At 46.5% G+C, this 68,448-nt stretch overlaps 2 protein-coding genes across 7 annotated transcripts in view; one reads left to right on the top strand and one right to left on the bottom strand.

Moving 5' to 3' along the window:
• The first annotated feature begins 10,113 nt into the window (after positions 1-10,113).
• On the top strand, positions 10,114-43,641 carry LOC113035437 (uncharacterized). 5 transcript variants are annotated; one of them, XM_026190998.2, is made up of 10 exons: positions 10,114-10,808; positions 15,587-15,625; positions 18,423-18,479; positions 22,978-24,414; positions 38,812-39,019; positions 40,019-40,157; positions 40,851-40,920; positions 41,216-41,262; positions 41,453-41,511; positions 42,467-43,641. In XM_026190998.2, the coding sequence occupies exons 1-10, from the start codon at positions 10,349-10,351 to the stop codon at positions 42,507-42,509; spliced, it is 2,559 nt and encodes an 852-aa protein (XP_026046783.1). In that variant the 5' UTR covers positions 10,114-10,348; the 3' UTR covers positions 42,510-43,641. The 5 variants fall into 5 exon arrangements, with proteins under 5 accessions (XP_026046783.1, XP_026046781.1, XP_080144210.1 ...); XM_026190996.2 differs by having other exon boundaries at positions 22,555-24,414; XM_080288084.1 differs by lacking the exon at positions 15,587-15,625.
• Positions 43,642-50,047: 6,406 nt separating this feature from the next.
• Positions 50,048-68,448, bottom strand: part of LOC113034728 (echinoderm microtubule-associated protein-like 6) — a 66,951-nt gene continuing 48,550 nt past the window's right edge. The window contains exons 21-44 of one of the 2 annotated variants that reach the window (XM_026189692.2): positions 68,310-68,421; positions 67,404-67,531; positions 65,974-66,115; positions 65,725-65,877; positions 64,972-65,103; positions 64,383-64,471; positions 64,039-64,215; positions 63,477-63,711; positions 62,957-63,083; positions 58,290-58,368; positions 58,085-58,214; positions 56,666-56,764; positions 56,148-56,168; positions 55,157-55,330; positions 54,866-55,074; positions 54,621-54,778; positions 54,158-54,272; positions 53,881-54,069; positions 53,549-53,721; positions 53,317-53,479; positions 52,969-53,072; positions 52,715-52,868; positions 52,353-52,453; positions 50,048-51,773 (exon numbers count right to left, since the gene is read on the bottom strand). In XM_026189692.2, coding sequence (XP_026045477.2) covers positions 51,749-51,773; positions 52,353-52,453; positions 52,715-52,868; positions 52,969-53,072; positions 53,317-53,479; positions 53,549-53,721; positions 53,881-54,069; positions 54,158-54,272; positions 54,621-54,778; positions 54,866-55,074; positions 55,157-55,330; positions 56,148-56,168; positions 56,666-56,764; positions 58,085-58,214; positions 58,290-58,368; positions 62,957-63,083; positions 63,477-63,711; positions 64,039-64,215; positions 64,383-64,471; positions 64,972-65,103; positions 65,725-65,877; positions 65,974-66,115; positions 67,404-67,531; positions 68,310-68,421 — 3,189 coding nt within the window. In that variant the 3' untranslated portion in view covers positions 50,048-51,748. The remainder of the gene's footprint in view (positions 51,774-52,352; positions 52,454-52,714; positions 52,869-52,968; positions 53,073-53,316; positions 53,480-53,548; positions 53,722-53,880; positions 54,070-54,157; positions 54,273-54,620; positions 54,779-54,865; positions 55,075-55,156; positions 55,331-56,147; positions 56,169-56,665; positions 56,765-58,084; positions 58,215-58,289; positions 58,369-62,956; positions 63,084-63,476; positions 63,712-64,038; positions 64,216-64,382; positions 64,472-64,971; positions 65,104-65,724; positions 65,878-65,973; positions 66,116-67,403; positions 67,532-68,309; positions 68,422-68,448) is intronic. The other variant, XM_026189693.2, reaches the window with a different exon arrangement.

The raw sequence follows: 68,448 nt of genomic DNA, 5'->3' as shown, positions 1-68,448 counted from the left end.
CAGCATGTTGAGATATGCCAAGTTTCAACTAACAGCTCTTTGGGAATCATCATCATCACATGTCAAACTGTGTCATCTTTGGCATTTTTCACAAATCCAATAAAGAAATGGAAACAGAGGATGTTTGTGTGAGAGGCTGCTGCTAACAGAGAGCTGAGTCGTCTCTCATTTATTGGCTCAACACTGGTTACTTGAGGTAGGAGTCTTTTTATGCTTTAATGATTCATAGGTCAGATTTAAGTGGCCTAATAAGCAAATAACACCCCTCTGATAGGTCAGGTACAAGGACTGGACCAAAGACTCTTTAGAAAGGTGGAGAACTTTGGCTCAAAAGCACTTTAACTTTATTCCGGCTCCTTGGGAGCAAAATCTAAAGAAACCAGTTGTGGCTTTGTCCCAGACCAGGATCTGTGCTGTACAGCTGATCAGTGGTTCAAACCTGAGGTTCAGCAGAAATCATGTCAGGTTTTTGACACAGAGTGTGAGCAGCTCGTCGGGGTAAAAGGATTCAAAGTGACCTCAGTAAGTGCAGCCACTAGGTCTTTATAAAGGTACCTGGACTGACGCTGCGGCCCTGAGAGGACGTGACAGTTCTGCCTGGTTCTGGACCTCGCTGATGTCTCTCAGGCTCTTCAGTAAGCCCTCAGTTTTCTCTGTGTCCTCTGCTCTCTGCGAGACGTTTGCCAAATGTTCCTCAAACACTCTGTAAACAGTCCACGCCGTTCTTAGGCAACCGCTGCTAATCAGAGCAGCTGCCATCATCCTCCTCATCATCATCGACTAAAGATAACTCTGTATGTCAGCAGCATGCAGCAACTGGGTCAACACTCACACCAATCCACCAGTTAGCACTGGTTTACCCTGGAAACAAAATAAAGCATGAAATAGTGATTTAATCACACGTTGCTTCAAGTGTCTGGTCACAGACACATCCTGGTTTCTATCACGTTGTCCACTGAATGCTGCTGTGCTAACTCTGTGTGTAAGACTCAAACATGCTCACAGTGGAAACCACATCGCTGTATCGAAGCTTCATCACCTCACTGTTTTTAACCCAGCTGCAGTTCCTCTAACGTCCAGCAGGGGCTCCAGCAGTGAGTCAGTGCCATAGACTCCCATGTTAAAATCTGTGTGTTAAAAGCCTGATACAAAACCTGTTTTGGTCTCTAAAGATAATTTCCCCTTCATGACACCTGCACAGGTGGAGGATGATTTTATAACTCACCTGTTTAAACTGGATCAAGGCTCAAAGCTTTATAGGATCAATCCAAATAACTGCTGATGGCCTTTGTGGCTCAGTGTCAGCACTTTGATTGGACTGTTCTCCATCTACACCTCTGCAGCCGTGTTAACAGGCCGCACAAGTTTGTGTTAGTGTTTGATGGAGGGTGTGACCATTAAACAGAGCTCCAGCAGAGACTGGTCACATGCGCAGTGATTCACCTGTTGGCGGTGACTCAGACTCCCAGTAAACCCCCAGTCAGCTGACGGCTGTTTCCAGTGCAAACAGTGGAGACCGTCTGCTGTGATGTGGAGGTCACAGAGGCAGTGACGGGGTTTCACTCGCCCACTCAGAGCTGAGGCTGGGGGTGGATTCATTTCTCTGCTCATTTTGATGGAACATCTGTCGTCTTGTTGTTGGGCTCTGGGAAACCAAAGACTTTTTATTGTTATGATTACAACAAAACGTATTAACCGAGAAAATCGTCGGAACATTAACAAATCCTGACATTTCAGTAGTTTCAGATCTGACTCACACACTGCAGGTTGTGTGACTTTTGCGTAAGAAACTTTGCTTCTGAACATGACTGAACCTTAAATAATCCACCCCTGATTAGCAGGTAATCATTTCTGCTGTGTTTCAGTACCTGATGTGGAGAGTCATTGTATTTCAGCAGGTATAAAACAGGTTATAATAGGTTAAAAAATAACCGCTTTAAATACAGAGCGAAGAAACAAGTGGGTGATTGCAGGATGGCGGTGTCCATCTTTTATGTACAGTCTATGACTTGGACCATATAGAGGCTAGAGGAGACGAAGCGTTATCATGGCAGACACGGTACTTTAGCTGCAACTGGCTCGGGGAGGTTTTGCTCTTTTACTCTGTTGATACTCCGTCCTTACACTTCTGCGCCTCCTGCAGTTACTGTGGTATTTCTGTGGTATCTGATGTAGCGTCTGAGGATCCTTCTCCTGGTTGTGTGCTGTTTTAACAGGGCTCTGTAAGAGCTCAGGCTGCTGCACAGAAGAGCTAAAATGTTTAAAGTGGATCTTTTCTGTTTTCCTCATTTCCTGTTTCATGTTCACAGTAATGAGCTCGGAGTGAGCTGTGATCACTGTGAGCCCAAACACACTCAGTTTATCACAGCTTTTTCTACTCTTGGATCTGAATGATGTCATAAAGAAGGGATATCCCTAAGATGGTCAGGGACAGAAGCTCCACCCACCTCTGGTTTAAAGTTGATTAAGGGGGAGGGGCTAAGACAGCTTGTTTCAGCTGGGATGAACTGAGGCTCAGTGTGAGATAAAGAAGGATTATTTTGGACTTTAAATCATGCAAATCTGCTGTAGCAGTAAAAATGAGCAGAACTTGCTGCACAAACCCTGTTTATCTTACCGTAGCATCATTACTGGAGTGCATGAGGTCCAGTCAGTGTATGACGCTTAACAACATGAGACACTGAGATCTTTACTGTGGTCCAGGTAGAGCTACACCTGTCCAGGTCAGGTGAAACTAAACTCTTAAAGCTGTTTTCTTATTTGAAAATTAAACTTTGTGATTATTTACATGAGGGTGGAGCCAGGATGACCCGTGCCATCCCCGGCACGCCGCCCCTCCTTTAATGATTGTGACACTGAGCTTGGGTCAGGTTTCAGTTTCAGTGTTCAGACTGTGACGGTTCGTCTGCGTGGGTAAAATCCACTCGTGGATCTCTGAGTTTCACAGACGTTGGTTTTGGTTAACCCGTGAAGATTTATCTCCTTATGACTCACATCACTATGATTTCATGTTCGTTCACCTCAACTTTCTCTTTTCACGGCTGTTTCACTTCTTTATAACCAGAGACAATAACAGTTTATTGTCTTTACACTGAGGACGTGTTTCTGAGTCAAAGGCTTAAGCAGAACTAAAACTGAAGTTTAGTCATCAATCATTTAAATAAAGGAGATGATTCAGATTTTACTGAAGGGACAGTTCTGTAAATATGCAGCCTCCTCGGCTCCTCTCACATGTGATCACATGCTGGCCTGCTGTGCGTGTGAAGCAGCCATAAATGCTGTGACATATATATTCACATGTTATATATAGAGTCTGGCCTGTCATCAGCATGCTGTGTAACTGTATATGTGACCCTGTCAGGCCACCCTGGATATCTTTGCATTCCTCCTAAAGCAGCGTTTCTTTGCACTGATGCCCATGTGTGAGTTAGCTCATAGATCATTTCCTCTTTATGTTTTTGCTTCACTGCATTCAGGAGGAAATATTTACATTTTGCTTTATTCTTTTAGAGATTAAATTCCTAAATAATTTGCATGTTAATATTTTGCTCCGACCCTGAACCACAACATCCTCATTAAAGTCAACCTGGGACCTTTGTCGGCGCTTGACTCTAAATAATCACACACAGCGCTGTCCTCTCCTTCCTCTGTGTCTGATGCTCGGATTAAATGTGGCCACAGTTCCTGATGATGAAACATGAGAGGTGCAGGAGGACAGAGCACCACCTCTCCTCATCCATGTATAACAAAGCCTAGAAGTGATCACAGAATTTTAAATGGCAGTAAAAATAGCACAAGTATGGTGACCTCAACTAATGTCAAAAACACATTTTCATTTCTATTTATTGTGGAATTGAGCAGCTATGAACAGGAAAGACTGAGATAATGCTCAAAGTAATCATATAATGGAACAGCCCTGATAGCTGACAGGGTCAAAATACAGGTCAGCAGGTTAGGAATCCAGCTGTGGGCCTTCCACTCTTGGAGCTCTGCTTTTTGTGACCATCATGTCTGACATGGGTAACATGTCCAAGTGTGCCATCACTGTACAAACCACATCCTGCTCTGCAGGAGGCATCGTACGAATGTTTCTCTGGAGGAGCAAAGCCCTGCTGGGCGGCATTATCGTATTCCAGTATTCATCACAGTGTTCTAACTGGTATTTCTCTCTCAGTGGTGGAAATATCCCGGCTAAAGAATGAGTGTATGAAGAGGTCAAGTTGTGCCTGCAGTCTTATAGATGTGGGTCAGTACTCAAGCTCTCGAGGTTACTTTGCTGTTAAGCTGTTGATGCAGTCACTATAATTTGTGTGTGAAAGAAATTTTTTTTAAAAGCAATCATGAGCCAAAGCAGCAGAACTGAAATGATGCCATTTACTGCTTAAGAAAGTTGTAGCTGGGTTGTTGTGAGTAGGTGAGGCTAGGAAGTAGAGATGGGCGTGAGCAGCTGACTGGATGACTTTACAAGCTGTCGTTGCTTTGGTCACCAGTTGTTTTATCTAATTGTCAACATTTTAATTGATGCCCAATGGCGCTGAATTGCTGTGATCTGTTTCTGTGGGTCGGATCTTGTTGTTGACACTATTATTGTTCTTTTAAAAGCCAAAGGATGACTGGAAGGATGTGTGCATGAAAACACACACACACACACACACACACACACACACACACACACACACACACACACACACAGAGCTTGGAGAGAGTAGAGAAAAGGAAAGCTCAAACCCACAGACTATGGTGGGAGGAGCCAAACATAAAAGCAGCATGATCCTAGACCATAATAATAAAACGCACCACAACAGCTCAGTGAACTATTTGGTAAATGGCCTGTATTTGTATAGCGCTTTACTTTATTTGTTGAATAAAGTCTTAAATCGCAGGTGCTGAAAAGTAGTCATCTGCTCACAAGCTATTGTATTTCTTTGTGTGGGTTATTTCTTCATCAGATGCACAGATCAGATAAAAAGGCCAGAGGATGGTCAGTATGATAAGGAAGTTTGGAAGTGATATCTCTGAAATGACAAAATGAGATCCCGCTGCAGTTGAAACAGGTCAGGCTGCAAACACAAGAGATCCATCAGAGATAGTGAAAACATTACAAGTGTCCAAAACAACAGTTTGGGTCCATTATCACATCTAAAGAAGCGACGGAGCTGAATGCCTTAAATGATCTGTGAAAACAACTGTGGACAGTGAGAAGAGGATTCTGTCAAGAACATCTGCTTACAGCTTTGTCCACACTGACAACAAGACTTCCAAACTTTGGATGACATTTGGTAACTTCTCTGAGATCAGTGGTTACCCTGGTAACGGGAGCCTGGGGTGTTGGCTTTATTTTATACTCATTTTAGTTTCCTGTGAGCAAATATAAGCTTTTATATTTCTGTGTGATTCTTTAACAACACTGGAGACAGAAATGTGTACCTAGACTGAGCCTTTGTTTGAATCCTTTGAAACATCAGCGCTGTAACATGAAAGCACAGTGAAAAAACTTATTATCACACCAAAAAAACCCAACAACACTGAAACGGACGTGTGCAGCACCTGGGAGAGTGCTCAACGTGCTCTGGGATCAGTGGAAATACAGAGAATAGCTCCCAAAATGATGACCTCCATCCTAAAAAGCTAACAAAAGCCAAACAGGAGCTCCGTGTCATCACAGAGACGTTTAGATGTTCAAACTTAGCATTCTTGAAAGCAAAACAAAAATCTGCTATTTATTTTCTCTTAAATGAACGTATACTTTGATTCTTAAATGAAAATGCATTGGCCCTCGTATATAATATAATATGCAATGTTTCTTACAAATACTGTTGAATGAATAATTCCTCACTGTTGTTCATTCTTCTATTAATCCTCGTCATGCTCTGTAGATATATTACCTCACTCTGTCCTGTCTGGGTCTATTACCAGCATTGGTCCCACATTACTATCCATCATCAACAGTTCACTGAGGCAAGGCTGTGTTCCATCTTATTTTAAACATGCTGAGGTAACTCCTCTGTTAAAAAAAACAGAATCTCGATCCTAGCTCTGCTAGTAATTACTGACCTATTTCAAAATTGAAAAAATTGTTGAAAATCAGTTCAGGTCTCTATTATGTCAATTACAGATTCTTGACCCTTTTCAGTCTGGCTTTCAAAAGCAGCACTCTACAGAGACCGCTCTCTTAAGAGTCTATAATGATCTGTTAATGGCATCTGACGCAGGGAACTGTTCTGTGATCATTTTGCTTGATCTTAGTGCAGCCTTTGACACCATGGACCACAAAATCCTACTTAACAGGCTCAAGGTTTTGGCTGGTGTATCTGGCTCTGCCCTAGACTGGTTTTCTTCCTACTTATCAGACAGGACCTTCTCTGTTAGGACTGATAGGTTCTCCTCTAACACTGCTGCCCTGACCTGTGGTGTCCCACAGGGCTCAGTTTTAGGTCCATTACTATTTTCTTTTTATATGCTTCCTTTAGCTAGTATCATTCAATCTTTTAGCGACCTGTCTTATCATTTTTATGCTGATGACATTCAGCTCCATATGTCCTTTAAGCCTCATCAGCTGGATAGGCTGTCCACCCTAGTCCAGTGCTTAACCCAGGTTTCTGATTGGCTTTCAAGCAACTACCTTGTTCTAAATACTAACAAGACCGAGACCATGATCATAGCTCCTCCTGAGCTACATTCTAAAATCAGTCAGGTTCTTGCCTCTTTCTGTCCATCTGTCAAGTCAAATATTCGAAATCTTGGAGTAATATTTGACTCTTCTCTGGGCCTTGACTCTCATGTAAAATCTTTGTCTCGTTCCTGTTTCTATCGTTTAAGAAACATATCTAAACTGCGACATATGGTTTCCTCAGCTGCACTGGAAAAACTCATTCATGCATTTGTGTCATCACGCTTAGATTACTGTAATTCCCTGTTTACTAGCTTGGATAAATCATCTCTCTCTCGCCTCCAGACAATACAAAACGCAGCAGCCAGATTACTAACTCGCTCTACCAAGCGTGTTCACATCACTTCCATCTTATATTCTTTACATTGGCTCCCAATAGAGTTTAGAATTCGCTTTAAAATTCTTGTTTTAACATACAGAGCACTAAATGGCCAGGCTCCAGATTACTTATCCAAGCTTCTTATAAAATACACTGCTGCTCGTCATCTCCGCTCACAGACTCAGAGTCTCTTAGTTGTTCCCCATACACGATTGAAGACAAAAGGGGACAGAGCCTTTCAGTCTGTTGCACCAAGGCTGTGGAACAGTTTACCACAATTACGTTTGCTTGACTCTGTGGATTCTTTTAAAAAACAGTTAAAAACTCTTCTGTTCAAACAAGCCTTTTGTTGATCTACATATTTTATATTTTTTTACATTATTTACATTTGATCTTTTACAATGTCTATTGATTTTATTGTTTATTTTAATATTTTAATATTTGTGTACAGCACTTTGTGATTGCCTGTCTGCGAAAAGCGCTTAATAAATAAAGTTTACTTACTTACTTACTTACTTAATGTAAAAATGCTCATGAATATAAACATTTCTTCTAAGGTCGTTTTCAACAGTTGTTTCTGAGTTAGCAGCTGGAGCTTTTGATAACCAGCGAGGCACCAGAAGCCTTTCAAACTTTGAAACCAACGGGTGCTGCCCCTCGGCAGGCTTCCAGAAAATGGCTGAATAGTAAAAGAGAGGCGGGTTTTAAGGGACAGGAGCTAAACTTGTTTTTGATAAACTGAACATCTGCAGGCTGTCAGTACAACATGAATAGGGATTGTTTTTGGACTCTAAATCATATAAAGCAGGTCTGTTGCTGGAATAATCAGACGTGCAGAAACATGACTTGATCCTGGAGTATAGCAATAGGGACAAACGCATATCTGCAGACGATCTTCATTTAAAAATGAATCGTATCATAAAAACATGTCACCTGAGAATCACCAGGAAGAGATGGAAGGAAACTGTGACATCTTGGTCGGATGTCCGGGGAAGTTCTGAAGTGTTGCTCTTTGTTAATTCCAGCGGTTAATTTAATTAATTTTTGTCGGGGGCGTGTACTCATGGGTGCAAAATGGTCCAAAAATACTCCAGAGTGTTTATTGAGAGCAGAGATCAGGTGACCCGGAGGTCCATTTTCTCATAGACAATCAGACATGTTTTTATAGCAGAGGAGTCGCCCCCTGCTGGTCAGATTTAAGACACGTCAGCTCTGGGTTCAGATTTCAGTCCAGATTAAAATCATAAAGATCCAAGAGCAGAAAAAACTGTAAAACGAGTGTTTAGAGCAGACTGAAGGAATTTCCTGTTGCCTTGCTTTGCTTTTTACGAATATCCACAGTTATTACAAGAGATCTATATGACTGGAAATAAGTATAAAAAAACACTACAGGTCCACTTTAACTGTCATCTGCAGTTAGAAACACGTGGATATCTGAATGACATTTCCTGGCTGACCTGAAAGCAGCATTTTTGCCTCTGACAGGATTGTGAAATCCTCTGATTAGTCATCTCTGATATGTAGCCTCCATTTTAAATAAGGCACCATGTGCTCTGTGCTGCACTGGAAATTTACCAACGCATTTCCTCTTTATTTGACTCTGTACTTCTGCTTTGCTGGATTTCAGAAGGATACATTGTTTTACACACTGTAAGACATTTATTCACTCTGTACTTTGCATGCTAGTATTTTTAGCACCCTCAGTCCAGTTTGCATCATTGCTATGTCATCTCACCACTTTCCAATATATAATAAAACCCACAATATCATTTACCATAAAAGCATATAAAACCTGGTGCACAGTTGTACATTAACATACATCAGCATGATCAGACTTTAAATATTTTTTCTTAACTTTATATTATATAATGTTTACTTTTAGTGCACTTAAAAGTTAAGCTGTAAAAGTGAATGGGCTGTTAATGTAAATGACCTAAGATTAGTTAGCTGATAGCTTACCACTCCACTCTCTCATCCACTGAGGATCAGCCATGGCCCAAAATACTATGATTTTGGCATATTTAGCTATAGTGGCTATAGAAGCTTCGTTATTCCTCTATCCTTAACTTGTACTTATCACTATGGTCACTAATGTAGCATTTAAGTGATTTCTCTTGTTTATGCTGTATTTTAGTAGGTTGGTCTATGAGCACAGGCATTATTAGACCAACGTTTGTAATCATGAGGTCACTTTATGCACAGTAATGTCTGTGAGTCAAACGCTGAGGTTGCAGACTCCTCTGGACACTCAGTTTATCACACTTTTTTCTACTCTTGAATCTGGATGTGTCATTGTGGGCACCCAATTAGAAAAAAGCTTTCTTAAAATGGGAGGGGCTAAATCTGCTGTTTCAGACAGAGGATGAACTGGGTGCACAGTATCAGATAAAGGATGATTTTGATCTGTAAATCATGCAAAGCTACTCTAGTAGAGAAATGGAGCTGGAAATAAGTCCACTTTAGATATGATTTCCTAACCTAACCTTCATTTAGGAGACCAGTGTTTATCCGGTGGTCAGCCTCTACAGCAGGGGTGTCAAACTCAAATACACAGTGGGCCAAAATTCAAAACTGGAACAATGTTGCGGGCTAACATTAATATTTATTGGAAAAAAATCTTTCTCCAGATATAAGAATCAATCTTTTCTTATTGACTCAAACAAGTTTTGCTGAAAAACTGAATATGGAACAAGCAAGGCTTAATACTAAACGATATATATATAGATATTAGCTGTATAATACCAGTAGGCCAGCTCTAGTAGTAATTTGGTATGGCTTCGCGGGCCAAATGTAATTACACTGCGGGCCAAATGTGGCCCACGGGCCAGAGTTTGACACCTATGCTCTACAGGATCAGTGATTTCAAACAGGATCACGTGACTTGAATAGTTCAGTAAGGCGACTAGTTTGAGCTCCTCGCCCTCAGAGTTCACACCATCATAGTTATAAACATGTGAAAGTCATGTCAGGACAGGAGCAATCAACTTTCTGCTTTTTAGCACTTTTGTGGCGGCGTCCCATCACGCCCCGCCCACCTTCGGTGCTCTCTGATTGGTCACAGCTTGTGTCACTCTGGGGTTAAGCCGTAGGTAATTGGTCGTTGGTGTTTCCCCTTCTCCCCCACTCAGCGGCCATCTGGGGACTCGGGTCCGACTCTGTGGTGACTGTCCTGCGGTGAGCTGCTCCAACTTTGTCCGGGGTCAGAGGCAGAATACAGGCGGAGACTTCACGGTGCGGTTTCACGGCTCTTCCTGGTGGACGTGTGCAACAGGAGGTGACTGACTGAGCGGACATTTACCGGAGCTGAAACTTTTTTCCAACCTCAGGAGACCGTTTGGAGGAGGGAAAAATCAAGAAAAATGGCAGACAGCGAGGAGCATCAAGTTTCTTCCACCACTCCTATGTTCAACGACGAGGTGCACCATTACCAGGCCGAACCGGACCACTACCTCCTGGATGACGACATTGTGGACCTCGTTGGTGGGGCTAAAGACGCTTTGGAGCGGCACCGAGCTGAAGATAGTGTTCCTGACGACTTCACGCAAACTTCCCTCCCTGATCTAAAGGAGACGGTAACGTTACCGGAGCCAGCCCTCAAACCGGCAGTCCCAGACTCCACCAGCCCAGCTTCTGCCCACGAGGAGCCTGAAGTGGCCGCTCCCAAAGCCGAGCCGGCGAGTACAAAGATCGCACCGGAGCCAGAACCTGCCCCCGAGAGCGACGCCCTCCCAGTGGCCGAACCCCGAGAAGCAGCGCCATCCCCCGCAGAGGCAGCAGAGCGATCTGCGGTGACAGCGCAACCAGCGGCTCCCGCGTCGTGTGAGTATCACTGATGGATAAACGGCAGGACAGGGTTATTCGAGAGTGGAGGGACACCTTTAAGGTCTATTTTTAAAGCCTTTTACCTAAAACTCGGTGAAATGCACCTGGATATTTTTTTTCATTTTTACCGGTTTTCTGTGCACCTGAATGGGGAAAACGACCTGCAGATAAAAATAGGCGGGGTAGAGTGCTGCCTTTTCTCCCTTGGACACGTTTAACGCCTGGTCTCAGTTATGTTGTGTTAGATTGTGCTAAATTTGTGTGGATTTCTCCAGGGTGTTGTTCGCTAAGTGCTTAGCCTCTTAGCCGCCTAGCGATGCTACCCCAGAGGGGAGCGAAAGGTGCTTCATCACTGAGCCTGGCTGCTGTTTGCGCTAAATGGATGGGAGGTAGACTCCTGGAGTCACGGAGCGTGTTTTCTTTTAAAAACGAGACAGTTGCGGTGTTTTTTTGCGCACGCTTGCGTTTTTTTATGCTAGCAGGCTAGCCCGGTTTTTTTGCTGTGTTGTGGTGATGCGGCCCACCTGTTCGGACAAACAGGCGGCAGGAAGCAGGCTGTGAGCCGATGAGGTGGCAGGATTGCACCATTTATCCTCCAGTTATCCACCAGAGGCAGCCTGCTTCCTGTAACTAACGGCACTGGGGTGTTTTTGGAAACATTTCCCGGAATAAACGCGGTTTGTTCCACCGTTATCGGAGCCGTTATTGTTATTAAACCGGGCATCTGTTCTCCGCTCGCTGCGTGTCCGCGCATGCTAACGGTAGTTGCATCCTGGTTCCATTATCGGACACACCCTTTATTCCTTCTCCCCCCCAACAAATTAAAGCTGAAGCGTCAAAGAAATGCTGTCAGATATGTTTGGCATGAATTTTCCTTCAGACATGAGTTAAGAAAATGAGGCAGACAAATTAAATTGTGTGTTTTCTCTATTGTGTTGCGTGAGGTGGACTCCAGCGCTCTCCCCTTGTAATGCTTTATTTTATAAACCTGTAATATCGGAGTCAGAATCACAGCTAACACAAACCCGTATGAGATTGGTTCTTTGGATCTGTTTGCTCTGATTTAAGCGGCGGCAGGATAGACATGGTCGCGTCCGATAATGGAAGCATGCGCGGTTAGCAGGGAGATTAGTCACAACAAAGGAATCCGCTGTGCGTCCACTCCCTGTCGGCTTCCACACCGCTCCCAGAATAACCCCAATCAGCCTTTCATGATTTATTTTCCTACCCCGGCTACCCACACCCTCACCCACCCCCACAATCTTCACCCAAAAACCAACACCCCAGATCCCAGAAAAAAAGAATCAGCTCCAGAGGCCTCCAGATCGGCTCTGCCGCTGGCTGCTGGGGCTCGGTCCTGCTCCCGTGGCGTTTTGTGTCATGTCTGGACTGCGTAGACTTTCAGGAAGTGCTCCATTTCAGCTGCTGCCGCTGTTGTTTTTGTTTATCTGGTGGAGTAAATGTGGCTTTCGGCAGGTAAACAGGCCTGAGCTGGAGCAGCAGCAGGCAGGGTGGGGCTGCTTGGCGAGGCCACAGACGGAGGTGGAAAAACCGCCTGTTACAGCAAGCAGCCAGAACAAAAGAGACGGAGCGAGAAAGAAATTCATCCATGTCTGAATCGATTCCATCACTGCCAGCTCCATCACACACACATTAACCTCCTGAGAGACCTGAGGCGAAAATATGTCACCGTTAAACACGATTTCCTCGGCACACAGAAACCAGGCCACGCTCAGGAGGTGACCTGAGAGTAGGAGGGACAGGAGATGTGAATTCTTCTTTAATTTTGGGCAATTTGAGATTAAATTAAGCTTTTAAATGCGTCCTTTGTTGCATTTTAGCCCGTTCTTGCCTTTCTCTTTGTTTCTGGTCCACAGTGCCCTCTTGTTTGATGCTCCTGTGTTTATTGCACGATTATAAAGTAATGAACAGCCTCGCCTCTTTTAATTACTGCGCTCAGAGCAGGCATTACATGATGAGGTGTTATTAATGTGCCCATGAAGGCCTCCAGATTTCTCTGCCTCCAGCAGCCACGACTGTTTTAAAAACCACTTTTTAATATTTGAAACGCTTCAGTAAAAACAACTGTGTCTGATCACAGGAAGCTGCCTCCACTTTATTCTGGCAGATGTATTATGACTTCAGCGCGTGCTGGAATAATCCACCTTTGTTGGAGGTTTCTGTGTGTTTATTACTGAACACACACACAAAAGGCAGCTGGATAAAATCCCTCTTTAGATCCAGTGAGATCAGTATCAGCTGAAGTGCTTCTTCAAAGCAGATTTTAAGGAACTCGAGGGTTTCTAACAGATCTGCCACACAGGACAGTGTGCAGGAGTGGAACAGTCCCGTCCCGCCTCCCTTGTATCCCTCGGGTGGTCGCCACCTCTTTAGAGCTGGGCCCGATCCAATCAGTGCTCTGGACAAAGACCCAGGGGTCCAAATCTAAGTGGTCAAATACAACAGCGTCGCTCTTCCTGCCCGAGCCGGTCACCTCTCCTAAACTCTGCTCTTCCAACTTATCTGAGAATATTCGGTAAATAACAAACTTTAAAAAAAAGAAAAGAAACGTCCAAACTAAGAAAGGAGGGACTAAAGGCCGTGCAGCAGTCAGGTCATAGTTTAAATGTCTGAGGACAGAAGCAGGGCGTGTTTTCATGTAGTGAAGAAAACACGCCGTCTCTTTGGGAAGTTCAGCTGCTTCCATCTGATGTTTGTTTTAGTGTTTTTGTACCTCAGAGCCAACAAACGATCCTTTATTTTCTACAATACCAACGTTCTGCTGCTAGAGCTTTTAAAACAGCACATTTCTGATCACACGTAGAGATGTACGTGCAGCGCGAGCTGACCACGGGAGCATGCGTCATGACGAGTTACCTTTTTAAAAATATGTTTGTTTTTGCTTTGAGATAAAAACGGGCAGAAATGTTGGAGCTCGATGTTTGTCATGTTGTTTGTCAGAAGAGATGAAGGCGCTGCTGCCTCCCTCCTCCTCGCTCTCGCACAGATTCAGGTCGTCACCTTGAAAAAGGTGTTTGCGGCGAGTTTTCGTCCTTCTGCGGCGCGGTGACGGACAGGCCGTGTAATCGTTTGGGGCTCGCCGTCGGCCTACATCTCATTGTTTTGGGGTCACCTACATCCGTCAGTGTCTGTTTGTGAGGAGCTGCTGGTGTGGTCAGAGTGATGGTGACGCATACGTGTGGTTAAGTGCGACTCCACCCGGCACAGCAGCCACGCCCGCTCTGTTTGTATTTTACTCGGTCAGCAGCAGCTCTGAGTTCTCGTGGCGACGAGCTCGTGTTAATCTGATTTAATCCCGCCTCTTATCGCTGCGATAAGCTCAGAGCTTGTAGAGCTGTGCGGTGAAAGGTGATACCTGCCCGCGATGAACGGATTCATCAGACGAGGCAGAAAACTGTGTCATCTGTTTGTTTTCAGGCTAAAGAAGCTCTGATCCGGACTTCAGCTTTCACGTGTTCGGCTGCTGCAGACGCAAAAGTGTTTTAAAGTTGGCTGGACTGCAGACCTCTCACATCAGAGATGGAGCTCTGTCATAGGCAGACGTCTAACAGAGCACATGTCAGAATAATGCAGTCTTCTGACAGTGGCTGACTTCAGCAGTGGTAGCAGCAGGTTGGGAAACGTGTGGACTTCCTTGAAAAGGCAGAACAGACTTTGTAGAAAAGACCTCCAACTGTTTGGAAGGGGATCATCTTTCAGGGGATTCTGGGAAAAGAATAAATCTGACCTTTTTCCTTTCCCAGCAGGTACCAGAAGTGCTAGTTAGAATTCTTGGCTAACCTGGCACCAGCCAGCAGCACCTCTCTCTTTGTGACAGGAAGTTGCAAGACGGGTGGAAAATAAATCTGAAATAAGAAGCCCACGTTTCAGAGACAAAACTGCTGAAGAACGAGATGAGTGGTAGAATGGAGAATATCTAACCTGGTCCATCAGACGAGACTTACTCTGGACTGGTTTCTAACTCTGATGTCAGATGGATGACGGCGAGTGAATCGAGGAAGTGGAAGAACAGATCCATGAAAATCTGCACGCTTCCATCCGTCCTGTTTAAATTTGGGTTTATTTGGCCTTAGACGTCCCAGCCAGGCAGACGCCGGGGCTCAGAGGAAGGTCAGCGGACGTTACGGGCGGGTTTGATCTGGTTTAGCTGGAGGCCAGTTTCCCTCTCAGCCTGAGCCCCGTCTCTGGGGACTGGGTCAGATTAAACATAGCAGTGTCACATGAGTCCACACAGGTCCTGGTTTGTGTCACAGAGGTTGCGTGGGTTCAGTGTGTGGACGGACTGCAGTGGTGTCTCGGGGTTTCCTCCTCTTTAAACGCGCTGCTGCGGTTGGACGAGCGCACGTTTAAGAAGGCGGAGTTTTGTGTTTAGCTCGAGCGGCGAGGAGAGATGCTTGGAGCACATTCCTCAGTCGTAAAGTGTCGGGGTTAAAGGTTCGATTCCTGCAGCAGGCCGAGGCGTCGCTGCTGCTGGTTATGATTGGTAATGCTCACACCTGCGTATTATTAATGTTGCTGTTACACTTTAGGGCTTCGGGGCTGTTAGGTGGATGTAAAATGTGTAAATGCAGAGATAAGTAGACATATGAGCAGTGGAGGAGCGTCAGCTGAGTCTGGGAGTCTGCTGAGAGCCATCGAAACCTAACGTGACTCCATGTTGTGCTTTGTTACCTTCATATTAAAATCCACAGGTTAGAGTTCAGATTTAGTCGACTGTGACTCCATGTTAAATGTCCTGTTCGGTTCCATCGCAGGTCTTCTCCATCGCTGGAAGGCAAACCTCGACAGCAGAGGTAACAAATAAAACTGAGCTTTGTAATCAGCTCAGCTTCACTTTGTAATCAAAATCAATTCATTAATAAATCTGATAATCAGCTTATGATTTAATCAGATTATTCACAGAGTCCTGATTCTTGATTTTCATCTGTAATAATCACAAAATGACGAAAGTTTCCTGTCGGTGTTTTTGATTTTGGCCTTGAGCTCAGAGGACGTTAGAGATAAAGATGGTTTCTGGACCTTCATGAAACTTCACTGATGAAGAGCAACGTCATTCCAGCCTGTACACAGTTCAGACTTCTGTCTTTTAATAATCTAATTTTATGAAAGTCTGAATGAAAACATTCTTTTTAATCTCTTTATGAATCATTTCTTTGTTGGCTAATGAAGACGTTGAGTTAAAGATGGAGGCCTGTGTGGAGCCGGCTAATCAATCCGATTTTAATTTCATTATGATCGTGGCTTCCTACAGTTACGAGAGGAAGATGATGATGAGTGTTTCCTCTGAGTGCTCTCAGCTTGTCTCGTGTTCAGTCAGTCGTTCTCGCTCCATCCTAAAAACACAAACTCGTGGTGGACACAGCCACGGTCACTCTGGTGGGACCATCATTTATAAAATGAACTTCATGTTTGATTCAACGCGACCACAAAGTGTTTGCTGAGCTCCGAGATCAGCTGAGCACAAGTTCCACCCTCAGTGAGTCGGAGCTGCGTGCTGCTCAGAGGAATGCAGCTCAAAGATGCTTAATCATTGGCTCACCTGCAGACGTCCGTCCTTTGTAAACAGTCTCTGTAGGGTAGGTAAGAGATCCATGTAGGTTTGGATGTTAATTATTTAGCAGCTCCTGCTGTCCTCAGCCGGTTGCTATCCAGAGCTGCAGTATCTGCTGCCTGTGTTTGAGCTGCCCTCTGCTCATCGGGCGACACCAACCAGTCTGTAAATATATTAGCACATACGTCCCAATCTGGACACAGGGGTGTTGTCTGTGTTTGTATTTTGGGTGTTAACAGTCCTGTTTTTCTTATGTCCACTTCTATGTAGACGACTCAGTTTTATGTGCTTGCGTTCTGAGAGTTTGCCTTTTAATGGTTTTTGGCCCTTTTTAGCTCAAAATCTCTGATTTCTTCACTTATTCCAGGCATTTCTCTCGTTTTCTTTCACTTGTGTTGCTCGTTTTTCTGAGTGCAGCAGTGTAACTGTCAGTCAAAGATTAGTCTGCTTCTCACGTCGCCTCTAATTTCTATACACAGATGTAGAAAAGCCAAAATCAGCCAAAACATCTTTCTCAGTTTGTCCTTTAAAGTTTTAAAGACCAGTCGGCTCAGCGCAGGAGCTCGAGCTGTATGTCTGTATATTTACTTGATCGTGTGCAACAGTTGCATTAACGTCGACGTCTGCTTCTCTTCAGCCGGCTGTTCTTAATCTCAGTGAGAACTGGACTTGGATAAAATATGGTGCATTAACCGCTGCACGACTGCAGGAGCAGTCTGTGTGTTCGTGCTGCTGTGGAGGATTTTGTTGGAGCACTTTCCCTGTTTTTGTCCCATCACATGTAGGCAGTCATCTGTTTGGGGGAAACAGCATTAAGCTCATTAGCAGGAAGAAGCAGACGTTTTCAGCACGTCCTTAATGTCATTCGGCTTCATTTGGTTTAATCGGCCGATTGCTGTTGGCTCGAGCTTTCTGACTTGCACAACAGTCAAGTTTCCTGTCTGTGTGCTGATGTTGTGTAACCATACGAGTTTGGAAAACATCTGTCATATTTGACATTTTTAGAGTATTTTTGGATGGTTAGTCGGCGTGTTGCTGAAACCTCTGGGTCGCCCTCGTGTTGCGTCTCCTGTGAAAGCTGGGAAAACCTCCTCACGTCTCTTCATAGCAAATCGTCCGATGCTTTACTGCCTGTCACCATTTCTCTGACCTTTTCTTTGTCATCTGCTATCAGTTAAAGACATGTCCGGCCTTTAACGCGTGTTTACGTAACTCGGAGAGCTTGTTCAGGTAGCACACGGTGCTCACGTCCACACAAACAGTAACAAACATGTTTGATTCATGTTGTCAGTGCGGTGAATTTTATGCTCTTTTATATTCATAAAACGTCTGTCACGTTGCTGTTTGGTGAAATCATTACAGCACCAGCAAAGATTGCAATTTATAGAAAGTGAGATGATCGAATTATTGTAGAACAAAGTCTAATTCTGAAGCCATCAACGCTCCTTCACCTCATAAATGCTCTGAATTAACATCAACACCTGAGAGCTGAACAGCTGATCGTTTTATTGGCGCTAAAAGAATTTGAATCATTTTAACTGTTTGTTTGGTTTTTGGGAGCAGCAGAAACATTGATGGTGAAGCTGTGATGAAGGCTTCTTGTACCTGGAGAGGGTGTAAACTGCTAACGTGGTGCCCAGTAAGCTAAAACGGCTCCTGGCCTCCTGCAGCAGGGACTGAGTGTGAACCACAGCCTGCAGGTCTGATGAGGGGGTGAAGGCGTGGTATTGATGGCATGTCCGATTGCACAGAGGCTGTTAAACGCTGTAAGCTGTGTGAACTTCTATGCACAGCTGCTCCTTTTTGAATAAAAGCATTAGGTGAAGAAGCCCCCTGTGGGCGTCCACGTTTCTCTCTTTAACGCTCGGGAGCTGTGATTAAGATTTTATCCCGTCACTTGAGGCGTAGAGACCCACTTTTGGCTTTAGAAATCTCCTCTTCAGTTTGTATTGGCGATGATATCTCTCTCTGTTCTCGGTCTTTTCCCTCTGAGCTTGCATAAACTCACTTTCTGCTGCTTTCTCTCGTTTCTTCCACAGATGTACCTTCTTCTTCTTCTAAAGCTCAGCCTCATCCTCTGATGCACTTCCCTACAGGCAAGTCCTCTCTGCTCGTCTCTTTCCCCGTCTCGGTCATTTCTTTTCCTCTTCAGTTCTTTATTCTTCACTCTTTGTTTTAAAATAACTCATCGCATGGAAGAAGCTGTAGGTTTTTTACGTCATGTGAGCATTTACACGGGATGCTTGCCGTGGGTTTGTTAAATCTGACTTTGCCTGTGTTTGTGTTGCATTGTGATTCACATGTGACTGTTGTAGAGTAGACTGACCTGAACTTGTACGAGTAGTTTGTAGACGAATAATGATTCTCCTCAGGTTTGTGCATTTGTTAAATTATATTTTGAAAACTTAATTGAGAGGAATCATTATCTGTGGTCACCTAGCAGTTTGTTTGACACTCTGGGCATGGTTTATTGGCGCCAGACCTGGGGAAACATTTATTGCACCACCAAACGTCAAACCAAGGTGGTTTACAGACCAGACAAATGTGGGCAAACCTGACTGTGGATGGTAGTCGTGTAAGTCCAGTTTATTCCCAAAGAAACAGACCCAACTCTAACATTACAGCTATAAAAGTTGTTTCTTTCCCTACTTTAGGTGGGTTTAAATTAGGGCTGCTCAATGAATCGAATTTTAATCACAATTACGATCTGGGCTTTCAACGATCATTAAAAATGACTGAGCCGATTATTAGCCCCTCCCTCGTGCTTTACTCTCGCGCTGCTCCGTGTGGCAAATCGAGCGCACCTCTCTGCATTTCGAACACGCGTCACAACAATTAAGAGCAGCGGTCTCCAATATTTTCATGGACCGGCCTTTAAGGTGTCGCGGATAAATACAACAAAATAAAACCAGTACCGGTACAGAAAAAAAGAAGATTTATTCATAACACACGTGAAAAGACCCAGGAAAACCGAGTTAACGATAAAAACGATAACAAAATAACGCTGAAAACCGATAAAAACCCTGAAAACTAGAGCTGGGCGATATGAGATTTTTTCATATCACGATATGTTTTTTTCATTTCAGGCGATAACGATATCTATCACGATATAAGCCAAATAACTATATTTGTAAGATTTAAATGTGCCGTTGCTCACAAGTAAAATGTGAAATAATCAGCAGCTTGTTTTTAAATATTTATTTCCCATAATAAGTTCAACAGGGTAGATGTACTTAAGGAACATGAGACTTTTTCAGATAAATAAAGGCAAATATTGCAAACTACACAAAAGGCAGCCGCTAAAGCGTTTAAGTTTCAAAATAGAACAAACGAAACAGACTAAATTGTCAATTCCACTTAGAAACAAAATATTAATTCTAAAAATAAATCTTAGTTTGTTTTACAGAAGAACAGACAAAACTGACTAACTTTTGTCAATATCAAATAAACTGAGAACTAAAAGGAAATTCTCAATCTCTCCTTGTTGTATAGCTGAGCTTTTCAAACACTTTTAACAGTTACTTTAGTCTGACAAAAGCCGAATGACGAATTAGCGCTTCCAGTCAGAGACTGAGGCTACGTCCACACGTACACGGGTATTTTTGAAAACGGAGATTTTCCGTTTTCGTTTTAAAAAATAATCCCGTCCACACATAAAGGCAGAAATGAAGGAAAACGCTGCTATGAACATGCCAAAGCAGCAGGTGGCGCTAGATTCCTAACCGTGCAGAAATGTTGGCCAATCAGAAGTCTAGAAGCCTCGGTGGGAAAAAGTAAACAAAGCTGGGGCATAGAAGCAGAACCGAGTCGTATGTGTGGAGGGACAGTAACTGTGTGTATATGTAAGCATTTAAACACTGCAGAGAGTAGAATTAACAGTAACAGTATTGTAGAAATTCATTTCACCGAAACAATAACGTGGTGCACAGTGTGACGCATGCACCAGTTTATTGTATTTCCAGACTTGCTTTCGGCACAATTTACAGTGCACGCTACTCTGTTTTTTGTCAGACTTGAAATAGCCGAAATACCTTCACACTACGGAGCTTCTATGGCTCTTCCGTTCGACAATCTCTCCGGCATTGGAACCATCATCTGTTTTCTCTTCGGTCACGCTCGGTTGATTTTTCTAGTCGGCACACTCATTTCCTCCATTACCCGCTGGCTGCTTCCCAAACAAACACACGTGCGGCTTGGCACTTGTGCTGTACGTAACAAGTCACGTGACGTGACACTGCGGCTGTGATTGGTTCGGCTCTGCGCTACTTAATTTGGATTGGCTGACCTTATTTTTTTTTTTTTTTTTTTTTTGAGGACAAGAGCGGCGAGGTCTATCGCGATAGCTTAATTTCTCTATCGAGTAAAAGTTCTATCGCGATACATATCGTTATCGTTCTATCGCCCAGCTCTACTGAAAACTAAACATTTCACACCTGAGCCTCAACTCTCGCGGCCCGGTACCAAACGACTCACGGACCTGTACCGGTACCAGGCCCGGGGGTTGGGGACCGCTGATTAAGAGGACCCGAGGGAAGCTCGGAAAGCTAAGCAGAAGTTATTTGGAGAGGAGAGTGACGGCCGTTGGTTGAAAAGAGAGGTAAAAACCTTCAGTGGTGTGGAAACATTATGGGTTCAGTCAGACGTGGATCAAGTAGACACAGTGTGTAAACTTTGCTACGGTGTCGTAGCTGCACCACAGAGCAACACTGCAAAGTTCACTAAACACAGATGTTTACATTTTTCATTTATTTTTTATATTGCAAACATTTGCACTGTTATCAGTATTTGTACACTATTTTAGATTATTTTTTGACAATCTTTAAAGTCATCATTCAACACATTGTTATTGTTAAATAAATATCGTCAAATAATCGAGATCTCAATTTCAGTGAAAATAATCGTGATTATCATTTTTGCCATAATCGAGCAGCCCTAATTTAAATTCATATTTCCAGCACTTAAAGAATGTGTTTTATGCCACTTAGGAAATAAGACAACAGTCATGCAGTCAATCCCATTTTAGCAGGCGTACTTCAAAGATAAGCTTACAATCTATGATATTGTCGGCTTTTTGTGCAGGGAGATGATTTTGTCACTATACTTAAATCCCATCACATTATGGTTGGTCAGTAACTCTCATAACAAGAAATCGGTATGTGTTTAGGAGTGAACCAGTACTGTTAGCAGAAGCAGGAAGAGGTTACCCGTGAAAAATCCCCCCATGTTTTTACACCGGTGGACTTGCCTGAGCCCAACAGTGACTGCTGACTGGCTCAGGACAAAGCATTTTGTTAATTATTATTATCACTTGACTTTGCCCATCATCTTTATGCACATCACATACAGTCATATCAAATATTTGTTTAATGTGATGTCAGTTAGTTTGAAGGTGAGTAGAAGTCGAACAAGTGAAAGCATCATCGAAGCCAGCACTCATCCTTAGGCCTGGAGTCCACCTTTGAGAAAACGTGATGGTGTTTTTCATTAGTCACCTGTTCCTCCCCGTCAGTCCTCTGAAAGGCAATATCTCCCAGTGAAAAGAACACTGCTGATTGCTTGCATAAGACCATATCAGCCAGTCAACCCTGAGACTATTTCAAGAGGGGATGCAGTGACAGCTGGGCTGAAAATCTCTGCTCATGAAAGTTAAAATGTTTGAAATAATCATTAAATCTAAAAAACAACAACAACAAATGTGTTGGTTTACGATTAGGTTGGATCCAAAGTCAGGTGTTCCAGCACCAAAGCAACGTTTGTCTTTTCTAATCTATCTGTTGTAGGCATTACATTTATATACAATCCCAACAATGTCTCAACATGACCATGTTATACTGGATCTGGTCCCCAAACATTAGACAAGCCCCATTTCTTTTCAAACATAAACTCCAAAAATATATTCTTTCAAGCCAATACTGTAATATAAAAGACTTAAAATCACACACAACATATTAGTATTTAGTATTATCCTTTTAGCTGATTGTTTTTGGGGTTATACTGAACTGGTCTACCAGCCACCGCCACCTTTCATAGCCGTTGTCTGGTCTAAATCTCTGAACCTTTTCTGAATGTTGTTGGTAGCTGTTCTACCCAGGTGTGGTGGGCACTGTAAGGAATGGAGTATGTCTTTGATATGTGCTGTATTGCATTCTCCCTCCTCCCTCTCTACTCAAGCACTTGGGCAGAAGGGTGATTCCCCTGCTCCCATCTCTCCCATCTCCCCTCTCCACTCCCCCGACTCTCTGGAAGAGCTCTCTTTGACCGAGAGTCCCAACCAGCCCCCTGCTTCAGGATCTGCCGCACCCCTGGGCTCCTTCTCCACTGAACCCCCTGCTACTCTTTCCAAGGACATGCCTTGGGGGGGTGACTCTGGACCAGGCAGTAGTAAGAATAAGGAAGACCCTCTAGATCCATTAGCTGGTCCTTACCTGAGTTTAGGGAAAGACCCAGGGCCTCATAATCCATGCGAAGACAGTGGCATTTCCTTTTCGCCTGACGAGAAGCTGATTAGCTCAGACAGGTCTTCCACTGGCCCCTCCCCCGTGAATCCCCAGATGATGGTCCCTGAGTCTCACGTTGCCTCCTCTAACCCAACAGAGCACTGGGATTCACCATACCTAGCTTCTCAAGACAACACCAAGCCCTCAATGGATTCCTTCCCCAAGGACATGGGCTCCATTAACCCCCCAAGTTTTGAGCCAGACCTGCACGGCAACCAGTCTGACGAAGAAGATGACTTGATGTACGAGGTGAAGAAGAACAATAACCCATTTGATGGCTTTTCCCCACTTGCGGACAGCGGCTACTCACATTTTGGAGACTCCAAGTCAGACAGCAGAGCATCTAAAATGTCCGATAGTCCAACTCCCGATCTGGTCCAGTATGGGCAGATTGGAGAATCCCAGGAAAATCTACCATCTTTCTTGGATGAGGGAAAAACATTTGAGCCCGGCAAGATGACTGCCGACTCACTCGTGCAATCGATGAATCAGTTCTCATCTGGTCTCAGAGATGATGATGATGATGATGAAGAGGAAGAGGAGGATTCTGCTCTGCCGCCTTCGCTTCCAGACATCCTGAAGTCTTCCCCGCTCAACCCCGACAAACTAGACTCCGGCTCCTCTGAGGGAAGTCCGGAGGAGCAGAGCCCCATCCTCGAACGAAGGATGATGGAGTCGCCCAATCCTCCGATCAATCTGTCTGCTAATAACCCCTTTGCTTTTGAGGCTAAAGTTTCCCTGCTGAAAGAGATGACTGAGGAGATGGAGGGGAGAGCTACAGATAAAGAAAAAGCAGAAGATGACAAAACCTTTGGCGCATTTGATCTCGTCAAAGAGGCCGAGGAAACTACCCCAACTAAAGCAAAAGAAGAGGAACCTGTCAAGATTCAACAGAAAGATTGGTTTTCAAGCCACGATTCTCCCAAAATGACCGGAAAGTTTGAGCCACTCGACTTCCAGAATAAGAAGACCCCTGCTGAGGATTCGGATTCAGAGTCTCCAACAGCAGACTCCCTTTCGCCGGTCTTGGAAGCAATGGCAAAGAACCCTGCCAGCTTCCAGGTGGAAACTGACAAGAAGGACCTGAAGATGGAGCTGGAGGAGCCGGAGATGGCCGAGGAGGTCTCCGAGCATGAAGTCTCCTCTGAGGAATTTGAATTCATCGAAAGACCACCTAGGGGTGTTATTGACGAGTTTCTCGAAGCTCTGGATACTTCCAAGTTTGCAGCCTCCAAGCCCCCGGAGATCCCCATGGATGATGATCTCAGCTTTGGACAAAAGGATCCAATCGCAAAAGTAGCCCCGCCCCCGGAGGTTGAAGAAGAAGCTCCAAGTCAGAGCTCCTACCGCCTCCTCACACAGGCCTCCCCCCAGAAAAGCAAGGCTGAGCTGGAGAAGCTCGACATCCAGCAGCCCCCACCCCCCCAAGCTCCTACCACCCATTCCCCTGTTTGCAAACCAGAGGAGCCAGCGGCGAAGAAGAGCGCGGAGGGCGGCAAACCGTTTAAGATGCCAAACCTGAACATAAGAGCAGGTAAAATAACCCAGTTCCAGCATGGATACCATCCCCCACTACACTTTTACTGGCACTTCCATGTTCATCCACATAACTTCCATCTCCATTCTTAGTTCCCCTCCATTACTTTCTTCCATCCAACCAACCAGTCAGTGTTTCCTTTGGTTGCATCGTCTTTTTGCATTTCTTTGAATCTTAACATTTGCATTTTGTAGTTGTGTTCCTCATCGTTCGACCTTTTGTTGGATTTTGTGCATTTGTCTCATTCGAGTAACACCATTTCTGTGCATTTGATCACTTTATTTTTTTTATGTTTAAAAACACGGTAAGTAAAGCTGGTTTTGATTAGTTTTTGTTAAATTTTGATTTGTCCTTTTTAAACCTAAACTTTTTAAACAAAGCTTATAGAGTAGAATATACAAACACTAGTCCACCAGGCGTTTCTGGTTGCCTGCTGAGCATTTTTGTTTTGAATTCGATCATCTTACTCCCTGGTTTTATCTTCCTCCCTCTGGACATAACCTGAGATGTTGGACTGAAACCCAGCACTACCTCAGACCCCAGCATCCGCTCACATGCACACAGAGAACCGACCACACCCTGTTCCTGAGTTTTACTACATGTTTTACTGTCACACAGGACTGTGTCAGATTTCATGCTCTGAGGCTGAATGCTTTAGTGTCATTTACTGATAACCTGTGTGCTGAATAACCTGAACTGTAATGAGTCAGGAGGACGTTGTACTTTCCGCCTATAAACTGCTCAGGACTGGATGTTCACATTAACATGACCAGAGCTTTTTAATGAGCCGAGTGTACGTTCACTTATCCCTGTGAGCCCAAAGCTGCTCTAAACATCGCCTTGGATCTGTATGATGTCACTGAGGGAGGCCCCCACCTGCTGTCTGTCACCTTTGGGATAGTTATGGTTAGATTTGTTTGGACTGCAGCTCAGTGATTCATCTGCAGGTCTATTTACTTTATTTTATTATTTGTTCAGCCTCCGTGGCTTCGGTGGTCAGTGTGATAACGCTCCCTGGCTGGTGCATTGCAGGAAACCGCCTCAGTTATTAATATGTTGCATATTATTCCTGCTTCTGTCTTACACTTTTGTTGAAATGTTCTTTACCAATTGCCCAAAAGAGGCATTTTGGGGCCTTGAAGCAGCTTCTGCTGCCTCCTGTAAAACGCAGAGCGGATTTCTGCACAGTTCCAGTTCCTGTTTCGTCTGTTTTTGGTTCGTTTTCATTTTGCCCTGAGGGGATGATTGGAGGAAAACTGCAGCGTGACAAAGTTTCTGTGAGCTGAGCGGCGGGTTGATCAGAGTTTATCAGACAGACGCAGAGTTGTGTCCTTCGGGGCTTGTAGGAGGCATCTCTGTGAGCGCGGCAGAGCCTCATCTTCCTTTAAATGGCCACTGATATCGATCAGCTCACAGCAGGCTGTGTAAGCGGACTGTGGTTCTAGGATGAGCTGCCGAGGCTTTAGGTGTGTGCGCGCGTGTGTGTGTGTGTGTGCGCGTGTGTGTGTGCGCGTGTGTGTGTGCGCGTGTGTGTGTGTGTTGGGATCTCCTGTTAATTAAAGCCTCCTCCTCCTCCCTGCATTGCGACACTGGCAGCCCCACAAAGGGTTCTCCGACCCAGAAAACACTCAGCAAATGTTCTTCATTATGCAACCCGAGGTGCAGCGCTGCTGTCTGAGCTCCTCTTCCTCACCGATGAAAACATCAGCTCACTGATTTCCTTACATGTGTGAGCACACTGATTGCATCAGATGTCTCGTTTTGTCTGAGGCTCAGTTTGCTGTCATTTGTAACAAAAGCAGAAAATCTTTGAACTTACGTATAAAAACTCGAGCTTTCAAGATGAGAAATAATGTCAGTCAGTGCTGGAAACCGCAGTTCCTGTAGTGTCCAGCAGAGGCAGCAGTGAGCCCATCACCATAGACTCCCATGTAAAAACTTTACAGCCTGACACAAACTTTTGTTTTGGCAGAGAACGTTTCAATAACCCACCTGGATAAAGCCTTGCATTATTAGGGGTGTGGCCTCTGACGGGCAGCTGTTTGCCAGTCTTCACCTCAGCTAACTGGCATCCCTGTGACTGTGTTTATGATGATGAGTTTAATGTAAACAGTGAGTTGTGGAACAGTTTGAATGATGTGACTGGAGAAAGCTGTGACAGTCTCCTGATTCATAACACAGATCCAGCCCGGGACGTCCTCCTGGCCTGACCCGATGACATGCTGGATAACTGTGCCACTGTGTCCACATTATCAAATCAAAGCTGCTCAGTGCTTTTATTTTGGAAGCCAGAGGGGAAAAAGCTGCTGGAGCGTGTCCAGCTCCCCGCTGAGGGAGAGCTTCTGCAGGTTTCTACTGTGGGGAATGCGTCACGTCCCCACTGGATTACAACAGCAGAGGGCAAAGTCATTCAGAGTCAGATGAAGGTGGAGGGTCACTGTGTGCAAACGTGCACTTCCTCTTTATGTAATCATCTGTTTGCACAGTGAAATCACTGCAGCTCAAACTGTGGGCATCCAGCTGGAGACTGAAGTTCACATTTAGACGACTTTCTCATAGCTCGAGCCTGCAGGAAGAAGCAATCACGAGCTCTGAGCACAAATATGTAAAATGTGTCCCATAGAGGAGAGGTGATGGTGTGTTTGCTATCAGACCATCTCGTGCACATTGTCAAAGCACAGATAAGTGATGACGTTTCGGTAACGCTCCCTGAGTTCGCTGTTTTAAACTGATGCAGCAGGAAAGTGTGTGACGCTGCACATCCTCCACCCAGTGGTGGGAGGCTGCAGTTAAGTCAAATACAAATACAAATGTAGTTAAACCAGCCGGTGTTGCTGTTGCACACAGTCATGCATTAGCGAAATGATGCTAATCTTAACGTGATGGAACAGAAAAGCAACGCTCGGTCCGAGCTGAGGAAGTTTGTTTGTGGTTTGTGTGGAACTGTGATGAGGCCTTTATGTGGCTGTATGCCACACATGCAGCAGTAATGTCCAGGAGGTTTTTTGGATTAAACGTCCAGACTTTGGGCCTGGTTAAAACTGAGCCCTGAAACTGTTTCAGTCAGATGTGTTTGCTGATGTGGCTGAAAGAGAGAATAAAAGAGGGATAAAGGACGTTGGTGCCCTCTAGTGGCTCAAGTTAATAATTACCACTCTGATGACACTAGTGCAGCTCAAAGCCTCCTGCAGGTCCTCGGTGCTTCGTTCTGTTCTTTAAAGCTTTTCTGCCTTTATTCATTTTCTCAGCCATAATCACCTTGTTGGTGTCAGTCACAGTGGTTTGAAGGCAGATCTGATGATCAGTTTCATGTTGGAGAACTGAAAGAAATACAAACATGTCTTTGCAACGGTTTGATAACAGGGGGCGCGGTTAGTTCGCAGTGACATTAGATAGTGATTAGATACTGAGTGGAACAGAAGCCGTGATTAACCGATCAATAACAGCTTATTATTGACTTTAAACTCATGGTAAACTGACTGTGTGGATTTGGGTCAGACAAAAACACAACATGTAACGACTCTTTGGCTGTTTTGTGACATTTTTTTAGACTAATTTCAAAGTGGTCCTGTATATAAAAGATGGATGGAAAGTCCTGGCTTTGAAGTCTCAAGTTTTCTGAAACCAGATATTACAACCAGGATCTGACCTCCCAGTCGCAGTTAGCCAATGAGCGTCATGCTTTTCCTCTGGTCCGTTTTGACTCTAATGGAGCCAAAATTGACAAAACGAACTTCATGTTTTATTCAGTAAGACTTTAAAGCCGTGACTGAGACCAGGAAATAGTTTACTGAGCTCAGAGTCCAGGTGAGCAGCTGGCTCAGTGTCAATCAGACGTAAGGAGTCGCCCCCTGCTGGACATTAGAAACAATTGAAGACACTGATTGCACCAAAATCTGCAGCTGAAGAACAATAAGGCGTGCTGTGCATTAACTGCACTGACAGCCCGTCCAACAAGGATTGTGTCACTTTGCACTCATTAGCTGGTATCTGTGTCCTTGTGATGTGCCCATGCGCTGCATTAATATGGTCACATGAAACAGCCCAGCATGGCTGAATTGTTTCTGAATGCGGACAAACCAGTAGGTGGCGTGGCCGTCTTTTATATACAGTCTGTGGCTCGAGGTTCCTGCATCGTGGTGTCATCGCCTGCTTCGTCAGCAGATTTCGCTGTGACGGGATGACAAAGGAAAACTAGGGGGACATCCAAAGAAAAAGGAACATGATTTTGGCTTTGTGTGAGGAGGAGGAGGAGGAGGAGGAAGCCAGAGCAGGCAGACAGGGAGGGTGGAGGCTGGAGGGAGGAGGGAAGGTGGGGGTTAGGCTGAGCCGGTTATAGTTGCTGCGTCAGAGCGCTGGCAGCAGACAGTCAGCTGACAGCCAGCGGGAGGGACTTATTCGCCCGCTGCAGTCACCCCCCCTCAGAGGAAGCCTTGCTCAGGTTCTCCCCTCCCTCCTCCTCCTCCCTCCTCCTCCTCCTGCAGCCCGACACACACACCTTTCCTCACACTCTCTCTGTGCTGCTGCCTGTCGGGTCCCTCTCTGAGTGGAATGACTGTTTGCTGATCGGACGGCATGGATAACAACTCTGTGGACAGAAAGGAGTGTGACGCTGCCGCCAAGCACTGGAAGGAGCAGGGTAAACCTCCACCTTTCTGCCTCGTCCTCCTCCCGCAGCTCCGCCTGCACACACCGCTCGTGTTTTACCGCTCTGACTTTCCTTCGCCTGCGTTAGACGCCCACGTTGTGCTGAATTAACCTGAAACTCTGCAGATGTGTGCGGCTCAGGAGTCTCTGACTCGCTTTAGCCTCGTTTAGCTTCCTAAGAGGTGAACAGCTTGACCTCAGAGCAGGTTTGTGGGGTCTGTCTCGTGTGGGAGCTGCAGAATTTTCTGGCTCGTGTTCGGGTGTCGTCCCTGCAGCTCCGGGACCTTTGGACAGTCGGCCAGTCAGCCACTGTGACCAAAGGTGGACAGCAGGAAGGAGGAGGAGGGGAGATCGGAGAGAGGGGTGACGTTAGCTGGCAGGTTAATGATTGGCTAATACAGTGGGCACATGCAGATGAGCTGGAGCAGCAGCAGCATGCGTTACATGAGGGTCGTGTTAGAGCTGCGGGACCTCGATCTGCTGGTTTCCTTGTCCTCACGTCTGAGCATGTCCAGCTTTCTGTGAGGAAACTCAACAATTATCAGTTTAACAAACAACACATTTCTTTATCTTGGACATTTATTCACATTTTTAATCATTTCCCACTAAATTTTCCAGTTTTCTGCTGCTTGTCTTTCTCGTGTGATTGGAAACATTCAGTTTTGGGGGATTTTAGTCGTTATCCTGGCTCTGTTTAATATCATGTGTGCTCAGCTGGGAGCGAAGTCTCGTGTCTTATGAGATCCGTGTGCACACTTCTGCCGAATGAGGTCTGCAGACATCAGCTGAGGGCTGTGAGCAATCACTTTCACAAGCTACAGATAAACAAACAGATAAACCATTATTGTTGTTGTTGTTCCTGCTGCAGCTTTTACCGTGGTGACTGTTTGACCTTTCCCTGGCTCCGGACTGAAGCACAGGTGTGTCTGATGTGACCCGCGTGCAGGTGACTGATGGTTGGATGTCAGTCGGTCACTCGCCGTCTGAGTTTTTAACATCGTGTTCCTGTGCTTGTTATTGGTGGGCTTGTCAGAGTCCTCGACCCTGCTTTGACCCTCTGGCCGTCTTGTTTTGGGTTTTTTCTGTGTGGATTAAATGTTTAAAAAAATCCAGCTCATGCTTTGAGCTTCTCTAATCTGAGGATTTGCTGCTTTTCAGCTTTTTCCCAAAAACGGTGAACTGGTTCCGTGGTGTGGATTTTCCTGGCGGTCTGAAGCTTTGAGCTCTGCTACGTTCTGAAGGTCGTTTCTCATTTTTCAAACAGTATCTTTGAACCTGAGACGTGCTCAGACCTCCTGTACCAGCTGTTCTTTCATTTCTCACGATTTTCAGACTTTACAGAACAAATACTCCAGAAAAAGCATCATTGCTTTCTTTTCTCCGGGTCTTCATCCTGACAAACCAAAGCTTCATTTTCTTTATCTCAACAAAATAAAGGAGAAAACAAGAGGCTGAACAGCCTCTCTGAGGACTTTCCAACTCTTACTTTTTCAGTTTGATGTTTTTTAGAGTTGGTCACAGAAAAGCTGCACGTCTGTAAAAATATACAGAAACACTGTCCATAGATTTCAGAGTGATGAAGCTGAACCAATCACACGCCTCTTTGCTGGAGGTGATCCGTTCAGTCGTTGATTTCATCAGCCTGACTAAAGTCTGAGGGTTTTTCTGCAGTGTAATCGCTCACAGGAGCTGCTCACCGCCACGGTTTCAGTTTACTGTAAGACAAAAAATCAGCTGCAGTCAATAGTGTTGATTAGCTAATCAATTAACAGACTAATGAAGAATTTGTCCTCAGGTTTCTGTTTGATAACCACAGAAAGGCTTTGATGTTGACTGCTGTGATGTACGAACTTCATTAGTGATGGGAGAAAACTAAGGTTTGGTTTGTGGCACGCATTTATTAATTTATAATTATATTCAAGTATATGACCACCGCACGGTTTGATGTCGTTTTTCCTGCTGCATTACGTGAACCTTGGTCTAGAAAAGTTAGCACGTTAGCATCTTTGAAGTGGGCGTGGACTGCGTCCTTTATTTCCTGTCGTCCATCTTTCTAGGTTGAAGTTTTTAATAATAAGCTGTGTATTTACAGTAATCCTGCTCTAAACACTCAGTTTAACATAGTTCTTTTACACTGTTGGATCTGAATGATGTCACAGAGCAGGGATGTCCCAAATATGGTCATCTCAGGCACAGAAGCCCCACCCATCTGTTTTTTGTGGTGGCAGCCAATTGTAACAATGTTGACATAAGGAGGAGGAGCTAAAAAGGCAGGTACCAAGGTCCAGAATCAGATATAAAGAAGGGTTGTTTGGAACTGTGAATCATGCAAAGCAGCTGTAGGAATAAAACGGGAAGTAGAATGACTCCACTGTAGCATCATGAAGGAGGACGTACTCGATTTAAATGATGCAGCCGTGCACGAGATGCTCTTTCAGGAAGTTCTTGTAGACCTTTCAGAGTAAATGTTCGAGTAGTGAAGATGTCAGTGACGCAGTTGAACTAAAATCATATTTGTCTCACTTTAATGTTTCAAAAGCTCAAATGTTCTTTCACGCCGCTCGCTGCTGACCATCATGTGTCCTTCTGCTGTTGCATCATCTGAGGTCACAGCGCTGCTTTCACTTCCCGTGTGTGTGTGTGTGTGTGTGTGTGTGAGAGATTAATGAGCGATGGCCATGAAGTGACAGAACGTGTAGCCGTGAGGCTGTCGCACTGTGACTAAGCAGTATTTGCTGTGTGTGTGTGTGTGTGTGTGTGTGTGTGTGTGTGTGTGTGTGTGTGTGTGTGTGTGTGTGTGGGGGGGGGCTGCAGTGAATTAACTCAGTTTTGTGTTGCAAGCTAGCCTGAGGACACAGCTCAGTGACTCACCTCCGTCCTCGGTTCAGACGCTCTGAGTCTGATCGCACGTTTTTATAAATCAGACCGAGCTACACTCGAGTGATGCTGAGCTCGACTGTTGATGAAAAGGTTCCTAACAGGAAGTGTTTTTGAGTATTTTGGTCATTTTTTTTCCTGCAGAAAAACATTTTTCAGTTTAATTCTTCGGCTTTCTGAGCGAGCGCCATCCAAGCTGACGAGAAGGCAGCTGTCCAGCTCACAGCCTGACGACAGGCTGCTTTTATTTCTTTTACACGATCACATGAAGTCCTGTAAGCTGTCACATTAGGCCGTTTTAAAATTGCAGTATACACATTGACCTCTTGTACATCATCACAGCTTTGAAGCAGGGACTGACGTGTTTTCACACTCAAAGCGACGTTCAGCTGCTGGGTCAGTCGATCAGGTTTATTCATGCAGCACCAAATCATGGGGATCAATAAAGTATCCATTATTATTATTATTATTATTATCACAGCAGCAGCCTCGAGGTGCTTTATATCGCACAGTAGATCCTACAATAATAGAGAAAACCCAACAATCATATGACCCCCTATGAGCAGCACTTTGGCCACTGTGGGAAGGAAAAAATCCCTTTTAACAGGAAGAAACCTCCAGCAGAACCTGGCTCTGGGAGGGGCGGGGCCAACTGCTGTGATTGGTTGGGGTGAGAGAAGGAAGACAGGATAAAGACATGCTGTGGAAGAGAGACAGAGGTTAATAACAGATATGATTCAATGCAGAGAGGTCTGTTAACACATCGTGAGTTTATAAACCGCCAGCTCAACCTGTAATTATACAGAATAATTTATTCGCAGAGTTTATAGTGGCGTAAACGCAGAGCCTCTGTTTTGTTCTGATGCCGGGCTGGCGGCCGTTTGAACCCTCGCAGGTATCCACCGCGGTGTGACGACCTTACATCGATCAGATTACGGCGATGAAGAAAACAAAGCCTGCGTTGTGATGGATGACAGAAGTGCGATTTGCTGGCAGGTGAACATCAGACTGGTTGCAGCAGGTGAACTCTGTCGTTGGTCTGATCGTCTTACCTGAGGCTCGACGGCGAGCCGGGTCTGCTGGTGGCTTTTCCAGTCTCACTGGTTTGTGAGCGTCTGCAGCAGATCAACCCTGAGGACGAGCGTGCTGTCCCTGTCAGACGCATCAGCATGTTTCAGATGCTCAAACTTCCTTTCGTGGTTTCTAGAGCAGTTCGCCATCCGCACCGTGTCGCTCAGTCGCCTTCACCATGATTTGAGCTTTCAGCCTTCGGGATATTTGATCGTCTGACTCTGGAGCTTCGCTCTGTCGGTTTCTCAATGATAAAGACGCCGTTAAAGCAGCCGCTCTCCTTCAGCACGCCGTCCATCAGTAACGTATGAACAAACGAACTGCAGCTCTCCCAGCATGCACCGGTGCAGGGATTGCTACTGAACATGAGCTGATGTACCATCTGTTGGATTCCTCACCGTTCAGTCTTCTTCTGTCCTCTGCAGCTGCGTTGGTCCTTCCACAGCCTTGTGACACGCTGCCTCCTCCTGTGGCGACCATCCTTGTTAGGAAGCCTGTTGCTCCTTTCACACCGACCTCTGCTTCCTTAGTTTGAGTCGTGGAGGTTTCATTGTACTGACCTGCAGTCAGCTTCAGGCAGGGTTGTTTTAATGACTGCATGAAGTGTGGAGTCTTCCTCACTGCTGGACGGAGACAGGCCTTCCTCGTTTCTCTTTCCTCATAAATTTGCTTTTTTCTTTGTATATTTTTGACGTTTTGGTCATGAATCTGGCCCCCCCCCTCTCCGTGACCGTATTTCCTGGTAAATTTGCCCGTTTTTGGCTCGTTTTGGTTTGCGTGATTTTGTTCGTCTTTAAATGTGAAAGTTTGAGTCTTTTCCTCACAAATGTGCAACGTTCATATTCAACATGAGGAACTTGACCTCCTGGTCCAGACCCTCGCTGCCTTCAGCGGGCAGGGGAGTGTCCCGGGTTTAAAGCGGACCCGTGCGGGCTCAACCTGTCCCAGCAGAGGTCCGTGAGTGAGACAGAGCCTAACTGCGCATGCCCGGCCCCCCTCCTCTGCCTCACCTCTCTCAGCGGAGCTTCAAGATGGACGCCAAATGTGGTTAGTGTGGCTCTGATCTTTTGTTTACCGTCTCTCCTGTCTCCATCCGCCGCTAGCGTCGCGTTTATGACCGGTTTGCCTTTGCATGAGCACCGAGAGCGGGGCTCCTTTCGAGGCGGGAAAGGCTGTCGTTGAGTCGGGGAGGACTGAAGGCGCACCGGGCCGCCTGCGGGAGGTCATGCCGGACGGTTTGACGGCTCGTCCCCGCGAGGAGGCGAGCAGCCGGTGGGGACAGACGGAGAGCATCCCGGGGAGAAAAACTAAAACATTTAGGGGGGACGGTATCCGTGTCAGAGAGGGGGGGGGGGATTAAAGCAGCGGCCGGGTTTAGCTCGCTGTGATGCGGGTCTATTTTTAGCCAGCCTCCATCGCTCCTAGCACGCCTGCTACCATATGTAGCCAGGCGGACACATTTGGATCCCAGACCCTCCTCCACCTCCTCCCGTCTGTCTCTTCTCATGTTATGTGCTCGGTCCGAGTCTTTACGACCGCACGGTAGGCGGTCTACCGGCTGCTAACGGCGTTAGCACCGAGTTAGCACGTTGAGCAGAGAGATAACTAGCTGTCGGCTAACGTAGCATCTGTCAGCCCACATGTAGCCTGTAAACGGGATGAGCCGTCTTTCTCGTGGCTCTGTGTAAATAACGGTGGGTCTCTGAAGGGGTTTGGGAGCCGTTATGATGGGCGTCAGTGAACGCACCATCAGAGCCAGTATAAAACACTAACAGGGAGTCCTGGTGTGAAGCTCACTGTGCGCGGTGTCCACAACAACACGAATGCAAACGAAATCATTTTATTTTTGATGAAACGTTTCTGCTCTGCGTTTCTGTTTAAAATGAATTGAACGACACACAGTCTGATTACTCTGAGTTTGTCCTGCATGCATTAGCACACTTTCTACAGTCTGGTGTATTTACAGTAGTTTCTATACTGGTGTCCTTGGACAGGCAGTGTTAATGTTACATAAAGGAAAAATCACCCAAATTATTTTAACTGGACTTTAAGTTCAGGTTTAATTTATTTAAAGACTGGATTAGCTGTAAATAAAACCCAGGAGCAGACTGTTTGCAGGGTGAATGCAGAGGTTGGACTCACTCGTGTTTCTGTCAGGAGCATGGAGACCGTAAAACATTTATGTCATCGCACAAAAAGAAATGAAACGTGCACTGAAACAATCTGCTGTTAGGCTAACAGCCCTGGAACGTGTGGCCCGGGGAACCTGAGCGGTGCAGCTAAACAAGTTCATCCCGGCTGGATGGAGAGAACCTGACGGCCGCGGTGAGCGGCGTGACCACAGCGGCCGTCAGCTGTTAAGCCTTTCTGCTTCAGTGTTTGAAGCATCGTTTGGCTCTGCGCAGACTGGATCTGCAGTGTGTGGTTGGCTGTACTCAGCTGTGCGTCACACAGTTTGGAAACACATTGATGTCGTTTCATCGTTGCGATCAGAGCCTCCCGCTGCGTGCGGCGCTCCTTCAGTGCAGTCGCGACTGTTTTAAGCCGAATTCACGTTTAAAACGTTTTCCTTCAGCTGAGAATCTAAAGCTCGCTCAGAGCAGATGTAGAGGACGGGAGAGCTCTGAGCATGACCACCTCCGGTCCAGGATTCAGCATCTGTTACCATGGTGATGGAGCTGGGATAGCAGCCATGTGCCGTCCTTTCATAAAGTGTTAATTATTGATTATTGGCTGGACTCGAGCTCGTAGCTGAAATGTGTTTAAACATTTTTACTGTTCCTAAATCAAGTTGTCACATATTCATCGTCATTATTTACGCTGTATCTGTTGCATATTTTGGTCTTTTGAGAAACTATTAAAGTCGGATTAGATGATTTTCATCCTCGTGACGTTTTCTTAACCTTAAATCTTTATTTCTGAGCGTTGCATTTAATCATCTGCTGGTTCAGCTTCTCAAACTTTTAACTGCTTCTGCTTCTCGTTCACACGTCTGACAGCAAACTGATTATCCTTAAGCTTCAGAAAGCAGACGGACATTTCACTCTTCTGGAGGAGTTATTGGGTTTTGTCTGTTGGCAGCAGGAAAAGCTGAGGCTCACCTGAGCGGAGCAACAGGCAGACGTCTGGGATCTTTTCAGTTTTTCCGGTTTGCTTGCTTTCCTCTGATGAAATATAAAATTTCAGGGATAATGTTTGAACATTTGATGATACGGATTCATTTTCTGGAATATTTCGGCCCGTCGTCTCACTGTGAAGCTGCTTCCTTATCACAGAGCATGTTATCTGGTGACTCTGAATGGCGCCGTTTATTCTTCGGTGCTTTGTGGTGCACTTGAACTCTTCTCCCTGACCTGCTGCAGTGAAACGTCTGCGAGCCTGCAGGAAACCCGGCGCTCTTTCACTTCTAATATTGTCCGCTGACCTGCCTGGAATTCCCTGATGAAATATAAGCGTGCTCGGAGCAGGTCATGAGCTCAGCTGTCGCTCAGGAGGAGCTAACCTCCCCGCTCGCCTTCTCAGCGCCCGTCAGAGAAGGGAGGACTTCCTGTCAGTCAGGAACCTGCAGATTTTTTATTTTAGTGTTTTAGTTTGATGCTGCTGCTGATTGTTTTCAGCAGTGATAATAAAGCCTGTAAGAGTCTATTTTTTTTTTTTTTTTTTTTTTAAATGACATCAGAAACAGCAGTATGCGACATTACGTGATGGCAGAGCTTCAGTTCATCCTTTGTCATTTTTTTTTTTTTTTTTTTTTAATAAATAGGACAGGGGGAATGAATGAGAGAGAGAGGGGGAGAGAAAGAAAGAAAACCAAAGGGGAGAAGAGACGGTGAGAAGGGGGGGGGAAGAGAGAGAGAAAAAAAAAAACTCCTGGGTCACCTGTATGGAGAAAAAAAACAAACAAACAAAAACAAACAGAGGAGACAGCAAACAACAAAGAGCAACATAATAATAGAGAAAACAAAGCACCATCACAATAAACTAGCTAGTCATAGATATCAGTATTTACTAAGTAATAAACGATATTGTGCAGCACGCAAGATAGACAGCGCACAGTGTGCTTTGAGGCAGCAGCCAGGAAAGCTTTAGTCCGCGTCTGTGAATACCCATGTGTGCATACCTGTGTGGATCAGCATGCTTGCATTCCAAAGGTTTCTCCATGTAATGATCTGCTAGGGAGTGTGGGGGGGCCACAGCCCCGTCCTCCAGGGTGTGAAGCGGGTATGGAGGAGATCAAAACTCCAGACATCCAGAGGCCCCCAGAACACAAGAGACCATGGAAGACCAACAGAGGGGCAGCCGCGCCACTGTCCCAGTAAGAGCTGAGGAGAGTCCCAGATGAGGGCTCGCCCAGCAGCCGCGGAGCAGAAGTCAGGGGGAGTTGCAGTGACGCGCCCGTGAGCTCCGCCGGCCCCCAGCTGCGCCTGAGTGACCGAGCCCTAGGCCGAGAGGCCGGGGGCACCCCACCTCCAAAGGGGCCCGAGCGAGCCTCAGGCCCCGACAAGCGGCCGCCAAGGAGTGAGCCGGTGTGTACCCGGACGCCCACCCCCAGACACAAAGAACCACCAACACACCGACAGCCTGTAAGAGTCTAACGTGAAGCTCAGCAGGGACAGAGCATTTTCTTTCACTCTGCAGTGCGATACCTGCAGCAGGTGTCAGGAGGCCACGCCCCCAAGCGGACACAAGCCATGTGCTTAGTAAGCGTAGCCATTACACTCCACCAGACTCCATTCAGAAAAACGGGAATTTTACGTCACAGTGCACACGTTCATGCTTCTGCCACGACTCGAGTGTGTTTAAATTCACAGCTGAGTGACGTTTAACACACGAAACACATGAAGTTGGTGCTCTGCCAGCTCGGCGTGGCTCTGCCTGCACGCTGCAGGAAAACTCAGAGCGCCATTTAGGTGCACGGGGAGCGTGGGGGCGGAGCTCCAGGGGGAGCGCAGGTGAGACCTGCCTTAATGCAGCTCAGCGTCAGGCTGTCAGTATAAACGGTGATGTTGTACCCAGACTGAGCGCAGCGCTCTGAGGTTCTCGCTGTGTTCTGCATCATTTTTACCACAGACGGGTGAAAATGATCATCGTGTATATTTTCATGTGTCAGGCAGCTGTAACAGAGCTGACTGTCACTGGACGCCTGGCCCCAACCTCAGCGCTGAGCATGATGACGATGATGATGATGTGTGTCTTCAGTCATTGCTGCTGGAGGTAAAAGTGAATCAAAGTCCCAGAGAGACGGACAAGAGTCTGAGTCAGCTGCTGCAGGGTTTAAACTCTGTATGAGGCCGACTGAGCGTGACCTCTGACCCCTGGATGCTCCACTCTAAGATGATGTCATGCAGCGTCCATGTGAGAGGGCAGAAAATCTGGTTTCGGCTTCGCCCTGCAGGCGCTTTAAAGTCAGTGTGTTTCCTCCCGCTCGCGTCTGCTGACGGTCTCGTGGTCGCTGATCTCTGATCTGTTTGTGCCGCTTGGACAAAAACAAGGAAAATGATGCAAATCACCAACAAACAGGGAAGAAAAGCTGGAAGCTTGTTAGAGCTGCAGGAGGAAGGAAACAGTTGGGTTTGGTGTCAGGTCATGGGCTGATATCGAATCACCAGTAAAACTTTAATGTTTGTAGAGTCATAATAATGAAATCTGTGGTCATGATGAGTGTGGACATTCACCTTTGGAGCAGGAGGTCTGAGGGGAGAGCAGGACAGCATCACCGTGCAGATCGTTAGTTACAATATCTAACCACACAAACTGTTTCTTCTCCTATGACGGTTTTTGCTGCTCTTCCCGCTGCAGTGGTGGATCTCCTCTACTGGCGTGATGTGAAGACCACGGGCGTGGTGTTCGGCGCCGCCCTGCTGCTGCTCCTCTCCCTGACGGTGTGCAGCATCGTGAGCGTGTGCTCCTACATCTGCCTGGCCCTGCTCTCAGTCACAATCTGCTTCAGGATATACAAAGGCATCCTGCAGGCCATCCAGAAGTCAGATGAGGGACACCCATTCAAGTGAGTACCGCCCGTCTGCAGAGTTGTCAGAGGTTGAAGTCCATAAAGTCGCCTCTACATTAGCAGAGTTTGATTATTTTTCCATGTTTTCTTGAAAAATGTCAAAGTGTCAGACGGTGAGTCGTGTGTCCACGGGAGCTGCTGAGGGCAAATTAAGCTGGTTGGAGACCTGCAGCACCTCCCTGTAGTGAAGGACACACAGTGTCGACCCAGAGCTGCAGTAGATGCTCTGGCCTCTTCGGTTTTAGGGTCAAAGGTCATTAATAAAAACAACAAATCTGTTCTGAGCTGCTGGAAAAGCTCGAGCAGTTTCATCGGCACTGAGTTTCCATAAAATCTGTCTCGACGAGATAAAACGAAGCAGATCTTTGATCAAACAAAACAGGAAATAAAGGTTTGTTTTAAAATGCCAGGAAAATCCTCCTGAGGGGATTTAACCAGCAGGAGGAGAAACGGGAGGAGCTTTCAGCTGTGAGCGAGGAGGAGATGAAGCTTCGGCATTCATAGATTGGAGTTGAATGACTTGGCAGGTGCAGAGCGGTGAGGGACGGGAACGCCGAGTTATTTATCGTAACGACGTGAAAACAGCCTGACTGACTTCATCAGTTTGTTCTTGAGCAGCGAGTTCGAGCGTCCACCATTCATACGACCAGAGAACGTGACGTTTTTTTGATACAGAGACTGGTTTTACTGGTTTTGAAGTTGAACTTGGATGTTATATTTTTCTATAAAAATTCAAACTAATCATCGATATAAAAGAAAAATGTGGGAAAATATATTGTAAATGTCTTAAGTGGCACTAAAGTGGTTCAAATGTCGACAAGCCACGCCCCTAATAATGCATACGTGAAGCATTAAGTTTAAAAGGGTGAGTCATAAATGTCTGTATGAAGGGGAAAGGATCTATAGTGCCAAAACACAGACTCCCCGCTGCCTCTGCTGGACGCTAGAGGAACTGCAGCATATCTTTACAGTGTTGACCTCTGCTGTGCCCTGCAGGCAGTATCTGGACCAGGAGGTGGCGCTGTCTGAAGACATGGTCCACAAGTACAGCGACATGGTTCTGGCCAAGCTCAACAAGACCATCGGTGACCTGAGACGCGTGTTCCTGGTCGAAGACCTGGTCGACTCCATCAAGGTGAGTTTGAAGGCTCGTGTTTCTCTGCAAGTGTCCCGTAGCTCCGCCCACAGCTCCCCCCGCATGACGCGGGCGCTGCGTCCGCGTGCGCACACGGGCTCGTGCTTTTTGAGGCTGTGTTAATGAGCGGCACCTGCACTGGCTTACTGCGAGTGCAGGTCAGCGTTCAGGCGGCGCTGCAGCTGTCGGGGGCTGTCGTCGCCTCGCTGAGCCCCTCCCACCCCCCGGCCTGCTGTCCAAATACAGATCTGCAGCTCAGCGGGCAGACGCGCCGCCGAGATTCCCTTAGAGGGTAAAAAAACTGATAGTTTTAATCCCCCCAGGAGCCGCTTCAAGCCTCAGGAATGTCTCACAGACAGGGTGCATTCTGGGATACCCCCGCTATTCTTCTGCCTCTGCTCCAACTTCCTGTTGTTGTCCCGAGTTTTTCCCACCGCAGCAGCTAAATGTCACACGTGTTTCAGTGAGCCTGCAGCCTGAGATGGCACGCTTTAACTGCATCCGCTTACATCACAGCTTCACAAACACAGACTCCACCTCCTAACCTTTGACCCTTCAGTGTGTTAAACCACTGTTCCCTGATTCCTGTGAATATGAAATCAGAAACAAAGTCACAGTTGAGCTGGATGAACCTTTAGTTTTACTCATGAAGTTCTCGAGCCTCCGCTGACTCGTCTCTTCTTCTTCTCTTAGTTTGCCGTGTTGATGTGGATCCTGACCTACGTCGGCGCCTTGTTCAACGGCCTCACTCTTCTTATTCTGGGTGAGTCACAGCGGGGGCGATGATGTCACCAGTCTTAGGGTGGAGGTCTGTGTGTTGTCTCCCTTTGACTCCATCTGGTGGAGATTTTAGGAACTTGCACTGGTCGATTTTGTCTGTCTTCATCAAATGACCAAAACGAAATCCTTTGGAGTCAAATCACAGATAAATGTAACGTTTGTTAAACAGGAAGTCGCGTTAAGATGAACTGCTTTAAAGTGCAGTTTGAGGTTCATTTACATAAAAATACTCGAGTAACACGAAGCACACTCAGCCGCCTCCTCTTCTCCTCCTGCAGGTGTGATCGCAGTCTTCAGCTGCCCGATCATCTATGAAAAGCACCAGGTGAGGGCTCATTTTACCCACAATGCACCTTTCTGTCTGCAGGTTTGAGGGTGCTTGATGGACTGCTGGGAAATAAACCACAGCCAGTAAAGATGTTCTCTACTTGTTTTTGTTATTTTACTGTTAAATACAGAAAGCACGTCGATGATGGAGGTGCTCGTTCTAGTTTTAATGTGTGTGTGTGTTTCAGGCTCAGATCGACCATTACCTGGCTCTCGTCAACAACCAGATCAAAGACGTCGTTGGAAAGTAAGTGAGCAGCAAAACAGCAACTTCCTGTTGTCAAAGCCAACAAAGCCACTGTTTTTAAATTAAGTGTCTGCTGTGGTCGGCCTCGCGGCTCACGGCGGGGTCCTCGCGGCTCGCGGCGGGGTCCTCGCGGCTCGCGGCGGGGTCCTCGCGGCTCGCGGCGGGGGCCTCGCGGCTCGCGGCGGGGGCCTCGCGGCTTGCGGCGGGGGCCTCGCGGCTCGCGGCGGGGGCCTCGCGGCTCGCGGCGGGGGCCTCGCGGCTCGCGGCGGGGGCCTCGCGGCGGCCGTGTTGTATTCTTGAAGACGTCGGTAGTTTCATATCTAGGAGAAGCTGCAGAGCAGACTGAGACAAGTGCAGTTTTAAATCTAACCAATTAAACGTGAGCCCTCGGAGCTGCTGTCAGCTCACTGTTCATGATTATTGGAGTTGTGGATGCACTCGTCCACTATCTCCAGTTTTATTTCTGCTGATGTTGTCGTATCAATAAGACTGATGGTCACATGGTTTCTGCTGAAGGCGCGACTTAAACGTTTTTCTTAACTGTGTCAGATCAAATCCAACAAATACATCCAGGAATATTTCAGGCAGCAGGGCTGCTCTTAGTGAGGCTCACGTTAGTTTCCCAGCTCAGTCTCTGAGACTGACGGGAGAACAATGTAATCGGAGTACTCGGACACATCGATTCGCTCCCTCCAAACCTTTGCTGACTTCCTCCGTGCTGTGAAGTAAAGAGTGAACTCCCCTCAGCTGCAGTCTGAATCAGCTGTGTGACTCCTCCATGGGATCAGTCTGTGCTGCACTAAAGAGATTCCCACATAATTATACACAAAACATTAAAACGTTTTAACCTGATTGTTTCACGCCCAGACGCCTGATCTTTAACGGCCACTTTGATGTTTGCGTTTCTGTCTCGTTCTCGTGCTGACGGCTCGTCTGTTCTCTGATTCGTTCACAGGATCCAGGCGAAGGTGCCCGGGATGAAACGCAAGACAGAGTGACGGAAACAGGAAGTGGGAGTTGGATTCAGGAAGTCCTGAGCCAGATGATTTGATTGAAGGATGGGGGTGTGTGGGTGGGTGAGGGGAGACGGGGTGGATATGAAGGAAGGCTGGAGGAGGGGGAGGGGTTTGGCGTGGACGCAGCCCTTCCAACTGCATTTGTCAAAATAATAAAACATTTTTTTCCAGTTCAGAATTCCTTTTATGTTTTTGTTTTCTGGGAAAGTTGCAGCCGTGTGACGACTCCGAGGTCGGCGCGATGATTTTTCACGTCCCCCTCCCCCGTTTGATTTTTCTTTTTAAAGTCGAGTTTTGAAATGTTTGTTTCTGCGCTTGAAGAAACGCATTTGGATCTTGAGCGAACCCTCGCTCCCTCCACCCGGCGCGCTGTGGGAGGTCGGCTGCTCCTCGGCCGGGTTCGGGGGATCCGTTTTCTGTTTTTGACTTTAGGTTTTCCAGCTGAAGGGTTCGTTTTTGCGTCGGCTGCGGTCGACGAGCGCGAGCGGCCGGCGGCGCCTCTGTTTTTGTTTCTTTTGGTCTGAATATTCTCGCTGATTTTCGGTGTATTTTTGTGATTTCCTGTCGTGTCCCTGAAGCTTGGAGCTCGTTCCTCGGTACGCCGGTTTCGCCTCGATGTGACGAACGACGGATTCACGAACGACGTCTTTGACTCCTGATGAGGCAGCGGGGGGAGGGAGGAGGGTCGTACTACCTTTTAAAATCTTCATCGCTTCTGAGTAACTCTAGTTAGAAACATCTAGAAATCTTTGCCGGACGATTTAAACACATTAATTACATAAAAGTCGTTATTTCCACGTCATCGCAGCCGTCTAGTGACAAACTCTGGAAGGAACGTTTACATTCATCAACATCAGAAAATATTTAAAAAGATTAAAAAGAACCATCCATGGGATTAAAGTAAGCATTCTGTCTGTGGAGCCGTCATCTTAATAAAGTTGCAACTTGATGTGACTTTTGGGAAACCTTCAAGCATTTGTTTGTTATGCAAGTATAATTGTGAATGATAAACTTCATACTTCAATTGTGACGATAAAAAGCTTCCAGCCGGGAGCCGTGTTTGTGGAATGCATTGTGAGATGTAAACAATTATCAATAAAGCTTCTAGACGAAAGCCCCGCCTCCTCGTCAGTCCGTCACTTCCTGTTGCTTGTTAAATACGGAAGCCCGTTTATGCTCAAACGAGAGGAACAAAGGAAAGTAACTTTAAAAAAAAAAAAGTAAAATTCCCAGCAGTTTGATGTGTTGAATGTAGAACTAAATGCACACAGGAGCATAAGAAGTACAATATTTTTATACTCGTGAGAAATCAAGATTCTTTGGTGATGAGCTGGATCAAGTTGCACTTTAAAAGGGTTTTAAATCATGATTAGAAATGAAGACAATTTAAACCCAGCCCATATTTATAAATACTCTGCAAATTTAATCTTTAATATTCATTCAGTCACAAAGAAAATTATGTTATAATTATAACATTAAATATGTAGTAAAATAAAATTTGCTGGGTTATATTTGAATTCAAATTAAATATTCAAATAAAATAAACTGATGAACTTGTGATTGTGACTCATCAACATTAAGATGAAGGTGGCAGAAATGAGCGTCCACAGCAGGTTGTCTGTGGGTGAGGCTGAAGCTGCTCCTGAACTGGCTCCTCCAACACTTTCAGGTTTGATGACTAAATGATCGATTACTGATTAAAGTTTTACATTTACAGGCTTTGTTTTTCTTACGCATCGTTGGTTGCATAAAATCATGTCCCGGATGATTCCCGTGTTTGTGGAAGAACGACTCCTGTGCTCTCTGAAGTCTGTCTCTGGGACAGACCTTGGATGAGCTCTGGTTGAGTCTAATGAAAACACTAGTCAGACCTGTCTGTGTGAAAGTGAAGCAAGTTTGTGCTCTTGAACGGGCTGAGTTATCACCACCTGAGACCAGGTGTGACTGCAGTCAGCAGACGGCTCACAGGAGAGAAAGAAACTTTGAACTCTTCGCAGGTTTAATCTGGATCAGATCAGGTCTGTTTTCCAGCTCGAGTCTCTCTGACGTCAGAGCGCGTCCTCCTCCCTCCTGCTGATGAAGAGTCTGTAAACCTGCATCATCCCCTCACCACTTTTACCCCCCATGTTTTTATTATCATGACTTCCTAATCAATCTTTCACTTCTATTCCTTATAATCCTTTATGCATATCATCCCCATTAATTACCTAAAATAAACTGGTGACCTGTCCAGTGTACACCACCTCTCCCCCTCAGACAGCTGCGATAGGCTCCACCCTTCATGACTGTCCATGACATTTACACGGGGAGTGGATCCCTGATTCATAAGAGCTCACGATAATGGACGATGATAAGAAATGACTCAACGCAGGGAGGGTTCGGGAACAAATTATTGATAGGAGATTAAAAAACAGTAGATAAAGTGTTGGCAGGAGGTAAAGGGTCAAAAAGTAACTGTTAGCATTAACAGCTAATGCTAACAAGCTAAATATGTGGTAGGAAAGAAGAGAAGACGGTACGATAGAGAATAAATATAGGATATACTGTAGAATAAAGAGTCTTATTATTGATCGGATATATAAATATATTTTATATATATAGTCCAGCTCCCCTTTTTATTTATATATATTAGGGGTGCAACAACACACAAAATTCACAGTTCGGTTCTTGGAATATATATACACACATATACATATATATATTTATATATTTATAGTTGTCAGCCACCTCCTGTACATGGATGACATCAAGCTGTATGCCAATAGTGAACGAGACCTCGATTCACTGATCCACATCGCCAGGATTTACAGCAGTGTGTAGTCGGATGATAACAAAGAGAAGGAAGGTAGTCTGAGCCACCGCGGTAAAGTGAGCCGTCATTTGTGAGCCGCGGTCAAGCCAGCCGCCTCCTATCCGCCGCATAAATTTCCTTGCGCTTTTACACCAGTCTTTACGGTAGCGCCTTTTCGCTTTATATCCCACGCGCACGCGCGCACACAAATTACAATGGAACAGCCCAATACAGTCAATACAATTATGGAAATTTCAGAAATTGATTAAAAATCATCCTGAATAGTTGAGGTCCAACTTTCAACACATCCCTCCTCTGGGACACCTACTGTACCTGTGTGCCAAGTTTCAGCCAGATTCACTGTAAAATTCCTCAAAAATTACAGGAAATTTATATTCAATCTAATACAGCCAATACACTACAGTTATGTCAATTTTCAAAAATTGATTAAAAATCATCCTGAGTAGTTGAGGTCCAACAACAACATAGACATCTATATTTGCTCAGAAACTCTACTTCATTGATAAGATGAATCCACTACAAATAGTCTTCTGAAAAAATATTTTTCAATTTGTTTCAGTTTTTAAAAATATGTTCCTAAAGATTACCGCAAGGTTTAGAATGGAATATGTTTTACTTACTATACAGCGGGTGAGATGATGTAATTTAAAAGCAGACTAAAGAGCAGGACATAGAGGACAACAAAACTGTGATGAACTAAAAAAGAGCCCTTTATTGTGGCTGATGGAAGAAACTTGAACATACAACAAGGCAAAAGCAATAGGTTACAATAACTGTAATTAATCCTGAAATGGGCGAGACTAAAATACGACTGTTATTAATATTACTGTGACTATGTCAACACTACTACAGACCTGAACATGATGGCGACCAGCAGTATGAGATAAAATATTAAGGGGTACACCCAAGACTTGAACATGAGAAAGGAAAACAGACTCTTAAAACAGGAAACATGACGAATGTATACCTCACATTACAGTTTTTTCTGATTGCTTAAGCACATTTTTTGTAACTATTGGCTAATTTTGCAAAACTCTTCACACAAATAAGAAAACCTGTCACCCAATCATCAAAACATTGTAGTTCTCTTGCAAAAGCAAACACAGCTAGATTAACTCTCCACACCTTTGTAAAAATGGTGTTTCCGTATCAAACAGTACACACAAGCCATCATCTACTAAGCACACAATGCGCCAACTGCACACTGATGGTATGAATACAAAACACATCTGGCTTTTGCTTCCTCTGTGCACAAGGTAGGCTATGTCAGTTTGGGCTCATACTTCTGTCATAGATCCATAAGCATAGAGGGATCCAAACTTCAAGTACTGGTGTTTATTCAAACACATCAAAACAAACACAAGTGTTTATTTCCAAGTATAGGATTATTTGCAATCGCCATAATGACTATATGGGTTACTTGGTCTGCAGTGAACATGCTTCCTCTGCCCCAGCATCTGGTCATCTAGCAATTCTGTAAAGTAACAATTTCAGTATTTTTACATCAATGGTATTGGTGTGTTTCTCATTGGCATACGGCAGTGCTACAAGTCTTTGTGCGAAGTGACTGTACTCACCGATTCTCATTTCAAGATGTCCTTAGCTTGCTACAGTGTAGCGGCTCGAGTTAGGCTGGACCCGTTGGCCAGCTTCCCTCAGGGTCATTCCACGGTTGATTACATGGTCCACTATTGTAGCTCTGATGTCATCAGTGATTCTATTTCTTACTCTTCCTACCCTTCCTCTGCCCCCTCCTTGTCTTCCTCTTGCTCCTCCTTGTCCTTGTCGTCCTCTTCATCCTACTTCTTCACCTCCACGTCCTCTTCCTCGGCCTCCTCTACTTCTCACTCTTTCTGCTCCCTCCATTGTACTCCGCACACACAGCTTACCTGTATTATAGTGCTTAGGCTGATTGCAAAGTGAACTAATTATCTAAAAAAGTTTTCACATGTGAAAGTGTGCCAGACAGTTGGCAAGTTAGTGTTAATGATAGCCATACATGTGTATACTTTTGCTAGGAGTGTGTTGGAAATTTGGTAATTGAGTGTTGTGCAGTGAATTGTGCCTACAGTTTTGCAAAGTGTGTGTTACAAAATTGCAAACTGAGTGCAAAGCAGTTTTTGTGCTTTTAGTTTTGCAAACTCAGTGAGTGGTTTTGCTATAAGTCTGAATAGTTTTAGAGATTGTGCTACAGGAATCACAGTTAGGGTTTAAGCATTCAGACAAAACTGTAACAAACAAGGGCAATTGGAATGAATTGTAATGGTAGGTGACACGAAATGATCTATTTAAAGTAAATCTGGGTAAAACCTGGCCCAGAGGTAAAGTAGGTGTCCGAGAAGAGGATTGTGTTGAAAGCTTGGCATCGACTTTTAAGAATGATTTTTAATGAATTTTTGAATATGCAACCAGACTGTCACGATGGCTGTATTGGGCTGTTCCATTGTAATTTGTGTGCGCGCGTGTGCGTGTGACTGTTCGAGTCTAGGCTTTCAATCAGGATATAAAGCGAAAAGGCGCTACCGTAAAGACTGGTGTAAAAGCGCAAGGAAATTTATGCGGCGGATAGGAGACGGCTGGCTTGACCGCGGCTCACAAATGACGGCTCACTTTACCGCGGTTCAGAGCCGAGGGGCTCAAACTACCAGAAGCCAACATTGCAGACATACAGGACAGCTACAAGCAGTGTTGCCAACTCCTCAGTAAGGAAAATCGCTATTGGTTGTCCTAAAAGTCGCTAGAAGTCGCTAAATGACGTCAACGCCTAATTTGCATAATAGGTCATGCTAATCTAATTGTAACCTACGTTGTTGGAGAGAGAAATAACATCGCGGAAGAGACATAAAGTGAGTAAAAAACGTCCTAAATGCATTTAGAGTTTATTTAGAACTACAAATTAAATTTCTTTTAGCAATTATTGTTTTTTCTTAATGTCACAATTCCAACCCTGCTCCTTTACCCGGGCTTGGACCGGCAAAAGTGACCCTGGTGGAGTTACTTTGTGTGTGTGTGTTTATAAGTAGTTTTAAACCTTGTGATCCACAAAACAGCATAAGAGTAAAAGAAGAACTGACTGCGTTACAGCACCCGCTGCTTGTTGAGAGTAAAAGCGATACGTGCTTTCACGTCCTTTTTAGCGACTTTTTTTTAGAAACAAAGTCGCTAAGGGGTCTGATATGGGCTCAAAATGTGGTCATAAATATTTTGTACTTGTAAATCGGTTTTGTACTTGTAAAAAAGATTTGTGTGTGGACTTAGCCCAAAAAATCCCCTGCAAGTTACAAGTACGAATTTTGACCCTATTTTTCTTCCTTTAAGCTGATTGGTCAATGTCATGTCAATCACAAATTAAACAATCCAATCAGAGGACAGATGGGTTTGGCTGTCGGAGGGTCGCTTTTTTGAACTGCAGGTCCTTGAAGGGTAATCTCTATATAAATATCCGATAGCAGCTAGGTCCCCTAACTTTCAGCAGCTGTTGAAAGGATAAAGTTGTGCTATATCAGTGGTTAGAAATACTATTATTACTTTAGGATTAGTTTAACACAAAGTCAGGGCTGACCCAGGACCATTGCTGTGAGTCACAGTGCGCAGCATAAAGGTCCTTTCACATCGGACGCAGCATGTGCTGCTAATGCTAACTAAAAGCAAAGGATCCAGAATTTGTTGCTGGCTGCTGGGCTCTGTGGGTTTTTGCAGCAGCTCTACCTGCACTAGATGCACCTGCCCCTTGTTGTTTTTATCTCTGACTTTATGTGAACTACAAGAGTTTGTTTTTTTTGCTGGTTCTTCAAATGTTCAATAAAAACATGTATGCTAATTCATAACGAAGACTGTAATGAAGACTGTCATTTCCAAAACACTGCCCGCCCCCACCCCGCGGTCCGCAGCGCTGTTGAAAAGGCTGTGGAAGTCCCTGTATTAAACATGTAGACCTGTGACACAAAAATCACCAAACTCGGACGACCACAGACTGTTTTCCTTCGTGGCGATGAAGGAAAACGCTGGGTTGGCATGTAAAAGGGCATTTATTCCCTTCAAAGACCTGCAGTTCAAAAAAAGCGCCCCTCCGACAGCCAGACCTCTGTTCTCTGATTGGATTGTTACATTTGTGATTGACATGACATTGACCAATCAGATGAAAGGAAGGAAAATGGGGTCAAAATTCGTACTTGTAACTTGCAGGGTTTTTTGGCTAAGTCCACACACAAATCTTTTTTACACACACAAATCTGCAAGTACAAAACCGATTTACAAGTACAAAATATTTATGACCACATTTTGAGCCCATAGTCTGAAAACTCGCTAAATATAGCGACAAAGTCGCTAAGTTGGCAACACTGGCTACAAGTACCTGGGGATCCCACAGGCGAATGGGAACCATGAAGAGGCCGCTAGGAAAGCTGCAACCACCAAGTACCTGCAGAGGGGCAAGTCCTGAGGAGTCAGCTGAACAGTAAGAACAAGATCCGGGCTATCAACACGTGCGAGAGCTTGAAGGATAGACCGCTGCAGGGGCGAGATACAATTTGACAGAGCAAAAACTACGTAATATATTTTTATATGCAAAACTTTATAAGCTGCTAAGGAGCTACATATCCATCTATATTCAGCTTTGAGGGTCAATACTGTGTGTGTGTGTGTGTGTGTGTGTGTGTGTGTGTGTGTGTGTGTGTGTGTGTGTGTGGATAAACAAGTCAGCAGTCGGTTGGTTTCTCACAGGTTTTTTTTCGTTCATGGTTACACACACAGACTCTTTGACACGTTTCACGACAGTTACACGTTAATAATCCGACACACAGACTCGTCCACGCTCCGAGAAACATGAACACGTCTCCAAATATCTCTTCCTGCGTGTTGGTACGATCACGAAGCTTTGGATGTTTCACGTCTTTCAAACAAAAAGCAGCAGCAAAGCAAAAAGCTTCTTTTTTTAAACGTCCATTTTTGGATGAACATTCTCAGTGTAGCACCAGACAGAGTACAAAAAAGAAAACACGAGTTCAATTATGGATTAAAAACAAATAAATCAAGCATATGAACCTCGTCCAAAAGAAACAAACACAGGTAGAAAGATCCGGAAAGGCACTTAAGTGTGACGATGTCCAACCACAGATGCAGTGAAGGCGCTGACATGAAACGTGACCGTGAGACTTTTTGTTTTTTCAGACAAACTTCACAAAGTTTCTGTAAATATGAAACTGCATTCGATTATTTTTTATTATAAAGCAGTTTAACGTTTCTGTTTTCTGCATAAAGAAATCTTAGTTTGACCAGAACGCCCGCTCGAATCGGCTCATTTCAACAACACGTAATAAGATGCTGATTGCATCAAAACCAAACAGAAACCAGAGCAATGTACCAGGATGACCTTTGACCCCCCCGTGGTGATTTCATTTTGTTTCTCGTAGTTTTTATTTTGCTTCATGTCGGTGTTTCGTTTTTATATAAACAAAGACTTTTGTGTTTTACTTGAAGATAAAAATGAATCCACCTCAAAGAAAAGAAAACAGAGCGATGTAATAAATCTTTTAGTTTAGTCTTTTCTTTTTCTTTAATTTAATGACATTTTAATTTCGTTTGCTGTGCCGTTTGTGTCTTTGCGTTTATTCCTCCTAATTTAACTTTAACGTCTCTTTTTATAGTTTCTGTTTCCTTTGAAACTTTGACAGATGCGTGTGAATTTTATCGTAAATGACTTATTGCCAAAATAACCCCTGAATGTAACCGAGTATCTTCAGGTTACCGAGAAATAGTTCTCGTGTGACACTTGTGGGCCTCCGTACGTTCGTTTGAAGCCGTTTTAATTACCTTCAGCGCGGCTCAGTTAGAGCTGCCTTAAACTCTGATTTCTGCTCAGTTTTGTGGAAGCAGCAGCTTTGAGCCGACTGGAATGTCTTAAATGTTCAAACCACTGCGACGACCCAACGCAAGGCCTTATGGGTAACAGCAGGTGGCAGAAACCGTCCAACAAGGTCATCCTGTGGGTTTTGGTCAGATACCAGCTGATGGATCCTCTGAGTCATGTGATCCATCAGGAAGGTTCCCGCTGAGCCCTGCAGGGGGCGCACTGACGTGCAAATCTGAGCGTGTGGTTGACCAAAGTGAGGGAGGGGTCTGTCGTTTGATTGGTTTACAGCTGTGCGCTCCCTCACTTTATGAACCTGTTTGCACAAATTTTAATGTTTTTTTCACCATGTGACCAAAAAAGAAAACGACAAACATGTAAACATCAGCTGATAGAGTCCGCGGGTTCTCCCGAGGCTTTGTGTTCATGTCCATGCATCCGTCCGTCGTGGAGGGTTAGTCGCAGTCTGGCCCACGTGGCGTTGGAGGCTCGGGCCGGTTGTGGGTTCGACTCCCTCTGGATCCACTTGTGGTCTGTTTAAGGCGCTGTGGATCCGAGTGTTTACAGACATTTCCACACAAACACACTGAAACACACAAACAGGCATTCAAGGAATTTTGTGTTGTCAACTTCTGCAAACTGTAACAAAGACTTTGTCCACCAGGGGGCAGCGTTGCCCCTGCGACCGCTGCGCTTTAACTTCCTTTTAGTCCCAGTTTCCTCAGCTTTAAACACGAAGTTTAAACTGGTTAAAAAAACATCGATGGGCTTGTTGCACCACCTTGTGTTGCAGATCGGTATTACGCAAACGTAAAGCCCGCCCCTATTTAAACTTTACCTGAAATCTCTTAAACACGAACAGAAGTGTTGGATACAAGTCATAACTTTCCTAATCTTAGAAGATATTTTAACAGCGAGCACTTTGAATTACATTTACAGGCTCACAGCAAAAACAGGTGGAAAACAGGTGAGACTGTAACTGCTGTAAGAATCTGTTTAGAAGGTGTTTGACTCCGAAACCATCAATAAAGACACACGTGTGAAAACCAAGGTTCATGCGCCCGTCGCAGCATCTTGTCTTTGTAGTCAGAGAGAATAAAAACAGTTTTATTAGTTTAATCTCTCCTGAGTGCATGGTTGTGTTATTGATCGGTGATCGGGTTACCTGCAGTCGTCTCCTCCTGTGCTGATCACGTATTTGTCGTCGTGGGAGAAGCGGATGTTGGTCACATGAGGCGAGTGGCCGAGGTAGCGCTTGTGTTTGGCCTGCAGACGGAAACGAAGCAAACGTGCGTCCGTTTAATCAACTTAGTCCTGGATACAAAGAATAAACTGAACCTGAGCCTACAAACACAGAAGTTTGATATCCTCAGAGATCAAAAGGTCAAAAGTTTAACTTCAAACTTGCGACTTTGTTTCTTTCCGTTAGTGCTCATGAAGCCCTCGACTCCTCGACTCCTTCATTTATTTCCTTTCCTACCTCCGAACAACTAATACTGAATAAATGAGACGTGGCCACAAACTCACAAACTTCTCTGTGCAGGGGAAGTCGAACACTTTGACCAATCCAAAGTCGTCGCCGGTGACGATGTTCAGGCCGCCGTGAGACACACTCGCGCAGCTCACGTCAGCTTTGTCGGCGTTTCGAGGCCAAATCCCCAAAACTTCGTCTCCCAGGATGCTGAAGAAGAGACGACAGAAAGGGCGAGTCAGCGCCGCGGCTCGTTGTCGGGTTAGCTCGGGGGTCGAGCGGGCAACCATGAGCCGTGTTTGTGCGTTACCTGGTCCACGTTGCCCAGGTGATTCTGTCGATGGCGATCGGGTCGCTCACCAGCTTTCCAGAAGGAACCTCGAACACCTGCCGCTTATAAGCTCCCGTGGACACCTGCAGGTGAGATTGTGATGCACGCGTCAGCAGAACGAGTGTGTGTGTGTGTGTGTGTGTGTGTCTGTGTGTGTGTGTGTGTGTGTGCGATCTGTAGCTGGACCGAGGATGGCCCGGGGGTTTTGTAGGGTGTGTGTGTTTTTTGTGTACATATACATGTAGAGCAGTTGTATCACAGCACCTGGTGACTGTGGGAAGGAAGAGCCCCCGTCTAACAGGAAGAGACCTCCAGCTGTGGGTGTACCTGTACGTAGCAGCTGTCAGCAGAGAAGTCGAGCTGCAGGACGAAGGCGGGGATGTCGCTGCAGTAAACCAGCCGGTTCAGCGTCGGCCCTGCGCTCACGTCGTACACGTCCACCGTGTTCTCCACGGAGCCGACCGCCAACAGCCGCCGGTCGGGACTGAAGCTGCGCACAGAGTTCAGTCAAACAAACATCCAGCGCTTTCATTCTTCGCTCCCGCGCTCGCTCTCTTACCGGATGTCCTGGACGGTGGCGCTGCGGTCTCGCTTCTTCGCCCACATCTTCAGCGAATTGGAGAGGAGGAGGAGGAACTCGCCGTTCTTCATCCCCACCGCCAGCATCTCTCCGTCTGCGCTGTAGCTGACGCAGCGAGCCGCGTGGCCGACGCACACTTTGTTCAGCAGTTTCTAACCAGAGAGAGAAGATTTCTTTAACCAGCCCTCGCTGCACCACATCACGCAAACCTGCAGCAGCGCCTGCTGTTTCTAGCCCTCCTCCACCCCAGCATCCACCACCTACGTCCTAAAGAGCCTGGACTCCAATCACTGACATATGTATGAATGCACCTTGTCGGCGAGGTCCCACAGGCGGATGGTGGCGTCGTCGCTCGCCGTGATGCAGAGATCTTTGGCTGGATGAGCGCCCAGACCCCAGATTCCCCCCCGAGCGTGACTGTCCAGCAGCAGGTTGGACGCCGCGTTCTTCTCCCCGACCTCGATGATTTCGCCGTCTTTCGTCCCCACCAGGATCTTACCCTGAGGAAGACGAGAGGCCGAGGCGATGAGGAAGACGGACGGGTGATGGCGGAGGAGGAGGAGCGGGGAAAGGATGTCGAGATCTCACCTTGCCTCTGCAGACCGACCGCACGCACTCCACCTGCTGCCCGGTCTCCAGCTGGAAGGCTCGGCATCGTTTCATCTCCTGATCCCAGAGCTTCACTGCTCCGCCCTCCTTCGTCCTGACGCACAAACACACAGTTTTTATTTTCCATTTTTTCCACGAAGGAGAAAACAAAAACTGAAAAACTAGAAACAGCACGAAAGAGGAGGTTGGGTTGCAAAGGAGCTTGCAGACTGAAACAGCTTAAACAGAGGACCACGAATGAGGCCATCACACAGAGATCAGCTGATCTCTGTTTCTGTGGCGACGTCCGTCCACAGAGAATTGGCGGCTTTCAGGAAGTAGAAAACTTCCAAACTCATGGTTGGTCCCGTTTTCATGACATCATATATAAACATCCTTTTAATAAAATCTGTATTATGAAGATGGTTCTCGATACAGGTGAAGCGGTCGGCGTGTGACTCACGGCCTCTCCTTTCCACCGGTGACGATGAGTCCGTCTCTCAGGGTGGTGTACATGGTGAAGACCGGCCCGGTGTGAGCCTTCGCCACCACCCGCAGCAGGTAGTGATCTCGCCACACGTACACGTCCCCGTTAATGGCCCCTGTGAACGTCAAGTTATTCTGCAAACGTGAACACAGACACGGTCAGCTTACGTGCTTCGACTGAACGACGCTCCTGAGGGCCCCGGGGCGAAGCGGCGAACTCACCGCACCGAAGGCGACAGACAGCATCGTCTGCATCCTGCCGTCCTCCAGCGTCCCCACCACGCCCTTCTTGTACATCAGCGCGCCGCCGGCCAGCGTCCAGAACTTCACGTGTTTGATTCCCACCGACACGAATTGAGCGTCCGAGTCGGGCCGAAACTCCACCACGAAGATCCGGTCCGGGTGTCCGGCTTTCCCGCACGCTCGAGATCCTGCAGAGGAGACACGCCTTGGTTACCATGGTTACTGCCACCACAGAGGGACGCGAATCAAACCACGCTGAAAGTCTCTGACCTTCCTGCCAGCGCCACACCGTGATGGTGTGTTCAGGGTCCACTCCGACGGACAGCAGCAGCTTTCCCGTGGCGCTGAAGTTCACGTAGCCGACGCCTTTGCTGTGCGGACAGCGGAGGATGGACAGCGTCTGCTTGCCCATGGCGTCCCACACGTGGATCGAGGGGGTCGTTCCTGCGCGGAGACGAGCGAGTGTTTATCGCCGTTACAGCCACAGGCAGCGTCAGCACGACCACAGAGGGATAAACTACGACAGCGACACAGAGGGGTCGGTGCAGCCGACAGACACCCTGAAAACCAGACGCTGTTTCACCGCCACGCTAAAGCGCTCGCGCCCCATTTATTTAATCCGAGCGTTCGGGTCAGGAAAGCACGACGGCACAAGAGTTTGCGTTTGGTACTCGAGTACTTTAACTACTCGTTAAACAAATCGAATGAGTTCAGTTTGAGACGAGCGTCAAACATGCAGCAGAAACATCATATTGATCGATCATCGAGGAAAATCCAACAAACTAACATCAGCCCGTCAGAAATGAGTCACTTCAATCATTTAATGTGGTGAAACTATCCTGTGTTTGTTGATACAAAGTTACCCAGGAACAAATGTTTATTTAAATGTGTGCAAAAAACAATGATTAAGAATATGAGACAATATGAAAAATGTGTTAATGCTGATGCACTGCTGGAAAAGTAGAATTTTGAAGAGCTTTTAAAGTTTTTGATTAAAAAAACAGAACTTTTGTATAACATGAATATATTTTAAATATTTAATGAAATTTCTGAACATTTATCAGAAAAATATTATTTTTATAAATGTTAACATTTTGTTGAAAAAAACGATTAAAAATGCAAAAATATTTTGTTTAAATTGTTTCTTTGCATGTTTTTATGAGACGTAGCAGTAAAAACCAAACCGACACGTCTGGTTGAGTCGGGCGCTCTGGGTTTCAGTTTGCTGTGATGGGAGGCGTGCGGGTCGTTTGTAGTTTACCTGGGAGTTCACCGCCGTCACCTGAGGTGTTGTGAGAGCGATGGTGACAAATGAGGCCGGCCAAAAACACACACACAAAGACAACAACATGAAAACCTGCAGTGAGTCACAGCCAGGCAGAAAAAACGTTTCATTCATCCTGCGTCTGCGCGGAGCTTCGACGTTCCTGACTGCGGATCGCTTCGGCTGCTCTACGGTTCGATACCAAAACAACAAACTCTGGGACGTGAAGCTCTGCTTGTGTTTCCTGATTGGCTGAATTAACCCCACTTCCTGTATTTTAAACGCAGACCTCGAGGAGAAACTGTCGCGACGTGGCGCCTCACAGCTGCAATAAGCGTTTGCTCCCTGTCGGTGAGTCGGTCAGTTTCCACTGTGTCAGTAGAAATAAAGCAAAGCAGGCGGGTTAAACAGGAAGCAGGGAGAGAAAGCGGGACTTCTCTTTAGTACAGTTAGTGGAGGAAAACACGGCCATGCTCCGACAGCGACACGCCACACACACAAACACCGAAGCGTACCGATCTGCCCAGTGGCGATGATGTTCTTGAATTTGGGGTGCTGGTTGACGGTCAGACACAGGATGTCGTCCGTGTGCTCCAGGTAGAAGCTCTGCGTTCCTGCAAAGACACGTAAACAGACACGTTTTACCTGCAAGGCACCAAATAAACTCCAGTTCTGGCTGAAGCTCAGTCGTCGCTTCATTCAGCACGAGTCACGGACACACTCGTGGTGTTTGTGGGGCTGCAAACGCACACATGCAGGTGAGCTAACGACACGGTTTCGTTCTAATGGATGGTGCTCTTTCTGGTGATGTCGTCAGAAGCTGTGCTTTTCTTGTGCAAAGCTCCGCCCACGCTGCCGGAGATCAGCAATCTGCTGCTACACGACAGCGACGGGCGACACTGACAGCAATCAGAGTTTGCTGATTTTAAGGTGCTTTTTTGGACCCAAAGCAAAAAACACAGGATGGCAACACCCAGGCACAAATCTGTGACTTTGTGTACCTGTGACGACTGCGCTGAGTTTTGTCTGTTATCAAAGGAGCGTAAGTGGTCATTGAAGCGTGCAGCACGCCGACCACTTTCCATCCAAAGGTGATTGCACAGCTCACCCGAGCCGGGTCCTGGTCTGTCACGTCTGTCATTCTGCAGTTAAACTGCCGTCCTGCAGCATCCGTGTCCTGATTTATGGACACGTGATCTGTGAGGTTTTGGCCGCACTCTGAATGTGCATCTCTGTGCAGCAACAAATGTGTAATTGTGGCTGTTTCCTCACAGCTGATCGCCGGATTGCCACAAACAGACTGCATGAAATTGCCAACTTGAGCCCATTTAGCCACAAGCTGACAGCAGACACGTTATCGCCGTTTCATCACCGTCTTAATGCACCAAAGTTTGAAGACCGCCGGTCTCCATCTGCGAAGCAAAGACATCACAAGTCCACCGAACTCGGCCACGATCACTCTGTGCTGCAGCTTCCATCCACCTCAGTGTGGCTGCAGCATAAAACACGAACCGACCAATCACAGCCGAACGGCTCTGTGAGGTAAGAGGCGTGTTTTTGTTGATGAGATCTGGTGGAGCGCAACATCTTTGCTTCCTGTGTGCGAGCAGGTAGATACAACCTGAACACGTTTCCACAGGTGTGCATGAAGCTGAGTCTGCTCAGCAGAAACTGTTTAACAACAACAACAATAATTTACCTGGTAAAACCGTTTTCACAAACATAAAAGCTTTTGAATATTAAATGTTACATCACTGACATCATGTTTCTGTGCAGCAGGTAGAAGGGGCACATGCAGAGATGCATTTACAGAGACTTTAACATCTTTCGGACACCAACGCCTGCCGACTGTTCGTGCGTCCGTCCTGCTGAAACAACCTCACGTTAGGACTCATCGTCCATGGCACGTCACTCAGGTGTGTTGTTTGTGTTACCGGTGCTCAGGCTGTGCACGATGGCGGTGGCGGCAGTGTGGTACACGATCTCGGTGCCGTCGTTGAGGTAGTGCAGGTTGTTACGACAATCGAAGCCCCGAAAACCAAAGACGTGGTCCAAGATCAGGTCCTGGAGAGGGAGAAGCGGACGGTGAACGCAGGGACAGACGGACAGACGGGCCGACGGACGGACGGACAGACTCACCTCGACCGGCCGCTTCTTCTTGGACACGTTGTTTTTCTGGAGTTTCTCGGGCTGCGGCGCCGCTCGGCTCACTGGCGGCCTGGAGGATCGATCAGCGTGTCAATGAATCGGTCGATGAGTCAAAGACAGAAAAACATTCATTTACATGTTAAAGGACGAGATCAGAGACACACGGGTGGAGCACAGACATGGAGACAACATGAACTACACATCGGGGGGTTAAACAGCTGATCCGGCGGTGTGCTGGTGCTCCGCCCTCTTTCTGTGAACTCAGACCAGCAGCCATTTGGGTTAGAGCAGCCGTTCTGCTTCTGACAGAGTTAAATCACTCAGATTTGTTAACGTTACAGCGTCACTGTGCTCTTTGTTGTCTGTTGGCGACTAGAGGGAAGAGGCGGAGTTTAATGCAACCTTTCACTAAACCGAGAGCGTCGACCTGCCGAAGCACCTGAAACCTACAGGAGGAAGGTTCTGCTACTATTCAGAGTAATAACTCTAGTAACTGTTGCAGTAATTGCAGGATTTTGCGGTGAGTGAACCAGGTCCACTGCATCGTCGATCGTCACGGTAACAACAGTTAAACTTCAGTATCCACTTATGAACCTGTTTCACCTGCACAGGTGCAACTCAAAGTGACAACAGGTGCACTGGAGGGGCAACAATGAGACCACCCCAAAAAGGAAATAGATTAGCAGGTGGTGGTGCACCCCCGTCAGCTCCTCCAGGATGGTACGGACCGTCTGTATCTCCCTGCACATGTGGAGGAGCAGATACCAGCAGACGTTACAGGAGCTGAGCTGCACAGGTGTCTGCTCCTCTGTGTGACCTCCAGCGGGTTACTCATGAGCACGTTTCTGACCAAACCGTCAGAGTCCACGAGGGCAGGTCCACCACCACAGCATCGTCCTCCAGCACGACTGGTTTGGACGTGGGTCCGCGGGGTCTGCACAGGCTCCTCGTTGGCAAATAAACTTTCGTTTTTAGCAACTGAAGCGAGACGTTATCGCTCAGTGCTGCGAACGGTTCATCAAGGCGCCAAAGCCGTAAGAGAAGTGGTGCATGACGGAGAGATGAAAGTGACCGAACAGGACGAAAATGCACTGAAACGTTTTCATGAAATGCCAGCGTGTGATGCGAACACGATGAAGAGGACGTGTACAGGCAGGCAGGCGTTACCTGGATCCCCTGGACAGCAGAGGGATAGAACCAAGGTAGAGCTTTAGAAACACACACAGTCACGCACTCTTATCTACACTTAGACTCAACACACACATGCACACACACATGCACACACACATGCACACAGGCTTTCCTCCTCAGAGACACTGTGGCTAAAAGTACATGCTAACAAAACGCTACCATGCTGCTGCTGCTGTTTAATCCTCAGGCTGCCAGCCTAACATGCTAGTGCAGCTAACCGTGTCAGCAGGCTAACGTGCACAGGTACACCTGTGGCCTCACAGCAGCAGGTGCAGCCCTGTACCTGAGAACTTAGAGAGCCTGGATTACTGTTTATCAAAGGGAGACACAGGTGGCTGCTGCAGTATCATCGATACCAAACATCTGATAGATGTTACTCTGAAGAAAACCCGACTATTCTCAGCCGAGCTCCCCATAGAACATCTTTCTCTGCTGATGAAGTCCCACAGGAACAGGAAGTGACATCCTGTCCTTCCATCAGGTGAAATATTGTTGTCCCAAAAGCCTAGAGACCGCTCCCTGAACATGGTGGCTGGTTTTGTCCTGACACTCTGTGATCTCTGTGGTCTTACAAACACAGGTGTGTCCAGTCGGCTCACGTTACCTGCAGTCAGGCTCCGAACATATTTAGGCCAAAACTCGATCCAACATAACATTATGAGCACTGACAGGTAACACCAATGACACCTGTTAGTGGGCGGGGTCTGTCAGGGAGCGGGTGAACATTTTGTCCTCAAAGTTGATGTTAGAAGCAGAAAAATGGGCGAGTGTGAGGCTACGAGCCAGTTTGGGTCAGAGCGTCTCCGAAACGGCAGCTCTGTGTGGGTCTGCAGGGGTCAGTTTTTATGGTCCAAAGAAGGAACAGCGGTGAAGCAGCGACGGGGCCGTGGAGGCCGATGCGTGTGAGGACTGAAGCCTGGTCTGTGTGGTCCGATCCAACAGACGGGCTAAAGCTTCATGCTGGTTCTGATAGAAAGCTGTCAGGCTGACCCCCGTCCCCCATTGAAAGCACCAACAATGAGAACTGGACCACAGAGCGATGGAGGAAGGTCGCGGCCTCCTTCCTCCACAAACAGGAACGGTCTGTGCAGCACAGCGACAAGTTTGAGGTGTTAACTCTAATTTTTAAAAGATAGCAGTCCAGTCGAGCCTCAGTGAGATGTGCCGGACAAACGAGTCGGATCCCCGGAGGCTCCACCCCACAGCTAGCAGGACCTACAGGACCTGTTCACACCTGCTGAGTCCACGCCTCGACGAGTCGTGGTGTTATGTCTGATCGAGGAAGAGTTTGAATGGATTTGTAAATGAGAGATTTCTGCTTTTGGGCTTTAATAAATGATCCAAAGTGGCTGCAGCTGAGGTTTTAATAGTGTGACCATCCACACAGTAAGTGTTGGCTCATACTTACTTGACAATGCCCTGCCTCCAGGGGAATGCAAGTTAAAACACAGCAGAGATATTTCTACGAGGCCAGAGAGCAGCAGCAACACTCAGGAACTAAGGGTACCACAGAGGGACAAAACAAGAGTTATCAGTCAGCACGGGCACCCTTTATCATTAAAGATTCTCCGGACTCTGAAACTTGGAGCCGCCCATTTTCTTCCAAATACCTGCAAGTTCTAGATTTGGTCAGAGATTCTGTCACTGAGGCGCTGGAAGAGAAGACGTGCACACCGGGAGCTTCTGTGCATGAACTCAGAGCACAGACTTGATGCTGCTACTCCACAGCCTGGAAAACCCCATTTCTACAGGCTGGAAAATCGTCACTTCATATAAACCCAGTCAAAGTTCCCACATGACCACCTCGCAATCAGCTGATTTAATGTTCTACAATTACTGTAGTATATTTAAAGCCTTCATGCACCCTGCAGGTCCACGGGGGTGGGCTCAGGTTTGTCCTCTTTTTAACCATCTTTACAGCTTTTTTGAGATGTCATAACTTTGTGAGTTCAGGAGAAATCTGCAGGGCTGAAAAAACATTTTTAAGCTCTGTGAAAATCTGCAACCAGATCAGTTTTACACCCACTCAATGACTTAAAACCTAAAGCCCAGAGCTCCCTGTGTGGGATAGGTCGCTGCTCAAAACAAGTTCAAGCATATGAAAGGCCCCTCAGTTATCTACGTTTGACACCAGGCTCAGCTTCTTCACAATAATCTATAATATGGTAACATTTTAACAAATAAACCTCATTTGTCTTCAGAAGAAGGAACCTGGTTGGTGCTTAGATCGATCTTTGGTCTGCAGCTTTCTGACCCTGCAGACACATTTGTTCCTTGAAGGTGCCCTTTGTTGTTGAGTGAACTGTGAACACCGATATTACAAACGCAGCCAGAAGGATCCACTCAGCATGCAGAAGCCTGAGCATGCACGAGCACATCAGCACACGGGCGCGCACACAGGGAACGTCACCTTCACTGAAACAGACAGCGAGGATAGAACATGTTGGAAAGTCAAACAAAGCTCAAGAACTCGTTAAAGGAAATCACAGAGAGCACGAAGACATCCTGCACGTTTAAGAAACCGGAGAAGTCTGTGGAGCTTGAAGCTGAGAGGCTGTGTTAAAATGTGTGGTCCCAGTGTTTATTATGGGTTTGCTGTTCGGGCTTCGACTGCATGATTTCTTCTGCCAGCTCACTCCCAGGACAGAGATGTAATCTCACAGAGTGACCTCTGACTGGCTGGAGAGTTCTTGATTACGATTTTCTGTTCTTTAGCCATTTTGAACTTCTTTGAAGCTCTTGTTGTATTTTTCTGGTTGGATGTTTTCGCTGCTGTCAGCAAAAGATTAAGATGTGAAGATTTCATTTGTACGAGTTTATCACGTCCTGTGTTTCTCCCTCTTTGTCCCGTCTTACTGTGTTAGTGTCTTTGACTATTACCTGTCATCTTGCTCGGTCTCAGCTTTTGAGTTTCGGTGAAGTTTTGTTCCTTGTTTTATTTTAGAGCATGTTCTCTTCAACTGTCTCTGATTTTCATAAAGATTTATTTTGTTCATATATTAAATAATTGTTACAAATTTGGACAAAACAAGCTACAGATTTTTTTAAATGTCATAAAGTATTCTACATGATTTAGTTTGCAGTATTAGGAAGTATCACTAGTGTTTTTTGCAATGTGATGTTTTTCATTAGTGTGCGCTCAGATATGGGAGCCTTTGTCATATTTTACCAGCAACACTCCGACATGTTTTTAATGCACCCGTCCCAAAATACAGATCCTGATTCATTATGATGGTAAAAAACAGAAGTGTGTGTGTGCACGTGTATGTGTGCAGGTGTGTGTGTGCATGTGTGTGTGCACGTGTGTGCATGTGTGTGTGCATGTGTGTGCGTGTGTGCACGTGTGTGCGTGTGCATGTGTGTGTGCACGTGTATGTGTGCAGGTGTGTGTGTGCATGTGTGTGTGCACGTGTGTGCGTGTGCATGTGTGTGTGCACGTGTGTGTGTGCATGTGTGTGTGTGCGTACCTCTCCTCAGCAGAGAGCTCCTTCAGCTGTTGGTGAGGTTTGGTTCCTCTCATCGCTCTGATGCTGACGGCGTACATCTTCGTGGTGTAATCCACCGTCTTCTCGCGGGCGACGTCGCTGTCGTAGCCTTTAAACACACACAGTTACAGATCTGAGGGACGGCTTCTGGGTTTATGTTGGTGCTTCACTGAGAGGTCATGTGACACCTGGATCCAGACATTTTTGCATTGAAGCTTTCAGGCAGAGACTTTGTTCGTGTTTGTTTGGATGCATGAAGGTTTGTCTGTGTCTGCTTTATGATGTCACAGCTACGATAGCTGAGAGGTGGAGTACAGATAAAGGGCGACGCCATCGTGTTTGGTGCAGATCTGAACCTCGTTTTTTGAACTGTGAGCTGGTGCAGAGACGTCTGCTGAGTTTAGCACCAGCGCTGCTCTCTGTTCATGATGTTGCCGAGGCTACGATTAAAGACGAAACTGTAAACTTTGGATTCGTGTTTATCGAAACAATATTTTCAAACCTCCGTCCTCCTCGATGTCGTCATCCGACTCCTCGCTGTCTACGAGCGGTCGGCTGTCGCGAAACAAAGGCCCGTCCCCCTCCACGCTGACCACGCCTCCTCGCTCCCTCACCCAGATCATCAGGGCGGTGTCAGCCCCGCCCACCGTCAGGAGCGTGGAGTCATCCTGAGCCCAGCGGACGTTTGTGACCTGTGCGCTGTGGCCCACGTAACGCTTAAAGCGAGCGTACTGACCCTGCAGGAGGAAAGGAAGCAGGTCCTTAAGAGGAAAGGTACACACACTCAAACACCTGAGGTCAGAGGGGCACTCTGATTGGTCCTAACTTTACAGGAAGTCACACAAGTTATCCAAACTGACTTTTCTATCGCCACATTGAAACCTGGGAGGCTGTGGCTGAGAAACCGCGAGGCGAGCACTTCAGAACAATCAGACAGCGTTGAACCCAGAGGAGTCGCCCCCTGCTGGCCACTAGAAAGAATGCAGTCTTCTCTGTACAGTGTGTGTGTGTGTGTGTGTGTGTGTGTGTGTGTGTGTGTGTGTCGTTGAGGTTGTGTGTCGTACTCTGACGGGATAGCTGAACAGTTTGAGGAAGCCAAAGTCGTCTCCGGTGGCGAGCAGCGCGTGGTCTCTGGTGAGCGACGTGGCGTTGATGTCGGTGATGTCGCTGTGCGTCGGCCAGATTCCCTCACAGGTGGAGCCCAGAACCGACGTCCAGCCGGCCCACTCGATCCGCTCCAGCTGCACAAACACACACACAACACGACACACACGGGTCGTTTCCACACGTCAAGCTTTTCTGTCTCCGGTACGAAACAAACGGACTCGTTCACGCCGCTGGAAATACGTTGGAGGTGTGACATCATGAACCCCAGCTCCTCCTCCTCTCGCTCAGCATGCACACTGACCTCACAGTTTCTGATGGTTTGTCGTTTTCCTCGCGGGGCTTCAAAAAACAGCTGCTCTTTGGCTCCCGTGTTGACCTGCAGCAGTTTACCTGCAGCACAAAGACAGCAGAGAAACATCGTCTGGACTAAGAATAACGCAGCGGCTGAACGCGCTCGCAGATCTCGCCGTCTGCTCGCAGACTCTCTGTGCATCATTCAAAATTAGCATTTACCCTTTAACTTAGTCCTCAGTCACATTAGGGACGGGTCGGTGACCCCTGATAACCTCTGGTTGCTATGGAAATATGGACCAATAACCTGAGCGTGGTTGTTTTGGTTGGTAGCAGACAGCAGCACAGTTCGCACAGAAGACGCCAACATGTCCGCAAACACTCACCGGCTGCTCACCGAGCGGGAAAAACCGGAGGACGCTCGTCTCCAGAGGCCCAGCGTTTACTCTGAGGCCTTTACTCTGTTAAACAGCGCCCCCTGCTGGGCGGAGGGCAGCATCTAAAGTGTGAAATTATGATTTAACAAGCACTGCTGTTGTCAGGTGTGTGCAGGTGTGAGAGCGACTCGGATGGGAGAGAGAGAGAGAGCCGTGTGCTACCTCGGGCGTCCCAGTCGATGTGCGTGATGTAACTGGACGCTCCTTTACAGATGCCGACTCTCTTGCTGCTCAGCACGTTGTAGATGTCCACGAAGCTGTCGTGTGACGCCACCGCCAGGTATTTACCTGAGTCTGAGAGCACGAACACCCGGAACACACACAGTCTGTCACATGACCCACAAAAGATCAGATCACAGCAAATCAGCACGTTCATGGCTCTGCCTTTAAGTTACAACAGTTCATGTGCACAGCGAAGCTCACACATTTACAAACACGACAGCCGTCTTTATAAAACCTCGCAGTGTGTGTGCAGGAAGGTGGTGTTCTGACTGATCCTCCTCTTTTTGTAAGACAGAAGTCAGGACAGGAAACTGTGGCTGGTTATTTTCACCCTCCATATCTACCTGCCTGACCTGGCAACACCTCAACAAAGAGCTGTGTTCATCTGGGGGGGTTCTGTAAAGCTTCTCCTGATGTGTTCGTCAAAGGGAACCGTTGATAAAAAAGCAGGCGGCATGTGATATAAGAGCCAACGGCTGCAGATGTTTCAGCTCATCGCTGCCACCAGCGAAGGAGGAGGAAACACATCAGCGGTTAGCACCGTGGCCTGGTGCGTTCTCCAGGGTGTCTCACAGTCCAGGCAGACACGTGTTAGCTTAACAGCTGATTTCAAAGTGCACAGAATGAAACATCTGCAGTAAATGACTGTGTGTGTGTGTGTGTGTGTGTGTGTGTGTGTGTGTGTGTGTGTACCTGGGGAAAAGCGGATATCAGAAATGGCGTCACGCCGATGGTGGAAGCTCAGCAGGTCCTCCAGCGTGTCTGCGTTCACCACCAGCACGCCGCCGTCGCTCAGACCGACCGCCAACGCTTTCCCGTCAGGAGAAAAGGCGCAGCAGCGACCGCCTGCAACACGCACCAAGTATCCGATTACTGGCAATCTGGAGCTGTGACGCGTTCAGGGACATTAGTAAAAGCAGACGCCCGTCCCGTTACTCTGACCTCTCTTCAGCTTGCGGACGGCCACCATGCGGTGATTGGCTGACGTCTCCCACAGCCGCAGCGTTTTGTCATCGCTGACGGTGGCGCAGACGGGGAGGAGGGGGTGGGGGGCCAAACCCCAAACCTCGCCCTCCATGTGACCCTACACACACACACACACACACACACACACACACACACACACACACAATATTACCATGATGATGTGAACGTGCAGCAGGAACAGGAGACACATGACAGGAGATGGCATTACCTTGGCCTCCAGTAACGCTGTGAGGAACCTTGGAGTCATGTTTGACCAGGACATGTCCTTCAACGCACATATTAAACAAATATGTAAGACTGCTTTCTTCCATTTGTGCAACATCTCTAAAGTTAGAAATATCCTGTCTCAGAGTGACGCTGAAAAACTAGTTCATGCATTTATTACTTCCAGGCTGGACGACTGTAATTCATTATTATCAGGAAGTCCTAAAAACTCCCTGAAAAGCCTTCAGCTGATCCAAAATGCTGCAGCAAGAGTCCTGACAGGGACTAGAAAGAGAGAGCAGATTTCTCCTGTTGGCTTCCTGTTAAATCCAGAATTCAAAATCCTGCTCCTCACATACAAGGTCTTAAATAATCAGGCCCCATCTTGTCTTAATGACCTTGTAGTACCATATCACCCTATTAGAGCACTTCGCTCTCGCTCTGCAGGCCTACTTGTTGTTCCTAGAGTATTTAAAAGTAGAATGGGAGGCAGAGCCTTCAGTTTTCAGGCCCCTCTTCTGTGGAACCAGCTTCCAGTTTGGATTCAGGAGACAGACACTATCTCTACTTTCAAGATTAGGCCTCAAACTTTCCTTTTTGCTAAAGCATATAGTTAGGGTTGGACCAGGTGACCCTGAATCCTCCCTTAGTTATGCTGCAATAGACGTAGGCTGCCAGGGGATTCCCATGATGCACTGGGTGTTTCTTCTTCACTCACTATGTATTAACAGACCTCTCTGCATTGAATCATATCTGTTATTAACCTCTGTCTCTCTTCCACAGCATGTCTTTATCCTGTCTTCCTTCTCTCTCCCCAACCAATCACAGCAGATGGCCCCGCCCCTCCCTGAGCCTGGTTCTGCCGGAGGTTTCTTCCTGTTAAAAGGGAGTTTTTCCTTCCCACTGTCGCCAAAGTGCTGCTCATAGGGGGTCACATGATTGTTGGGTTTTTCTCTGTATGTGTTATTGTGGGGTCTGCCTTACAATATAAAGAGTTTGAGGCGACTGTTGTTGTGATTTCATGCTGTATAAATAAAACTGAATTGAATTGAAATCAGGTCCACAGGCACCAGACGTCCCCTCACCATGGAAACAGGTGCACGCACACACACACACACACACACACACACACACACACACACACACACACACACACACACACACACACACAGTATTCCCACCTGCACCAGCAGGGTCATGGGTCCGGTCTTGTCAATCTCCAGAACTTCTCCGTTTTTGGTTCCCACCAGGATGTGACCGTGACCCAGGGTGATGGCCCTGATGGACGGGTTGTCCTCCAGCAACAGTCCTGCACACACACACATCTCTGTATCGTCTTTTCTGGTCTCTGTTTCTGCTGTAAAGTCTCTCTGTAGTTGTTTTTCGGTCTGAGTTTCTCTAGTCTGCCTCGTTTCCTTTTTATAAAGATGAAGCTGCCGAAATGATTAAAGCAAAATCAAAAAGATCTCCCTGTGTCCTGGGCGATCGGGTTGGCTTAATTACTGTCTCTCTGTAATCGTCTCTGTGATCGGCTGAGCAGCCTGGACTAAAGGCGGCTCTTTCCAGTAACTGCTCTCTTTTCCAAACCTGGATATTTTTGCAGTTTCAGCTGCACGTCCACATGATGGCAGCGTTGGACAGAAGAGGTTCTGCTCCACAGGTTACATATGAAACTCCACCGAGTTACAGAGCATCTCTGTGTTGTTAGGAGAAAAACTGAAAACATGAAGCGGTCAGTGGGTTTGAGTCTCACCTGTCAGGAGACGCCACAGGTGAGCCTGGTACAGGCAGCAAACCCACTGGCTGAGGCTCGTAGTGACACAGCATGCAGATGTTTAACATCTGGCTGAGTTTACACCACGATCACGTTTCAGCATCAAACGTTTGCTTATTGTTTATCTTTGTAAACATCAGCTCAGCCATCAGAGTCTTTAAAAACTGATGACATCATCAGCTGTCACGCCGCTCTCGCGTGCTTTGAGCTGCGTGTCCAAACAGAATCTCAGACTCTGATTGGTGGGATCAGGGCACAGTCAGTCCACCTTAAACGATAAGGTGGAGCTGTAATCGTGACTGAATCTAAGCACCTTTCGACCCCGGGGACAGCGCTGCTCTCTTGATGGCGTAGGTTTTCAGGCAGCGATCAAACATGTCGTCCCACAGCTCCACCACGCCGTCCTTCCCACCCGTCACAAAGCCCTGCAGACAAGCAGATGTCACTGAGTT

The sequence above is a fragment of the Astatotilapia calliptera genome, chromosome 13 (genome assembly GCF_964374335.1).
Source record: "Astatotilapia calliptera chromosome 13, fAstCal68.1, whole genome shotgun sequence".
Taxonomy (NCBI): Eukaryota; Metazoa; Chordata; class Actinopteri; order Cichliformes; family Cichlidae; genus Astatotilapia; species Astatotilapia calliptera.
The sequence above is the reverse complement of the archived record's forward strand: the minus strand, read 5'-3'. Positions and strand labels throughout refer to the sequence as shown.

Bases quoted from the DNA above. Each gene is read 5' to 3' on its own strand.
- LOC113035437 (XM_026190996.2), top strand. From the start codon at position 10,349: ATGGCAGACAGCGAGGAGCATCAAGTTTCTTCCACCACTCCTATGTTC. The intron at 24,415-38,811 runs GTAAAATAACCC...TTCCCGCTGCAG, and splicing joins AAACCTGAACATAAGAGCAG to TGGTGGATCTCCTCTACTGG. The intron at 41,263-41,452 runs GTGAGGGCTCAT...TGTGTGTTTCAG, and splicing joins TCATCTATGAAAAGCACCAG to GCTCAGATCGACCATTACCT.